This window comes from Xyrauchen texanus, chromosome 12 (genome assembly GCF_025860055.1).
Source record: "Xyrauchen texanus isolate HMW12.3.18 chromosome 12, RBS_HiC_50CHRs, whole genome shotgun sequence".
In the NCBI taxonomy this organism is placed as follows: domain Eukaryota; kingdom Metazoa; phylum Chordata; class Actinopteri; order Cypriniformes; family Catostomidae; genus Xyrauchen; species Xyrauchen texanus.
In genome coordinates this window covers 41,693,663-41,765,751 of record NC_068287.1, presented here as the reverse complement: position 1 = coordinate 41,765,751, position 72,089 = coordinate 41,693,663, and the positions used below count along the sequence as shown (strand labels likewise).

Genomic DNA, 72,089 nt, shown 5'->3' with positions numbered 1-72,089 from the left:
CTAAATGGGGCCCAGGTCAGGAAGCAGACAAACTGGTTAATCCGAACGTCTGCTAGCTGCCTTGAGACGTCACACAGGTCACATAAACTACAACACATAGAGACTGTATCACCTAGATATCTCATAGAGACTGTGTCTGTTCCACGAACTACGAAACACAATACCCTCACTAAATAATTTAGAAAAAATTTGATTAAGGTCAAACGTGAACAAAACAAACAAATTAAAAATGTACATCATATAAAAATAGGGCTACTAAACATTAGATCTCTTTCTACCAAAGTACTAATTGTCAATGAAATGATTACAGATCATAGATTGGATGCGCTCTGTTTGACTGAAACCTGGCTTAAACCGGAAGAATATATTAGTTTAAACGAATCTACTCCCCCAGGTTATTGTTATAAACATGAGCCTCGTCTGAAGGGTCGAGGAGGCGGTGTTGCTACAATTTACAGTGAAGTTTTTGGTGTCACTCAGAGGACAGGATATAAATGTAAGTCTTTTGAACTAATAATGCTTAAGGTGACACCGTCAAATACAAATAAAAATTCTCTGTCGTCCTTTACCCTTGCTACAGTGTATAGATCACCCGGGCCTTATTCAGATTTCCTTAGTGAATTTGCAAATTTTTTATCAGATCTTATAGTTACTGTAGATAGACCCTTAATTGTTGGTGACTTCAACATTCACATAGAAAATGAAAATGATACTTTGGGATTAGCATTTATCGATATTCTCAACTCTCTTGGAGTCAGACAAAATGTAACAGGACCAACTCATCGCCATAATCATACGCTAGATTTAATTCTTTCATATGGAGTTGATGTTGATAATATAGAAATTCTGCAGCAGAGCGATGACATCTCGGATCATTACCTCGTCTCTTGCATGCTGCAATCAGCTAATGTTACTCAATCTACACCACGCTATCGTTCAGGTAGAACTATTCTTTCGAACACTAAAGATAGCTTCACTAATACTCTTCCAGATCTATCTCATATACTCAATAAACCCCAAAGCCCAGAAGAACTTGATGAAATAACAAAAAATTTAAATGCAGTCTTCTCTAGTACCCTTGATGTTGTCGCCCCACTTCGGTTAAAGAAAATTAAAGAAATAAGCCCTGCACCATGGTACAATGATCACACTCATGCTCTCAAGAGAGCAGCTCGGAAAATGGAGCGCATGTGGAAAAATACAAAATTAGAAGTATTTCAGGGTGCATGGAAGGATAGTGTCTGTAGCTACAAACACGCACTCAAAGCTGCCAGGTCAGCATATTTTAGTAAACTCATAGAAAATAACCACAACAATCCTAGATGTTTATTCAGTACTGTGGCTAAATTGGTTAGGAATAAAGACTCAACCGAACCAGATATTACGTCACAGCTCAAGAGTAATGACTTCATGAATTTCTTTACAGATAAAATTGAAATAATCAGAAATAAAATTGGAATTATGCAATCATCTGTCATAGCACCTCAGAAAACAGTGTCGAATAATTTCCCTCATGTGCAACTTCAATCCTTCGCTATCATAGGTCGTGAAGAGCTAACAAAACTTATCGAAACATCAAAAGCCACAACTTGTTTGTTAGATCCTATACCAACTAAGCTCTTAAAAGAGGTATCTCCTGTAATATCAGAACCTCTTCTTAATATCATTAACTCCTCGCTATGCTTAGGACATGTCCCAAGAAACTTTAAAATGGCAATTATCAAACCGCTAATTAAGAAGCCACAACTTAATCCTGGAGAACTTGCTAATTATAGACCAATTTCAAATCTCCCGTTTGTCAAAAATACTAGAAAAGGTAGTATCCTCCCAAATATATTCATTTCTACAGAGAAATAGTATATATGAAGAATTTCAATCAGGATTTAGGCCTCATCACAGTACAGAGACTGCACTTATCAGAGTTACAAATGACTTGCTCTTATCATCTGATCGCGGCTGCATTTCTCTTCTAGTGCTTTTAGATCTTAGTGCTGCATTCGACACGATAGATCACGACATTCTCTTGAATAGGCTAGAGAATTATGTTGGAATTTGTGGAGTTGCATTAGCATGGTTTAGGTCATATTTAGCAGACCGCTACCACTTTGTCTATGTAAATGAGGAATTGTCAAACCAAACAAAAGTAAAATATGGAGTGCCACAGGGATCAGTTTTAGGGCCTCTGCTTTTCTCCATGTATATGCTTCCCCTGGGAGATATTATCAGGAATTGTGGAATAAGTTTCCACTGCTATGCTGACGATACACAACTTTATATTTCTTCAAAACCTGATGAGATTTCACAATTCCCAAATTAGCAGAGTGTATTAATGAAATAAAAGATTGGATGGCCAGAAATTTCCTTCTACTCAATTCTGACAAAACAGAGGTTCTAATTATTGGACCAAAAAACTCTAAAAAATAAGCCACTAAAATATAATTTGACTCTAGGTGGATGTACTGTTACATCATCTTCAACAGCGAAGAACTTAGGTGTTATATTTGATACCAATCTGTCCTTTGAAAATCAAATTACAAATGTTTGTAGAACAGCATTCTTCCACCTAAGAAATATTGCTAAATTAAGGCATATGCTCTCGGTTGCTGATGCCGAAAAACTGATTCATGCGTTCATGACCTCAAGACTAGATTATTGTAATGCATTACTGGGAGGATGTCCAGCAAAATCAATAAATAAACTTCAATTGGTTCAAAATGCAGCAGCCAGAGTGCTGACGAGAACCAAGAAATATGATCATATTAGCCCCATTTTATCATCGTTACATTGGCTACCTGTTAAATTCCGTATTGATTTTAAAATTCTGTTAACTACGTACAAAGCTTTGAATGGTCTAGCTCCGCAGTACTTAAGTGATCTTCTACCACGCTATATTCCAACACGAAACCAGAAACATTGAGCATGATCTCTAACTCTGCAATAAATTAAATGGCATCTACGCTTACATCTTTTTATTTGTTTCCCTGTCTCAACCTCGGGACTACTATCCTGAGGTCACCAGAACCGGCTGGATCCAGCACCATTCCTGCATCATGTTGGACTCCACTGCTACATGTCGCAGAATGATGATGACTAAATGCAGCCGGTGCCAGCCAAACATCACTTCAATCTATTATGACGGACTTCAGAGGATGACATGATGCCAACTCCAACCTGCATCACCTCAGTCTATTTATGGACTACGATCTTGAAATGAAATTCTTAGACTAACTATTGCCAACAAAAGCCTTCATCAGCCAATTAACAAGGACAATTGCATCTATGTGAACTTCTGCAATTAATCAAGATGGACTTCAAAGAATTTGGTCATTAATATTACAGTTCAAACACAATCGATGTTTAATCACTGACCCTTAACACTTAGTTTAATCATTTTAAACCATGATTTTACCTATACATAATATTTACATTACATTCATAATGTTAGCCAGAGGGGAACTGGCCCCCACAGTGAGTCTGGTTTCTCCCAAGGTTATTTTTCTCCATTAATCTACATCTTATGGAGTTTTGTGTTCCTTGCCACAGTCGCCTACAGCTTGCTCACTGGGGTTATTAATACAATTATCATTTAATTATTTATAAACACTATTAAAAAATCATATTTTATCTAAATTACACAATGATGATTAATCGACTTTATAGACATTACAGTTTTATCGTCTGTTAATGCTGATATTCTGTAAAGCTGCTTTGAAACGATGTGTGTTGTGAAAGGCGCTATACAAATAAAATTGACTTGACTTGACTTGACACCACTGTACTAAAGTGGTGTCTGTTCGCAGACTGGCGTTCTTCCTGAGCCGAAGACCCACAGAAGTGCGCAGTTAGGTCAGTGCTCGTGTTTCTACAGGAGAGGCTGGAGAGGAGGCTGTCCCCCTCCACCCTCAAGGTGTATGTCGCCGCTATCGCGGCCCACCACGACACGGTAGACGACAAGTCTCTTGGTAAGCATGACTTAATTGTCAGGTTCCTAAAAGGTGCCTGGAGGTTGACTCCCTCCCGGCCTAACCTGTTCCCCTCCTGGGATCTCTCGGTTGTCCTCACAGGACTCCAGAGACCCCCCTTCGAGCCGCTAGACTCAGTGGGCCCTCTCTCTCAAGACCGCCCTGCTGATCGCGCTCGCCTCCATCAAGAGGGTCGGGGACCTGCAAGCATTCTCTGTTAGCGACTCTTGCCTGGAGTTCGGTCCGGCAGACACTTTTGTGATCTTAAGGCCGCGACCGGGCTACGTGCCCAAGGTTCCTACCACACCCTTCAGGAGAAGGTCGGGTAGTGAACCTGCAAGCGCTGCCCCGGGAGGAGGCAGACCCAGCCCTTTCACTGCGGTGGCCAGTACGTGCTTTACGTATTTATCTGGACCACTAGACGCTCTGAGCAGCTCTTCGTCTGCTTTGGGGGACAGCAGAAAGGGAACGCTGTCTCCAAGCAAAGACTCGCCCACTGGGTTGTCGACGCCATTTCCCTGGCTTATCACACCCAGGCCGTGCCCCCCTTGCGGGTCCGAGCTCACTCCATCAGGAGTGTTGCGTCCCCGTGGGCACTGGCTAGGGGCACTGCCCTAGCAGACATCTGTAGAGCAGCGGGCTGGGAAACACCTAACACTTTTGCGAGATACTATAATCTCCGAGTTGAGTCAGTATCGTCAAATTACTTTTCACACAGCGAAATTAGTACAGTAATCTAATTACACTGAAGAAGATGTAATTTGTATGATTATGGCCAGTGTGGCCACCACCCAGACATCCAGTGACACTAATCTTCTATAAACCTTGTCACCATGACTGACATAATTTTTTGCGAGTTACGTAGAATTGTTTGGATTATTAACTATAATCTGGGAGTTACTGACCTCTTAGTGGGAAGGAATATAAGCAAACCACTCTAACCGTTCTACTGTATACATTTTCTGAGAATCTTAGCACAGTGAGGCTACTTGAAGTGTGGAATTGCAAAAATCAGAGTAAAAAAAGATATGTCAAAGAAGTCCCTTTCAAGTCATTTTTTGAATGCTTCCGGGCAGCTATTTTCTAAGGATCCAAGCATTATAAAATGACAGCTCTAATCTAATTGGATAGGGAAAGATCGATATATCCAACATGTTTGGTCAAGATTACGATAAAAGAACATGTTTCAAATCAGCAGTTGAATGTGACATTAATGGAATAATAAATTGTGCTTGTTTAGCTCAAATCACGCTAAAACCCCACGTTTTATCAGACTGGTCCAGCTAACATGCGTGCGCGTTCTCGAGGACTGACGGAAGATGTATCTAAAAGGTGATTGGCTCTTTTACCTTTAAGGCGGGACTTCCTTTTCTACATCCGCCATATTGGGCGTTCGAATTTCCTCTCATTCATTTTAATACAAGTGTTCCGTCTCGGGCGAAGCAGTCTTTGATTTCGTTCTAAATATTGTTACACTCTAGCGAAGATTATTCTTTACTGAAACTAACAGGGACTCTACACGTAGATAAGTTTTGCCATCTTGCGGTTTTTGCGTCGTCATGAAATGAACAAACCATCTCATGTGACTATCTGAACAGCCATCATAGATGCATGAAACTGTTTTGTACATTTGTGTACTGTTTTGGATCGCAGGAATTTGGAGCTTTTAAAGGTGTTCTGTATTTACGTGGCTCCATTTTGCCCTTGATTCCAGGAACTTGTCGTTGGATGTGCAACATGCTGAATGCACCGGCAGCCGATAGAAATAAGGACCCGATCCTTTCTGTTTTAAAAAGCAGACTAACATCAGACCGACATCTGGACGCTTTGGAAATATCCTCAGGCACAGGACAACATGTGGCATACTTTGCCAAAGCATTTCCCAATATTACATGGCAACCATCTGAAGTTGATGCACAGTCCATATCGAGGTATGTTATACCGAATTTGCACATATGCCTACATGTCGGAATTTTCGGCTCTTAATGTTGCCATTAACAATACGGCATTTCACATGCTGTGGTAAACACTACTGCAGAAATGCAAAAAAAAAAAAAAACAACTACTGCAGAAATGCATTGACTGTAATTGAAGGTATTGAATATCACATAATAACAAAGAGGAGCTCGTATATCTAATTTATTTATGTTCTATTGAGGCGTTAAAATAAATGTGTAATTAATTTTTGGTTAACTTATACGTGCGTGGTATCTTGTGATCACGGTTCAAAGTTCACGTGCACGTGTGTCTTTATGCAGAAATCTGTCAACAGTGGCCGCTGTAAGTTCAGAAATAATGAATGCATGAATCTTTGGTAGCGATCCTGTTTTAAAGGGGTAGTTCACCCCAAAATGGAAATTCTCCCATCTACTCACCCTCATGCCAGATGTGCATGACTTTCTTTCTTCTGCTGAACACAAATATTTTTTAAGAATATCTCAGCTCTGTGGGTCCATACCATGCAAGTGAATGAGTACCAAAACGTTGACGTTCCAAAAAGCCTATAAATGCAGCATAAAAGTAATCCAGTGGTTTAATCCATGTCTTCTGAAGCAATCTAATTGTTTTTTGTTGAAAACAGACCAAAATGTAACTCCTTTTACATTGTACCTTTTACCATTGCGGTCTCTAGGCACCAGTGTCAGAAATTCACTTTTACATTAAGGGGCAATATTTGATTTGATTTTCAAGGGCATGTTTTACATTTAACGAGAGCATATGTGTTTTCTAACTATTTAAAACTAACACATTTTAATTCGCTTATGTCAAATACATAATATTTTATTTAAACAATTCATTGATGCATATTTTTAAGATTGAGAATGTATTGCCTCTTACCTTAAGAATGAAATCAACAAACAATTTTTGCATCTAGGTCTATAATAAAATATTAGAAACTATATAAGATGTTGCAAATAAAAAAAACAGAAGAATTCCTTACAAAGGCCAATTTTGCCCCCACATTTCGAATTTTTGGGATATTTTTTAATTTTTGGTTGCATTTTCACCCCGATCCACCTCAATTTCTGACCCAGCTAGGCACAATCATGATTTCAAGCTCGATTACATTTCCTAGTGCTTGACGCATGTGCAGAGCGCTAGATGGCGCTAGGAAATGAAATAGAGCTTGTAAACAAGATCGCCAAGGAGACTGCTGATGTCAAGATGTAAAGTGAAGAGAGTTATATTTTGGTCTGTTCTTACCCAAAATGATTGGATCACTTCAGAAGACATGGATTAAAACACTGGAGTCTAATGGATTGCTTTTATGCTGCCTTTATGTGTTTTTTGGAGCTTCAAAGTTCTGTCCACCAATCACTTGCATTGTATGGACCTACAGAGTTGAGATATTCTTCTGAAAATCTTTGTTTGTGCTCAACAGAAGAAAGTAAGTCATACACATCTGGAATGGAATGAGTTAACGTGAGAAATTGTAATTTTGGGTGAACTATCCCTTTAAGCATTTCAAAACATTCCTTAATTTTTCCCTGGAGTCCCTGATTGTTTTAGCCTACCATTGAATGCAGCCTGCTATCAAATGGTCTAAGAGGTCAGTGTCTGTTATTACTAGACAACACATTCTACCACATTGTGATGTCATTTTTTTCTTGATTCTGCTGTAGTGTCGAGGCGTATCGACAACATCATAAACTGCAGAATGTGAAGCCACCTATCCATCTCGATGCGTCACAACGTTGGGAGAACTGGGGTGGAATTCAGGCTGAGTCATGTGACCTTGTTGTGAATATCAACATGATGCACATCTCACCTCTGGCCTGCACAAAGGTATCATGCTTGCTTGGTTTACTTGTCTTTCCTTCCTTTTCACACTGTTTGTTTGATGTCTGCAGTTTTATTTCTGCAGGGTTTGTTTAATGCTGTTGGAAAAATACTAAAGCCTCAAGGATTGCTTCTGACTTATGGGGTATGTGTTACATTAATCTTACTCTTAAGCATTTTTAGCTCAACTTATTATACTGGTTACGTTTCTAATATCTTGCATTTGTTTGTTTGTTTGTTTTGCAGCCATATGCTTTCAATGGATCGATTACTCCTCAGAGCAATGTTGACTTTGACCACAGCTTAAGATCAAGGTTAGTGTTGAAGAAAATATCCAATCATTATATTGCCCAAGGTGTTATGGATCTCTGATAACAGTTTGTCTTACATTGGTCTGATAAATAGTTCCCAAAAGCATACTATTAAGGTGTTTGCAGGTATAAAAATGGTACAGACATTTGGAGGTTGTTGATGACATAAATAACTAATCACTACTACTTAACTGTCTCTTTAGAAAGCCTTTTTAAAATGTTGTTTTAAAACCCCAAACAACCCTCACAAAATGATCTTACAATATGTGTACTTGTTACATATACAGTATGTTTTTTTTGTTGTTGTTTATAAATCTCGTCCTACAGAAATCCAGAGTGGGGTCTAAGAGATGTGTCTTTATTGACATTACTTGGCCAAGACAATGGACTACGACTGGAGGAAATAGTAAGTGTTGTATTGCCAAAATGTAATTTTATTGCAAAACTTTTAGATGAAATATGTTGTCCATGTGTCTAGTTCCTTTGCCTATTTCTTATTACTTTTTAATTTTTCAAAGTGGCTGTTTACTTTGCTGTGATCCATTACGAATTAATCTGACATCTCTTTTTTTTGCCCTAAAATGATTGGTTTGAATATATGATAATTGACTCTTTTGAAGTATTGTAGTCTTTAATGCATTTGTTTCTGTGTCTGATCTTCTAGGTTGATATGCCTGCCAACAACAAGTGCCTATTGTTTCGCAAAGACAGCGTGGTTTGATACAACATCAGTTTGTATAGTGTCACACTGTGTTTGCATTTCTGTACATTCTGGACTGGTTGAATTTCAAAGATACTAAATAATAATAATAGAACGCTTCTCCAAGTCAATGGATTAGGTTAAGACATGTCTGCACTAGACTCTGTAAACAGCAAGCAAAGTCTGTGGCACTTTCTGTCTGCCAATCATTTTCACGTTCTCATAGTGTTGTAGTTGCAGTGAATTATTGAGACTTAATGCCATTTTTATGCCATGTTGTTCATAACAGTTGTCAGTTGAGGGCTGTTTTGCTGCAGTTGTCTTTGACAACAGTTTCTGCCCAATGTCGCTCTCAATAAAGCTTATTTAGTATCTTAAGAGTGCAGGGTTTTGGAAAGAGGGGCGGGCTAATACAGTGGCTCAGTTTGTGGAAATACTAGAACTGCTAAAACGCTTACAGCACCTTTAATCTGTGTTGATACAATAGTTGCTTTTTGGAGCTATCGGTTATTGGCAAATATCTATGCCAATAGTTGTTAGAACGCAATGGTTCTACGGTATTACAGCAGCCTCTAAAGGTGAAAATAAAAACAATTAATGATACCCTGTGAGGAGTTACTGTATCTAAATATTTTCCATTGACAATATTCATCCATATTTGTATTCTCACTTCAATGCATTTATTATTTTGATTATATAACACAGTGTGACACATTTTTATATACTCTACTTATGCCTCAAAAGTTTAGAAAATAGCTATTATTCCCCACAAACCTTACTTTTATGACCAGGACAGTGATATTTAGAAATGTCCCAATTTTCCAGAACATTCCAGATAGATTCAGTGCTGAGTAACTTCTAGAACTTTATAAATAGTAGTATATGTAAATACAGGGGCCTTAATCCTACAAGTTTATTTCCAGCTGCCTAAGTGGATAAATATCTGCATATTCTGAGATGGCATCAAGAGGCGAGGAAGACGTTGTGGATCCAGATGACAATTTCAGAGGTGGAGTAGAGGAGAGAAACCCATACTACCCCAACCAAAAAGACCTCCACTTGATTGGTGTCCAATGTCAAGCTTTTGACATCTAGGCTCAAGCAGTGGAACTTGTTGGATGAAAGTATGCAAGTCACAGATCAGAGGAAGGCCAACCTTTTTCCTGCTGCTTCACCTGTCAAGATGAGCTCTGCTTCTGCCACAATGTGACCAGTCGGTTTGGGGCAATCTGAATTGCCTGTACCATAATGGTATCAAGGACCCGTCTCTTTCCCTGGCTCACTCGGTGCACCTCAAAGAGGATTACAACAGCATCAAGACCTTGCTGGTTGCCTTGAAGTATGATGAGTACATTTGGGGGCTGATTCAAGAAAGTGATTTACAGTAGAATCGTAAATATCAAAAACTACTAATTTTTGTATTACTTTAGTATAAATGCATGTTAATTTGGATTCATGTTGTTTTTTTCTGATTTGTGAATGAAAAGACGTTGAAAATGTCCCAGTTTTCTCATTGGAAATAGGTACATTTCAAAATATCACTGTCCTGGTCACAAAAGCAAAGTTTGTGGGGAATAATTGCCATTTTCTATACTGTTGAGGCATAAGCAATTAGGAAATAATACTTATTAACCAGCAACAAAAATTGTGTTACGCCATGTGTTCTAAATTAAAGTAAGTTTAATTAAAAATTAAAAATGTGACCAATATATATATATATCTCTCTATCTCTGGCTATAAAAGGCTTAATTTGGTAGATATTTCAAAAATAAAGTATTGTAACAGAGCCTTGTCTCTGTCATTTCAAAATAAGAGTCTCCGGTGTGTTTCATGCTTGTGTATATCTAGATGTCTCACATTATGCATCAAATCTTATTTTAATTTTTTTCTTGTTATTATGGGATTTTGGTTGAACAATATACTACATCTGGGACTTTATTAATTTTGGACTCTTGTAGCCTCTATATCTGTACCCATCACAGTATCAGCCAATTAATCGGTTATTGGCCTTTTCCACCTACCTCAGTTATCAGTGTCGGCAAAATACATTACCGGTTGATCTGTGAAAGAGTCATTTAAGAGTTTAATCCTAAATTAAACTGCAGTACTATTAAGGTATGAAACTTACTCAGCTTCTTGCTTACCATTAAATTGAATAAATACTCTGTTTAGGCTCCCCACAGTTAGGATCAATTTTGATTTAGGGGCCCCAAATTCCTTATCTCTCTCTAATTTAACTCAAATTATCTCATTAGTCAAATGATTTTCTTGATTTTGTGTGTAAATTATGTTGTGAACACCAAGTACTTTATTTTGAATTACTTTTTAGTACATAATTGCCTGGGGTTAAGTTCTAGTCTCAATGGTGATTGACTTGGATTATTATTTTAGTCAATCTCCCATTTTTGGGTCACCCTCATTCGGAATCGAACCAGCTTCATTTTGCAAGCTTGAAAATGGAGACTTGCAGTGTCATTATATAGGCTACTGTAATAAAAACCGTACCACAGCTCAATTCTTACAAATGGTGGATCAATTTTATAAATAAAACAGTATGTTTTATTAAAGCCTAACACAAACAACACCGTGCTGTGTGGTACCAGTGATGTATCAGATGGTAATACATTGATAAATAGCCTACAAACACTATGATTTCCATATGCAATGGCATTTTTATGGTGCACACAAATGCACAGCATCACCAAATTGCTCGTAGGTCGTTGGAAGACGTTTTGATACCATACTTTATTCATGCCAGTGTTTTTGGGCAAAAATGTGAGAGAGCCCACTCCCTTGGATGAAAAGCAACCCCACACATGGATGGTCTCAAGATGCTTCACTGTTGGCACGACACATGGCTCATTGTAGCTTTCACCTTTTCTTCTCCGGACTATCGATTTTCCAAATGTCCCAAACAGTCGGAAGGGCGCTTGAGAGAAAATATCTTTGCACCAGTCTTCTGCTGTCCAATCCTTGTACTTCCTGCAGAACTTCCGTCTGTCCTTGATGTTTTTCTTGGAGAGAAGTGTGGCTCTTCTTGACACCAGGCCATTGTCCAAACGTCTTCACCTCACTGTGCGTGCAGATGCACTCACACCAACCTGCTTCCAATATTGAGCAAGCTCTGCACTGGTGGTGACACGTTTCCATAGCTGACTCCTCAGGAGGAGATGGTCCTGGCACTTGCTGGACAATCTGGGACATCCTGAAACCTTATCACAGCAGTTGAACCTCTCTCCTTGAAGTTCTTGATGATCTGGAAAATGGTTCTTTTTTAGGTGCAATCTTTGCAGCAATTTCCTTGCATGTGATGCCATTTCGATGCAAAGCAATGATGGCTGCAAGTCTTTCTTTAGAGGTAACATTGCTAACAAGAACACAATGATTGGAAGCACTTCTTCTCTCCTTTTATAGCAATCAGTCTGCTCTTATAATCAAATCTGTTATGATTATTGAAATTATGTTAGCTGGTCATTTTGTGCCAGGGACAAAATTTTTTGGCCAATGAAGCTTTCTGCAATTATTTATAAAGTATCTGATCACTCTGCACAATAATCTAGAAACAATGTGAATCAACACCACAACAACTGAAGCAGAAAACTTAGCAGAACAAAATTGACGTCACTGCCAATACTTTTGGCCATGGCTGTACATCAATACATTGACCTGTGCACCAATATTGTAATATAGATTTGTTTCCCCTCTTAGCTTTGTACTTAGGGACTCTTATCTTATTTATAAAGGGTTTATAACAAGTTTCCACTATTGAAATGTCAAGTCGGAACCAAAGATCATGATCTGTAGGTGTTACAGTGAAAATTGCTCCCAATATGGGAGGTGCAGTCGCGACGAGTGAATTACAGTAGTCGGCGAAAGATTATTTGAACACAAGCCAACATATCATACTGTGTTTTTTCGGCTGGATTAGATTAGAAAGACTTTAAATACACTCTCCTTTTGCTCCCTTTCGAAAATCATCCATAACCGGCAACAGTTTTGCCCTCGGCAGAGCAAGTTGTGCGTCTATTTTTGTCCCGTGCCCAGTTCGTATGACGCTTTTATTGCCACAAAGACTTGAATAATGTCAACAACATCGCTGGATAAAGAGCTACAGGAGCGTCTGAGAGAGGCCAGTGCCATCGGAGACATTGACGAAGTGAAGACTTTAGTGGACAGCGGAGTGAACGTCAACTCGCAGAATGAGATTAACGGATGGTGCGTATAAACACTGATCAGATGGGCGAATTCTCTTTATTTTGACATATATATGTACACTGTGTTTCTTAAGCATCAAATTCACATTTATTCTAAAGATAGAGAGCTGTTGAGCATTGGCAATTGATCCTCTAGCAGTGACATACATCCAAGGATTGTAATGACAGGATCTGTCACCAGGGGGCGCTTTCAGTGCTTTTACAGTAGAATGCATCAGTCTCTCTTTAATTTGTTAAGCCCCCTTAATAACTATCTAACACACCTAAACTCATTAGTAGAGTGCTTCATGGCTGGGTTCAGTAGACCATACTACTCAACTACTACCATACTACTGCACTTAGTAATATTAACCATACTTTCAAACATCCTTTTCTTGACTGATTTGATTGGGCTGACATTGAAATATTTAGCATTGCATAATGTGCACTGTTTCACATATTTATATAAAAAAAAAAAAAAAAAGAGTTGGCAGTATTGTGGATACTGTGCAGTATGCATGTGTAGTATGTTAACATACCATTCCAGAGATAGATCGCAACAGTGTCGCCTACTTTTTCAGCCATCTTGGTTCCGGAAGTATTTTCTCCACAGGGTTTTTACCAAAGTTTTTGTAAAGAATTTCTAAGCCATCTAAAAAAAACAACCAGATCTGAGGTGAATCATATTACTACAAACTTTGATTTTCAGCACTCACACACACACACAAATAGTATTTGAAAATCAGACAAATAGACACAGGTAAAAATAGTACTTACATCTTTCCTGAGAGTGTGAACTTCAATCCCTTGAAGCATTTCAAAATGATAGTAAAACAAAACTATTGTTGAATGTTGATTATAAGATATATTTTCATTGCTGCAGAGCTCTTTTGGTGCACTTTTGTTGGTCACAATTCTCTGATTGGTGGAGCCATTCTCTATAGAATCATGGGTTGTGTGGTTTTTACCAGGAATTTGGCTATTTAACATGATTTCTAAAAAAATAAATTTTAAATAATGTGGGCTGCTGGCTTCAACAGCAGTATATACCATCGATTAACAATCGTGGAGCTCATGGTAGGTCTGTCTTTAAAAGTTTACACATTATCGCTAAAAATCTACTTTCGAAACCATTCTGTTGATATGATAGAAATGGTAATATAAGTATGGTAGAATGTGATTCTGAAGTTAGCCATATTCTTTAACAATTTAAACGTGTCCTTATCAAATATACCTAATTTAACTTATTAGCTTGTTAGTGCTGGGTCCATGACCTGAATCGGGTGTGATAAAACACCTAAAATGTTTTTGGACCTCCAGGAGCACGATTGAGAAACACTGGAATAAACTCTTCTTTACCGCCTCTGGAAATTGTTTGCAGTAGAAACAGCCCTTTCCTACAACAACACCAACTTGCCAGCATTCCTGAGATGCTTCATTAGACAGCTTGCCTTTAGGAACATCCTGAAGTGTCTTCGTATCGAGTGTTGATGTTTGTTGAGCAACTGAATGGAGGTGTTAAATGTGTTCTGACATTCATGCCAGAACTTATCTTACAAATAAACACCTGATTTAAATGAATGCAGTGGACTTCTGTTTTTACATGCTTTTTACCAATTTTACAAGTGATCTGTCACTTATTTGTTAAATTAAGCAGATTAAGAAGTCACGTTTTAGAGACAAATTATTCCACATCTTGTCCAATTCACTCTTTCAAACAAAGTGCAAATTGAAGGCTATAAAACAAAAGAAAACTGAACACAGACCCAACTAATCAATAATGACATTTGTTAACTATTTGGACAAACAAATGTTCTAACAGTTGTTTCTATTGAGTGAATCGGTAGTTGTTGTAGTCCTAGTTTGCGTGTTTCAAAGACAACATGGTGCATTTAATATGTATGATGATCTATATCTCCTGTTAATTCAGGACATGTTTGCATTGGGCCTGTAAAAGAAACCACAAACACATAGTGGCCTATCTTTTGAATGCTGGAGCCGACAAAGACATTCTAACTGCGAAAGAGGAGTTAGCTGTTCAACTTACATCCAAGCCTGAAATCAGAAAACTACTTGGAGGTATGTTTTCTACATTTAACTACTTATTATACCTAATTATGTTTGCTTGACTTTTCTAAATGCAACTCTACCTAGAAAGCTTTCATGCTAAATCCACTAAACTTGACACAGTCCTGCTGCCTGTTCTGACTTGGTGTGCTCTGTAGGGCTGCCAACTGGGCTGTGATGTTTTACCTTTACCAACTTATCCAATGTGTGCAATTGTTGTGCATATGCCTGTTGACATCAAAGCAGAGAATATCAAGGATATAACAATCAATGTCCAAACACAGTTTTCTTGCATTATCAAAGTTTTTGTACAAGCTGGTTTTTGGTAGTTATCAGCATATTGATATGCATGTAAACACATTCAAGGCTTTATCAAGCCAACATTCAAAGTTTGTCTTGACGAACCATCCTTGTCTACTTCTGTTATTATTTTGGCTGCCAAATCATAAAGCAATTGCATGACCACCTGCCTAGTTTTTATGCTGTAATGCTCATATTTGATGTCTCTTTCCAGTGGAAGAAGAGGACGTGCCTGAGGTTAAGGAGCCAGAGCTGCCGATCATTCCAAACTATCTTTCCAACCCGCCCTTCCTGTACAGCAAGATGGAAAAAGATAATCTTAGCATAACACCGCATGCGTCACAAAATGGCACCAACAATCACTCTGAGCCTCTGGTGTCTGAACCAGCTACTTTGTCCCCAACACAAGAGCAGCAACTTCCTCCTCAACATCAACAGCCCAAGAGTCATTACCCAGACACCCAGAGCCAGCAAGACTTGCCCTACATCCCTGTTGTGGAGCAGAATGGTGTGGTACCAAACCCGGTGGTCAACGGCACCCTGCCCATGGAGTTCTCCACAGAGACTCATCACACCAATCACCACGAGTTTTCTCACCCTCAGACTATAGCACAGAATGGCCCGGTGTGCCCCACACTTCCTTCTCCCAATGGGACCACCGGACAGCCGCAAGTTCCCAATGCAACCGTCACCCGCCAGCAGTCAATCTCCCAGCAGATCAACTGCTCCCAGCTCGGTGGCTCTATGCCTGCTTTCCAACCATTCTTTTTCACCAGCACTTTTCCAGTTAATGTACAAGGTACAGTGCATGCTTTTTTTAAGGGATCGTTCATCAACATTAAACTTAACTTATTATTTTCTCACTTTTATATTGTCCCAAACATGCATGACTTACTTTCTAACGTTGAACACATAAGGAGATGTAATGCGGAACGTTTGCCAGAGTCGCAATTCACTTTAGTGCGTCTTTTTTCCATACAAACCAAGTGTGACTTTCAACTGTTTGAAAGAAATTTTAAATAAAATACTATAAATAGGGGTGTTCAGTTTGTTTATGCTCATGGAGATCTACCTTCCGGAAATGGTCTTCAAAGTTTTTCAGGATTACATGAAAATGACAGCTATTGTCTTTGATAAGAGTTGGAAACAATGCTGCAGCTGCTAAATTCCTAATTCTGAGTTCCTAATTCAGAGTAGTCAGTCATTATTACGACGTATCATGCATTCAGGTCAGAAACAAATTATGGAAGTAGCTCTTATTTCTGTTTTGCTAGTTGATAAGCATAAACTAATAACCCTAAACGTATATGTCGGATAGGTAAATTATTCGGCTGATATTTAGCCATTTTGAGACAATCTACTTTGGCTGTAAACCATATTAGCTCGACCAATTAACAGAAGTATTAGTTTCTACCAATAGCCTTGTCAAAGAATAATACACGTTTTCTGTTTACTATGTATATGTCTGCCACCATGATCTACTGAACAACTGCCATCTTTGATGTTGACGCCCATCACAATTCATGTATCAAAAAGAGTTTCCCCACTGGTAAATAAGACTTTGATTGGTCATTCAAGTGCATGTAACTCATTTTTACAACATTTATTAATTCACTTAAAGACAGGAAGGTAGACCTCCAGGAGCTAACTTGAGTTGTCCTTCTCTAAATGTACATCCTCCAATCAGACAATGGTTTGAAGAATTTGGAAAGCTACTCCCAAGAGTTTTTATCAGTCACAATGTCTACCTTTTGTCTCCTCTCAGAGCTAGTCTTGAAAGTGCGGATCCAGAACACTAACGTGAGAGAGAACGACTTCATCGAGGTGGAGTTGGACAGGCAGGATCTGACGTATCGCGCTCTCCTCCGCGTCTGCTGCCGCGAGCTAGACATCAGCGCTGAACACGTGGAAAAGATACGCAAGCTGCCCAACACCATGCTCAGAAAGGTAAGGCCTGAGCTTGTTAAAGGACTTGTACAGTCGAATATAATTCTGTCATTTACTCACCTTCGTGTCATTCCAAACCCGTATGACATTCGTTTTTTTAGTGGAAAACTAACCTTTTTCTCCAGAGTTTGAGTGCTCAGTGTTTCTAACAGACAGCGAAAGGTACAAAAGCCCAAGGCAAGAGTTCTCTCTCAGTGGATTGAGCGGGACAGGTCCATTGCATCATGGGAAAATCACTTCTGCCATGTCTAGTAGTTCACACAGATCCACCACTTCCAAGGCTTTTGCAAAGCCTTAAAAATCGACGAACTAGAGACAAAGTCCTGCTGAGCCACATGACCATTTGATCTCTCTTTGGTCAAAATAGTGTAACCATTTTCAAAAATGTCACTTTTACAGTAACAAGCTATAACAAGCTAAGATTTTTAGTAGAGATGCAATGTTTTAAAACGCTGTTTTTTTTTATGTCACACAGATACTCGATATATTATTGGCTGATAACCGGGAAAATAAAAACAATAAAAAATCAGACGAGAATGGAATTACCGCCGATATTTTCTCCGATAATTTGTTATGGTTTATTTGCTTGCGGCTGTGAATCTTTGTGAATCTGTCTTTGCTTCAGGCAGAGACTCAGGCAGCCTCAAGCAACAGTGTGCGTGCATACACGAAAGCCAAATTCCTGTTTCTCTGTGTGGATTATTTGAACATATCAGCACCATGTTACATTGTTTTTGGGTCTGGTTTTAATTCGGGATCATCTACTGAGAGTAATGACATGCCATTCCCTATATTCTCTTTATGTTTCATGAGGCAATAAACGAAAACGTGACAAAAACATGTATGCTTGTTACTTTGGGGCAAACATTTTTGCTTATTACTTCATGAAGCATAAACAGAATGTGGGAAATTCCACATTGTTACTTGCAGCACAGCATTGAGATTAAAACAAGCCCCACAAAAACCTAACACGGGTCATAGATCTTGAAAAAAGTTTCATAGAGTGACTTGAGATAACTAAAAACACTGAGTGAAACAAATATATTCGTTGTATTTTACAAGTTGAGACTTTTACAGCGTTATGAATCATGACTCTTCGATCTCTATAATGTAACCTATTCCCATTTAGATTGTTGTGTTCATGTTTCATAAGTTATACAGTGGAACTGTTAAGGATGAGCGTTGTAGTAAGCGGGTGTGAAACATGCACACACAGCCTGGCTGTTATCATTAATATTAAACCATGTATACAGAGTTTAGGGTTTGTATTGTGTGTTTTGTTGTTTTAATTTTCCATACATGATGTTTATCACCTCATTTAGGTTATTTATTATTACAAAAACAAAAGGAGAATGTAAAAGTGGAGATTTATAGTATAAAAGGACTTGAATATTGATCTGTTTCCCACCCACACCTATCATGTGATGCATGTACAAACACTATTGAACCTATTAGTAGACAAATTAAATACAAACTGGTGAGAGTGTGAAAATTTGTTTTAAACAAGAGTTGACAAGACAGTGCTACAAGTACCCAAAGTTGAAGAAACACTCATATTTTATTTTATATAGAGCATGTAGCTTGTAAGCTAGTTTCAAAGTTTCAGTGTTGTTGCTTCCCCAATACTGTTCTCTCCATCTCTCTAAATAAGCATCTTCATTTGGCAGGATAAAGATGTGGCACGGCTTCAGGACTTTCAGGAGTTGGAGGTGGTGCTAGAGAAAACAGAAGGTTTGTCACTGTTCTCCGGGGGTCAGGGAGGACTAACCGATCGGCCCTGCTACAACATGAAGGCTTCTAGGCTCACCTACTAGCTTCACATTAGTGCCAGCATTGGGCAAACTTACTGGCTATCTGGGACAGTCTGTTACTCATGTTGGATCCCAAACCTACAGTACCTAATAGCATATTAGCCTTATTCCTCCTCTTCTAGTTTACATATTCCCCTTACTCGTTAACAGCTCTTTAGTGCCTCCTCCAATGTAACAATAGACATCTTGTTTTTCAGTCTTATCAGACTTTGCCACGTTCAACTCTTGAGAGGAAGGGTTATTTTCCATTGTACACGAGAGAACCTCCTCCATTCGCTTGAATTTGATTATTTAAATCCATGCAGCTCATGATTGGACATGGGGACATTTTAAAATCCACCAATTTGCATAGTATCTTTCCATAGCGCTTGTTCAAATCTGTCTCACTGCCTTACCTTCATGTCGGGTCACTGTGTGAGTGTAGGTGCGTTCGGTCACCTGATTGGTTGATCGTACACCAAGCCCAAAATGCACAATACTGTCTTATTTTAAGAGAGTGATTCAAAATGCTAGCAAAGCATGCATACAATCATTTCAATTTATAAAACACTCTTCAACTTGTTTAGTGGGTTTCATGCCATGCCTAATTGAGTTATATTTCTTATAAATGCAGGCATGCTTCAAAATGAAGACATACTGTATTTTGTTGCCAGACAACTATCTGCGCACTTTAAAAAAAATATATATTAATAATTATTTAACAAATTTGAATTTCAGTGCTGTATTTCAAAAGCTGTTTTATCAGTCATTGTAAGCCAAATAGTTAGTTCTATATACTAAAGCATGGACTGTTGGGAATAGACTGTATGGTCTTGTATGAAGGCAAAATGCCCCTTGTTTCTATTGAGCTAAATACTGCAGGAAAAGATGTTATATTCCCCATAGGAGGTGTTTAATTGGCGATATTTAACCACAAAGAGCTTCTATTGATTCTCATATTGACCTTCCTTGAGAAGGTTTGGTTGTTTGAATTTAATTTAAGATGCTTAATACTGAGATTTGAAAAGCAGGATCTGTATTCAAGTTATTGCAGTAATAGTAGTGCCATTTTACGAAATGTAACAAATGTGGATCGCAGATTGGAGATGCATAAACACTACGTGGTTGTAAATTAGCATTTTGGCTCAATAGAGGTGTTGCTGTGAAAACAATACTCTGAAGTCATAATTTCTAAAGATTTGTCGACTAAGAAATAGTTTTTAGTTTTGTCGGATGGTCTAACCTGAGTACACCATCATTAAACCTTTGCTAACCATGCTATTATTGTTCAAACATAACATTAACCTCTTGAAAATACATTGCTAAATTATTTACTATTTTTAAATGTGCAATTTTTTAGTATGATATAATACTAGAATTTAAGGATTAAAAGAAGTATTGTACACTTCAGCTGAAATGAAACAATCTCTTTTATTATTGTTTTTGTTTTGTTTTAATTCTAAAAAGGTAAGAAATGCACAGTGAAGGAAAAATGATTGGTTCTAGAATTTCTTTTGGTTTTCTAATTTATAATGTGGGTTTTTTGACTTTCGAAGGAGGCTGGTTTAAAGTGCTGGGGTTAGTTTACGAGTTAACAAAGCTTTTATCCATGTTTTAATTAGTCATGTCATTGAGATCAAATTTGACTTAACCTATGCATTAAAAGAGTGATATTTGACATGTCCCATGTACTTTAATACAGCAATAGTCTTTGTTTATCTGGTGTTTGCAAAAAAATCATGTATTACTATTTTGATTAAACATGGGATAATGTTCAGAGCTTTCTGAGTTCAACAGCATATGGAAAGACATTGCTTGTGGGAAAACACAAATTAAGTGCACCATGCCATTGCAAAACCTCACCAATAGAGGACAGTCTTGGTTAGGGATGAGACCACAGACAGCACTGATGCTCTCTGTATGAATAAGGAAGTATGTCCATTACACTCAGTAGTCCTATGCTGGAGCTTCTGCAGGGTCCAGACAGCTCTTCAGAGTAACTGACCCAGACTACGGTGCTGTAAAAAGTATTTGCCCTCATCCTGATTTCTTCTGTTTTTGTGTATTATCACATAGTAAATTGTTTCAAAAATTAAAACAAAATCTAACATAAAGTAAAGGCAATCTGAATAAACAAAATACAGTTTTTAAATGATAATGTTATTTATTGAATCAAAAATGTTTCCAATACCAACTATATTATAATGGGGTTCAGCTTGATTAGACACACACACAGGCCTGATTACTGCATCCCTGTTCAATCAAAGCAGCACCTGAATAGACCTTTTCCAGCAGCATGAAGTTGGCTGAAAGGTCTCCACCAGTAGCACACTATGGCGAGGTCGAAAGAAATTCCAGAAATGATGAGGAAAAAGGTGATTGAAATACATCAGTCTGGGATGGGTTACAAGGCTTTCAAAGAACCACAGTGAGAGCCTTTATCTCCAAATGGAGAAAACTTGGCACAGTTGTGAACCAACCGGAAGTGGCCGACTTTCCAAAATTCCTTCAAGAGCACAGCTATGACTCATCCAGGAAGTCACAAAAAGCAAAGGACAACATCTAAGGAACTACTGGACTTTCTCGCATCAATAAAGAAAGGTTCATGACTCCACTATCAGAAAGACATCCATCGTCGGGGCGAAAACCACTGCTAACCCAGAAGAACATTGAGACTTGACTAAAGTTTGCCAAAACACACCTTGATTGTCCTCAAGTCTTTTGGGAGAATGTTCTGTGAACTGATGAGTCGAAAGTGGACCTGTATGGAAGACAGTGATCCCGTTACCTATCAAACACAGAATTCCACAAAAAGAACATCATACCTACGGTCAAGCACGGTTAGTGTGATGCTGTCGGGATGCTTTGCTGCTTCAGGGCCAGGGCGACTTGCAATAATTGAGGGAAACATGAAAATACTAACTGAAAATCCTAAAGGAGCACGTCCGGTCTTCAGTCCGTGAGTTGAAGCTCAAGCGCAACTGGATTATGCAGCCAGACAATTATACAAAGCATAGGAGTAAGTCCACCTCTGAAAGGCTCAAAAGAAGCTAAATTAAAGTTTTGGAGTGGCCTAGTCAAAGTCCTGACTTGAACCCGATTGAGATGCTGTGGCAGGACCTTAAACCGGCAGTTCATGCTCGTATACCCTCCAATGTGACTGAACTAAAGCAGTTCTGCAAAGAAGAGTGGGCCAAAACTCCACCACAGTGTTGTGAACGACTGATCTCCAGTTATCGGAAGCGTTTGGTTGCAGTTGTTGCTGCTAAAGGTGGCACAACCAGCTATTAAGTTTAAAGGGGCAGTTAGTTATTCACATGGGTGATATAGGTGTTTGATACCTTAATTATTAAACATGTGTATATATTTGAAAACTGTACTTTGTGATTGCTCAGGTTGCCTTTATTTTTAGTAATATCTCGTTTGAAGATCTAAAACAATTTAGTATGAAAAATACACAAAAACAGAAGAAATCAGGAAAATTATTTTGAACCTGATTTGAAACCAAATAATTTTTCACATCACAATAGCATTTCAAAAACATGTTTTAAACATCTCTTTTATAGAAGAATGACTTAATATCCATTTACATGTTTTTAGAACATTCTTTAAGTTATTCATAAAGAATCTTATTTCACAGCCATTGAGACCAGTATAGAGGGGAACGCTGATCCGAGATCAGCTTCTGTGGTCTTGCTCAAAAAGTGAGGACATATGTTAGGGAACAGGAGGAATAAATAATATGATCTGTCGGCATAGATGCACCTCTTTGTTTTATTAAAATAAATGAAACAATGTAAGGTGGATTCCGTCAATGAAAGTTTAATCTTGCAGTTGTCACGTTGGCCAGTTTTACATTTTCCAATAATAATTCTGACATAAATTTCAAATATAAAATTTTAATTGAGCAAACTATATTTTATGTATACAAACATTCACTGTCACAAACACTAGGTTAAGATTTCATGTAGTCTTAAGTGAGTGTTGGCCTTCTTTAAAGAAATGTTCTGGGTTCAATACAAGTAAAGCTGAATCAATGACATTTGTGGCATAATGTTGATTACCACAAAATAGCATTCCAACTTGTCACTCGTTTATTTAAAAAAAAAAGAAGAAGCAAAAATCGCAGTTTTATTTAGGCACTTACAATGGAAGTGAATGGGGCCAGTCCATAAATGCTCAAATACACACTGTTTCAAAAGTATAGCCACAATCTGAGCTCAGTCGACAACATTTGTGGCATAATGTTGATTACCACAAAAAAATTATTTTGATTCGTCTCTACTTTTCTTAAAAAAAAAAAGCAAAAATCAAGGTTACTATGAGGCACTTGCAAGTGAAGTGAATGGGGCCAATTTTGGATGGTTTAAAGGCAGAAAGGGGTAGTGGGCTAAAGCACATAACTGTTAATCAGAAGGCTGCTGGTTCGAACCCCACAGCCACCACCATTGTGTCCTTGAGCAAGGCACTTAAATCCAGGTTGCTCTGGGGGGATTGTCCCTGTAATAAGTGCACTGCAAGTCGCTTTGGATAAAAAGCATAAATATAAAGCTTACTATTTTACAAAAGCACTTAAATCAATTCTTGTGGATTATTTAAGCTGTAAAGTTCATAGTTTTTTACTTGTTCAATCATCATGGCAACAAAGTTGTAAAATTGGTTATAACTTTAAACCAGAAAAGGTTAGTGAGTGATTTTACATCACAAGACAATTTATGTCATATTGTTTATGTCTTGTGGCTAACAGTGAGTATTTTAAAATCTACGGATTGGCCCCATTCACTTTCATTATAAGTACGTCATTGTAACCGAGATATTTTAAATGTATTTTTTCCATAAGGCAAGACTAAATACATTTTTGTGGTAATCAACATTATGCCACAAATGCTGTTGATTGAGCTGTACTTGTATTGAACCCGGAATATTCCTTTAACACGTATATTGTTTCTGTCATGTGTCTATACTTTTTAAACTGTGTTTATTTTAATGTTTATAGACTGGCCCCATTCACTTCCATTGTGAATGCCTTGCTGCATATACAAACCCATAGAAATATCCAGGGCTAACCAATGACGAAATATCTTCTGGGTTTTTGGACTACAACCTGAAGAGCATTCAAAATCAGACACAAGTAATAAGAAGTTGTCAAGAACAAATAAATCTTCAGAATTAATGTTGAAGGCTAAGTTTCAATTTTGTACACAGCAGAGTGTGAATAGTTCACAGACATTTCTGAAAATATTGTGTTTAATTGCTATTGTTTGCAAGACTTGTGATGGAAAACTCTGACGGATGTGTTGGAGCAGAGTGATGTTTCTTTTAAACCAGAAGAAGACACAAGAGGTCGAGGATGAAGGGCTCCAAAGAGTGTTTTTTATTAGAGCTCAAGCAAGCACCGGTTGATATACAAATGAAGAGAGATCTTCAAAACATCAGCTGTACTTTGTATATTTTATATCCTCTAAATGAGTCATGAGAAGTCTGTTTGCATGTACACACAAACACACACACTCAAAGGTCGGTGATATGTCACACATCAGCACTTCTTGCAGAAACACAAGTTTCCACACCTCACTTATCTCAGGCAAACACACACAGAGAATGTCACAAAAAGATCAATGCGTGGAATGACAGAAAATTAATACGAAAACATTTATCAATATATTGATTATATATCTCACAGGAGTTTCATTCAATTGTGTGGATCGTTCTACCACAGCCCACTTGAATCAGGGACTAACTTGGTTCACCAATTACCCTTTGACCTCTTTGCTCAATTGCACATTTTGAGGGAATGGAGCCCTGTTTGATTCAGCAATTTAGATCAAATAAGTATGCAGGCCTCTTACATAAGACAGGAGGGAGCAAGCACAGGAAATTAGCGGAGAATGTTGTCCTTCTAAACCTTGTAATCAACAGCTTTTATTTGTGCAAGAACTAAGAAAAATGGTGAATTATCCAATGCAAACGCCAAAAAAATCCATTGTTCTCATGAAACTGAAGTAATATCCCATCAAAGGGAGGTCAAAACTTATTTTTTTACATTTGAACCTCAAATCAGTGGAGTTAACTTGCCATTTTCTCGTAGCAGATTACAACTCTTACCCCTAATGTTGAAGCTAGCGTGAGCTCTGTCTCTCTCTTGATTCTCAGCAAACACATGCCAGACATCCAGCTGCACCTGACAAATTATCCTTCTGCTTCACTGATCTGGGAGCAGCTATCCTGTGTTAACCTCAATCAATAGCCATTCTAAGAGAAAGCCAACCTTATCTGCGAAGGTCAGAAGATTAGCATGGCTTAAAATGGCAAAGAACATTTAAATAACATGCACATCACATATACACTGGCGGCCAAAAGTTTGGAATAATGTACAGATTTTCTCTTATGGAAAGAAATTGGTAATTTTATTCCCCAAAGTGGCATTCACGATGTATGAGCATTAATAACATGAACAATTATTATTACAATTTTAAAAGAATTTTCAGAACTTCTTAAACTACTTCATAGAGTTCTCATAAAAAAACTCCACATGCAGCAATGACAGCTTTGCAGATCCTTGGCATTCAAGCAGTCAGTTTGTCCAGATACGCAGGTGACCTTTCACCCCACACTTCCTGTAGCACTTCCATAGATGTGTCTGTCTTGTTGGGCACTTCTCACATACCTTACAGTCTAGCTGATCCCACAAAATCTCAATGGGGTTAAGAGCCGTAACACTCATTTCCAATTATCTGTTGTCCAATGTCTGTGTTTCTTTGCCCACTCTAACCTTTTCTTTTTGTTTTTCTGTTTCAAAAGTGGCTTTTTCTTTGCAACTGTTCCCATAAGTCCTCCTGAGTCTTCTCTTTACTGTTGTACATGAAACTGGTGTTGAGCGGGTAGAATTCAATGAAGCTGTCAGCGGAGGACATGTGAGGCGTCTATTTCTCAAACTAGAGGCTCTGATGTACTTCTCCTCTTGTTTAGTTTCACATCTGGTCTTCCACATCTCTTTCTGTCCTTGTTAGAGATAGTTGTGCTTTGACTTTGAAGACTGTAGTTACACCTTTGTATGAAATCTTCAGGTTTTTTGCAGTTTCAAGCATTGTATCGCCTTCATTCCTCAAAACAATGATTGACTGATGAGTTTCTAGAGAAAGCTGTTTTTTTTGTTTGTTTTTGCCATTTTGCCACCTAATATTGACCTTTAGACATGCCAGTCTATTGCATACTGTGGCAACTCAAATTCAAACACAAAGACAACGTTAAGCTTCATTTAACAAACCAAGTAGCTTTTAACTGTGTTTGATATAATGGCATGTTATTGTCTAGTACCAAATTAGCAATTTAGCATGATTACTCAAGGATAAGTTGTTGGAGTGATTGTTGCTGGAAATGGGGCCTGTCTAGATTTGATGTTTTTTACATCAGTAATGATCTGGTATACTTTGTGATCAGTTGAATGCCACTTTGGTGAATTAAAGTACTAATTTCCTTCTGAAACAGCTACATTTGTACATTATTCCAAACTTATGGCTGCCAGTGTAAATGTCTGTTGGGAATAATGTACAGTAAGATGGTAATTTTTACACTGCCTGGCCAAAACAAAAAGAGGAGTGGGAAAGGCCAATGCAGAGCAACAGTGAGAGAGAGAGAGAGAGAGAGAGAACGTATTCGCCGGTTCCCAGACACGCTGTCGCCTGGTCCTCGATCACTCCTCCATCCTCTAGCAGACAACAGAGTCAATCAATCAACACATTTGATTTAATTGCTTATTGAATGAGGGATTTCAAAGTCATTGTCATGTTGTCATTATTTGACATTTACATTTATTAATTTGGCAGATGCTTTTATTCAAAGCGACTTACAAAAGAGAAAAACATAAGCGAATCATCTTAAGGAGACATTTGTACTAAAAGTGCCATACCACAAAGTTTCACTATCATTGCACAGATTCATTTGAAAGATGCATTACTTTCTGAATCAAACAACCACATCCCATTCATTATTATAATGGTGTTTTTGTTGTACCGGTATGCCATTTTTATATAGTGTATACTTTGTCTGAAACACAGCATGACTGAGGAAATTTGTGTATGGAGCACATTTTTAAAAAGAAAAACAAATCCCATGTGTCGTCCAGATGTTGTTGCAGATATTCTTCACCTCGGGAGCAAGACACCTCTTGCATAAGATGAACCTGCTGTGTTCAGAATCGATGGGTGATATTGAATCACTGGTACCCTGCGTGTGTGAGGGGGGGGCTGCTTTTTGGACACTGTCTAACCTCCGAAGCTTAACTGACTGCTTGTTCCTCTTTTGTCTGAGTGTCAAATGATATAATGAGCTGATGAGAGGGAATAACATGTTCATTGTTTTTAATGACCATTCTGCAGGTGGGAAGCCCATGCATACAGAGTGTTAAACCTCCCCAATAAAAACCCTTTAAATAAAATATTCACACCGTTAAATCGTTCCTCTATTGCTGTGTACAAATTTGGTGCAGATGGTAAACTTCTCTGGATTTTAATGGTGAAAGCTTCTTATTACTGTTAATTCTCAGTGTGTCACTTTCATGGTCATATGAAAGTTGGATTTGATATGCTGTTAACAATCCAGTTTTTATGAGACTGCATTTGCATCCTCAGTTGAAGTTGCAGCTGAAAGGTCTCAAGGAGTTTGGTCTCAAAGATTGATTTCAGGTCAAGTTGGTTAACCGTACTAAAACAAGCCAGATGTTATTTATTTAGTCTTACGAAATAGTTTAGATCTGTGTCCCCTTATTTCAGCACGACTTAAAAGTATTATTCTATGTTCAATTCAATAAACATTCTATATGATAAACATCCCAAAGACATCTGCTGAATGTCTTATTGACATCCGAGACATAACTATTGACATAAGTCTAATAGACGTATTGCATATAAAAGAAATTCTTCCAGATGTAAACACACACTTCAAATAGACATCTGGGCGATGTACATGTGCTGTCATGTTAATAACAATCTAATTTAATTAGAGCTGTCAGAATTAATTAAAAAAGTTTAACACATCGATTTTTCTTAATTGCAATTAACGCATTTACCGTTAATACAGTAAAAACCAGCATAAAAACTTGTTGGGAGGCAGAACCTTTGTAATGTGTCAATGTGTCTTCCCAGAGTCATTATATTGATGCACACACCACAAATACACACACACAACAGCACTTCCATGTCAGCAGCGCTTGATGCTTGCACTGACACCTTGACGCGAATCATGAACACGGCTACACGATTACTGTAACAAAGCGGATAGCCACAGTCTGCCGGTAGATTAATATTGTGGATGAGAGTTTAAGAGATTTGATGCCATTGCAATGAAAATGCAACCTATGTGGGAACTAGTTTTTTCAATTAGTCAAACTCCCTCTTAGACTTTGGGAAATGTTTAATGTTACTTGAATTGGTGCCATTTTAGTGCATTTCTATCTTTATACTGTGGAAGGCTTTGTTTGCATAATGTTAAGAAATCATTATATTGTTACATATTGTTTTGTTTTGTTTCCTAAGATGGAAATAAATGCATTTTGACAGGAAAAGAAGTATATATAAGAGTCAAATTTCATCGCTTTCAAAATCTGTGATTAATAACGATTAACAACATAAAATTATGCGATTAATCAACTGAAAGCACTAAACTTAATATACATTGTGTTACTAAATCTCCAAGAAAAAAACAAACAAATATGTAGAGCGGTGGAGGGTGGTGCCAGGCTGGAACAATGCACGCCCGGTCCCCAGTCAGCCTACTGGGGGCATGCGAGGGATAAACACGGCCGGTGACGGCGGTTAGAGAGAGAGAATTACAGACAGCTGTTCTGTTTGTTTATGTTTGTGTGTTTTTTGTTCAGTTTATTATTAAAGGTATTATTTATATTGTCAAGCCGGTTCCGCCTCCTCCTTTCCATTGAAATGCTATTGGTGCCGAAACCCGGGAAGGAGGAGGGATGCCCGTCGCGGAGTCCTCGACCACCCGGATGCAGGGAAACGTCCGCTGTCCGCGAGGCGAGTGGGGTCTGGAGGTCATCCCTGCCTTGCCTGGTCGGGCAAGGTAGGGATGACCCGCCGGCAGACGGGGCGCAAGGCACCACTTTCTGCTGACAGCATATGCTGCATCTTTGAACCAAATGACCCCTTTACTATACCTCACAGCTGGAGTGAACTTTTCCTTTTGAGTAAAAATACATTATCTCTTGTGTGAGTGTTACAGACTTGTTTTTATTGGGTATAGTTTTACTGAACATTTAAAATGTTGATGTTATACAACTTTAAATTATTGTGTGACATTTAAATATGGTGTGTCTGCATAAACTTTAAGTGTGATTCTTCGTGAAGAAATGGCTATGTTTAGCATAGAACGATACAATACAACTATTTCTGCAGTATAATATGCTACATTTACCAAAATGTGCAGTATTCAACATATCATACTACATAGAATACTGTAACTCAAATATTGTAGCTCATAAATGATAAATAGACCAGAGTAAATAATAAGGGTAGAGTCACATGGGGTAACCTCCTTGTCACGATTAGGGTTCTCGCTCACAATGGGGTGTGTGGATCGTGGAGAGTAGCATGAGCCTCCACATGCTGTGAGTCTCCGCAGTGTCATGCACAATGAGTCACATGATAAGATGCGTGGATTGACAACTGAGGCTTGTCCTCCACCACCAGGATTGAGGTGAGTAAACGTGCCACCACGAGGACCTACTAAGTAGTGGGAATTGGGCATTCTAAATTGGCAGAAAAGGGGATAAAATAATAATAAATAATTGCAAACGATTTTATTTTTTTAGATGATAACTGGATGCCGCTGGCTAAATTAAACGTGCATGTAACAATGTAGTAACAACCATTTGAAAGGCTTATCAATGCATACTGCTTCAGTGTTTCTTATGCTTAAAAAATGCAGTGTGTGCAGTTTGCCTTTCAGCAGTAGTATTACATTCCAAACATAGCCAGATTTTTTGTTGGGTAGTGTAGGGTTAAAATGTGTCCTGCGCTTCATGCAGGTGCCATTGTGCTTCTAAAATGTCAAAGATATTTGAGAAGTTAGTGTGCTTTTAACTGTATGGATATGTTTGCTAAAATACAGAGTGGACAGGGGTTGAAACCAAATATATTAAATAGCAAGGCATAGGGTTAAACCCTCAACCTATGATCTCCCCGCACTAATGAATGTAGCGCGGCGCATCGGCCTCTCCTCCACTCCACGAGCCTCTTGAACGGATCAGACGTCCGACTTTATCCAAGGTCCCCACTTACGGTATATCTGCCTAATTTTACGCGTTATTTTTGGCGGACACTGCGTTGTTTTTCACACTTGGAAAGTTTATATTTTTGAACGGAATTTCTATCGCGTGGATATGTGGTGGATGCTCTTTCCCAGATGGATCTGGTTTTTACTGGGACAGTTGTGCGTCTGGCGTATGGACTTACGCGCGCGAGCGATGCCAATGATGCCAATGTCCAAAGTGGTTTATTCTCACGCGGGAATGTGTCCGAACGACGTGAACCCGAACCTGTGGGTGGATGCCATGAGCACCTGCATGCGAGAGTGCGAGTCCGATCAGGTGAGTTCAGCACTCTCATTTATACCCACGTATCAGCTTCCTGTCTCATATGTCTGTTTTGCATCGTATGGCCATAATGCAACTAAACTAAAAATGTACCATAGTAAACACTAGTTTCCGCAAAAATACTAATAGTTATTGATACTGAAATAAAACTGTATTAACTTTGTATTAGCCACAACTTTTCATAAAAATAAAAAATAACATTGACAAAAGTAGTTTTGTTTACACTAACAAGGAGTACCCATAATAATTTATGATTATACAGTAATAACAAAAGCTTAGTAACTGTGGCATGTTGGTGACAACATGGTTAACGTGGTGTATTTTTATAAATATACCATGTTAACAATATTACAAGTAAACAAAAATTCACCATTATAATTGTAGTTTCTACAACTGGCCTAATTGCTACTCCAATAATACTGTAAATATCATTAAAAAATGAATGTTTCTAATTCTGCTCATATATTAATTTATTATCTCACAGTGGAAACAATAGTTGCACTAGCTATGCTATTTTGGCATACATGGTTACCATGTACATTTCTGTATGTGCCGATTTTCTGCATGCTGTTAGCACAACATAGTACTTAATTTACTTTTCGTACCATATCATTTCATGATAAAGTAGCCTAAAACGTCTCCAATATCACCATGCATTCATATGTCATAACAGTTATATTAAATCATGCATTTCAGTCACTATGACACTGGAAAATGTCTAATTAAATATGTTTTAAAGACATCAATGATTGATGAATGATTGACAAGAGCAGTGCAAACAAGGTTATAATAGTTTTCAATTTTAAATGTAGTTTTTAATTCTATTTCGTTTTATATTTTTCGCTCCGATTTAGTTGTTTTCATTTTGTTTGTTATTTCTTTGTTAGTTTTAGTTTTTCATTACATACAGTTTTTATTTTAGTTTTTGGGGAAAACAGGAAATGTGCAATGTGGGTTATATAGCTGGACAAATGCACAGTTTGTAAATAATACTTATATACTCATATTAGGACAACCGTTCATCGCACACATTGTCCTGGAAATTTTTAAGACATCTAACAACATTTAAAAAGCATGAATTTAACCGCATGACAGACAAGCAGCAGAGACTATCTACACACCAAACGCCAACCAATCGCACTTCCGCTAGCCAACCGGAAATTCCGCGGTGGACTCGCTGAGAATATTGTGAATAGGGTGACCAGATTTTGAAAGTCTCAAACTGGGACACCTGGGAATTTGCGATACATGCATATATATATATATATATATATATACACACCAGAGGTATATCTATACCAGAGGTGGAAAGTAAAGAATTACAACTACTCTCGTTACCGTACTTGAGTATATTTTTCAACTTTTTTTAAGTGTAAATAAGTAATAGTACTTTTACTTGAAGTATTCAACTTCGCTACAATTATTTTTCACCACAATTACAAAGTAAAAAAAACACATAATATTTCAGAATTTTTGGGAAGAAGAAAGTTATAAGCTCTAAATCTTTTTATAAACTAAAACGTGTTTTGCGCACAGCATCATGAGCACAGCAGCTTTTATAAACTGCTGCCGGTGTCCTCTCTTCTCTAGCTTCTCCAAGACTTTCTGCCCAGTCGCTATACAAGAACTGTAATAATGTGATTTTCTGCATATTTCATTTTATTCTGGAAAGGAGCCGTTCATTCAGGTAGGAGGGAACCGTCTGAATCAGTTTAACCACTGATCAAACTTCACCTGTTTTTAAGGTAGGCAATGTTTTAACCGTGTCAAACATCAACAAAATGCAGTTTGACATATATGTGGAGATATCTTGTTTACTACTATATGTCTAAAACAAACTTTTATATACCTTAGAAAGATACAATGCCAATAGTGTCGGAAAGTAACAGGGACTGACAAAAAATATCCCCCAAAATTCTAAATATGGGGATAAAAAAATGCCCACACAACAGGTTCCAGTGTTTATTAATAATATCTGAAATTGTTAGAATTACATACATTGCGATCTTCTTTTGACTTTTGACTACATTTTATTTATTTATTTTCCCGCCATCCGGTTCCTCGCACCATTGTGTGCACAGACCCATTCTATCAATCCGCATCAGTTCGGTATTGTACTCTCACATTAAATTCCGTAAAGATTCACGCCTCTTATTTAAAATAAATGACCCTAGCGGGGAACACTCTCGCTCACGGTGCTGTACTGTACTTCTCTACCCTGTCTCACCCACTGGAGGCCAAAAATGTGCAAGGGGTAGATGTTATATAAAGAAGGTATGAGGAATCACGAAACGTAATGTAACCAATTGCTACAATTTACTTAATAATAATTTCTCAATATGTTAAATAACCATAATGTCAATGAAGACTTTATTATTACAACTGTAATACAACAATACATTTACAGAACAACCACTATTAGTGTTTGAATCATATCTCTCACTAAACACTGTGTGAAATGTTTTATTTTTGCCTTATTTTATTCAGCTGGCATGTAGGAGTTGATAACAGTTTGCTTAATAATCTCTTGCCATATCTGGATAATTGCTGCAATATTATAGTGGATAAATGTCCTCCTCTAGGATATTGCAGTATATTAGTTTTGTGCAGTATGTTAACTTAATAGCCAAAATACTTGGACATACGTGAATAAGAATAAACCTGAAACAGGAATGTGTTTCAGCCACAATGCACACTATGTAGTTTAGAGATGATTTAGAGACATTTAAAATGTTACAAATCGCTATTTCTATTTAAATAAATGGTGTATTTTCTGTTTGTACAAGAATCCTCTTGCAGCACTGCAGGTCTTTGGCATTTATAAGCTGCTAGTTTAGGACCTGTGAGGACTTGTTTCTCAAACAAGAGACTGTGATTTACTTGTCTTTTTGTTGTGCATCTGACCGTCCACTTCCCTCTATATCCTGGTTAGAGATTCTTTTTTCAAAACAGTAATACATGGAATAGCTTTCATCTCTCTAAAACAATAGACTTCAGGAGAAAATAGAAATTCAGAGTTTCTTTTTACCTATTTTTAAAACCAAAATTTGACTTGCAAGTGTAAATCAACTTGTAAGAACTCAATACCTCAGCAAATGGGGAAAACCTAACTTAGTTTAGTTTAGTTTCGTGTAGAAAATTGTGATTTCCGTATGGTAGTGCAACCATTTTCAATTGTTCTAATAATAATAAGATTTTCCAGTACCAAATTAGCACTTTAAATGCTTTTGTAAGGAATAGGTTCCAGTGAGCCTAACAGCTGGAACCAGGGCATTATTACATTTGTTTTAGAGAAATGACAGGACACCGAAACGCACCTCATAAAGCCGGGATAGACTTCTGGTCACCCTAGTTTTCTACCCACTTTGCTTCTCTCCATCATGTACTGTAGTGATTCCCTCCTGCTCTGTCTTTTCTATTGTAACGAGGGCAATAGGCCATCTGCTAGCTCTATTGCCGCCTAGTGCCATCTTTATGTTGATGACAAGGTGATCACAACAAAAACGAAAACTACATATTTTTTAAGATTTTTATTTTATTTTAGTTTTTTCAGAGCCATGAAAATGTATTTTAGTTTAGTTTCAGTTTTTCCAATTATGTTGATTTTTATTTTTAATTTCGGTTTACAAAAATGTTTTTTTTACATTTAGTTTTAGTTTATGATAATAACCTTGAGTGCAACAATCCCTGAGCAACTGCATGCCTTTTATGAATATAGTTATCCAATTCTTCAAAATTAAAAAATTAAGGAGGAAAGTCATATATGAACCTCATGAGGTTGAGTAAATGACAACACAATTGATATATTTTTGAGCGAACTACCCCTCTTATTAATTTACACAAACATTGAGCACACTCCATTTGATTTGATCTTTTGTTCTTCCAGGACTGTGAGCCATTTGAGAAATGCTGTGGCAATGTTTGCGGACTCAAAAGCTGTGTGGCTGCTCGCTACATGGACATTCAGGGACGGAAAGGTCCGATGGGGTTGCCTAAAGGAGTGACCTGTGTCAAATTCATGTGCACCCAACAGGGTTCTGAGTGTGACATCTGGGACGGCCAGCCGGTGTGCAAATGTCTGGATCGTTGCAGGCGGGAACCCATGTTCACTTGCGCCTCAGATGGGATGACTTACTTCAACAAATGCTACATGGATGCCGAGGCCTGCACCAGGGGCGTCACACTCACCGAGGTCACCTGTAGGTTCCACTTCAGCTTGTCCAACAGCAGCCCTCTCCCGGAGAAGACCACCTTCCGACCCACTGCCGCCCATCTTGAGACAACACCCATGTATGTTCAACATCCCATCATGGTCAGCAATCCAGTGCACCACTTTGTGTTTGTGGGCGAAACAGCTAGCTTCCTGTGCGATGTGACAGGCAAGCCCAAGCCAGAGATTACTTGGGATAAACAGATTGAAGGCAAGGAGAAAACTGTTCTGCGATCCAACCATGTGCATGGAAACATAGTGGTTACCAACACTGACCAGCTGGTGATATACAATGCCCAGACCAAGGATGCTGGCATCTACACCTGCACTGCCAAGAACCAAGAAGGCTCCATTGAGGCTCATTTCTCGCTCTCTGTGGTTCCTAGAGAGCAGACCAAAAACCAGCCGTTGATTAATTCCACGCGCCTACCAGCCAAAGAGTGCCTGAAAGCACCTGATCTGGGTGACTGCGGGGAGGAGAACGTTAGTTGGTACTATGAACCCAAACGCAACAACTGCTTCACCTTTACGTACAGCCAGTGCAACAAAAACAGAAACCATTTCAACACTTACGAGTCATGCATGCAGTCATGTGGAGCGGAACTAGAAGCAATTTGCTCCTTACCTAGTGTGCAAGGACCCTGCAAGGCTTACAAACCACGTTGGGCATATAGCTATGCTGTCAAGAAATGCCAGTCATTTGTTTATGGAGGTTGTGGCGGAAACGAGAACAATTTTGAGAGCAAGGAAGCTTGTGAGGAAATGTGCCCCTTCTCCAAGTCCCACAACTGTAAGGTGTGCAAACCACGACAGAAGATGGTCCCCAGTTTCTGCAACAGCGACTTTGTGGTCTTGGGTCTGCTTTCGGAGTTGACGGAGGACCATGACTCTGGACACGTGCTCATCACGTTAGAGGAGATCTTGAAGGACGAGAAGATGGGGCTTCGGTTCTTCGGGCAGGAACCTCTGGAAGTGGCGCTGCTCAATGTGGATTGGAACTGTCCTTGTCCGAACATAACAAGAGCAGAGGGTCAGATGATCATCATGGGGGACGTTCACAACGGCATGGCCGTGCTGCAGCCCGACAGCTTTGTGGCCACTTCCAGTGTGTGGCGAGTTCGCAAACTCCGTGAGGTTATCAACAAAAACACTTGTGATGTTCTAAAGGAGTTAAGTAGCACGAAGTACTAGGGGGCTTACAATGCATTACCATCCTTATTCTCTGGACGTCCTAAACCAATGTGCCTGCCTCTCACCTGCTTTTCTTCATGGAGCAGACTCACTGATTTTTGCTGTTTTGCAAAAAGCGACTTGTAGATTCTACAATCATATATCATACTGGTTCTTTTTCTGCAGCTTGGAGCTGCTTGAATTATCCATTGAGAGACCATTTCATACAAACGTATTACCTTATGTACATCTGCTATACATGTTGTAGTGTGAGTAGTACAGTTATTTTAGTTTGACTAAAAAGCCATGTATATTGTATTAAACCAGATCTGCCTGTATCAGAACGAACTCAAATCTTCGGTTGAACGATGAAACAAGTGGTTAAACTTTACTAACCTAAAAACTCTATTTATACTTCATGAAAATTAAATATGAAAGCCATGTCATACTTAAAAAAACATATGACATGTTAAATGCTGTTGCACCTTATTATAATTCATAGTCTTTCACACTGTAATCATTTAACTTAGTTCCATCAATTTATTGTAACACCATACCATTATGTTACTACCATAAATTGAAACAAAGGTAGTTCTGTGTACGTGCTTTACAAAGTATATTACTTGTTTTTTTGTCAAACCATACAATGGCAAAATATAACTATTATTCTATGAGCAGTTCAAATTGTAATAAGCATTAATGGAACACCACCAGAGAGGCGATTAAAGGAATTTCCTATCAAATATCATTCTTGTTCTTTAAGATTGCACTTGTTGAGAACAAGTAAGCAGGCAAAGCTTGGGTTTCGAATCTTCACAAGGCATTTTCGAATGCGCTTTGATAAGAGGCAACATACTTTATGATAGAACAGCAGTCCCACCCCCCACCTCGATGGACTCTATTGTCAGTCAGTCCTGACCTTTGTTCTGGAACAGGTCACATTCCAGCTGTTCTTTGGTGGGAAGTGTTGCAACTAAGGGGGATGGGGGGCCAGTCTGATCCCTTGTGTTGTGTCTGGATCTGTTACTCTCTCCTCGCCCGCAGATGTGAGAACCTCCGCCTCCCCCAGCCGCTCGGTCCTCTCATCTCCCCAGCTCCAACTCCAGCCAAGCTGTGACCCTGCATGGGAGGGGAGCCAACACACACACCACTTTCTGTTTTAAAGGCACAGCTTTGAACTTTTGACTGGGGCTGAATGGGACGGAGAGGGATAGCACATGCTTTTTTTCCCCGAGGGTGGGCCTCTGATGGCTGCTACCTCAGCCTGGCTGACAGGGCCTCATCCATGACCCCGTAAGAGGCTAATGAAAAGAGGGAGAGAATCAGAGATAGGATTATCTTGGGGGAGGATGCTAGGAATGTGGATTGGGGAAGTTTCAATAAAAATGTTGACAAGTGTCTAGTGAAGCACTCATGCTCAAGTTCAGCGGGCAATAGAAATTCTGACGAAAAACAGGAATATTTACATTGTTTTCTTATCTGATAATTGCAAGTTAAGGATGCTAGCCAGGCTGAATGTTTGATGGGCAAGACTGTAACAGCACATTCAGAATTGGTGGGACCGAATGTATTGTTTGGAAGAATAGTTCACCAAAAATGGCATTCAAAACCTTAATAACTTTCTTCTTTCCTTGGTGGAACACAGAAGATAATGTTAGGTACTAACAGCATCAGTCACTCTTCACTTTCATTATATCTTTTTGCCATTCTACAAAAATTGATGGTGACTGAGGTCATTGATTCTGACTTAAATCTCCTCTTTTTTGTGCCAAGGTTTGGAACAATGTGGGTGAGTTTTGGGCAAACTATACTTAAAAAAACATTGGTTGACCACAAATCCATCTTGGGCTTCCACGCACCCCCCTCAGTGTCTATGGTGGTTATCCAATATGTTGATAAGCATCTCAAACTTATATAATATGAGCTCAATATGATCTTTAAATTAAGATTGAACCAATATCAAGGGAAAATATCTGTAACTGGGAAGATTACATTGTATTTAAGCTCTCGTGTTACTTTTTTGTTCTTTGGATACAGTACTGTATTGCTGCACAGGTAATCAACATAAAGGGTGGGGTATATATTTGAATCTACGAATTATAAAGTTATGAATGATTACCAACCCAGATAGCACACATTCATATCCAAGCTTCATCTGGAAAATTTGACATTCTAATTAACATCTGACGAACATCTTAAATAGAGCAGAACTGTCATACATTCAAAATCATAAACATCTCAAAGTCATCTGTTCAATGTCTATCTGACATCCGAGAGGAAATGTCCTCAATCTGCAATCTAACGAATACATCTGACAGCACCAGGTACACAACCTGACAACACACATCATGTATGGTGATGTATGTGTGCTATCGGGAAACAGTTCAATGTATTAGCTATCTCAAAGGCTTTTGAAATTACATTTACATTTATGCATTTGGCAGACGCTTTTATCCAAAGCGACTTACAGAGCGCTTATTACAGGGACAATCCCCCTGGAGCAACCTGGAGTTAAGTGCCTTGCTCAAGGACACAATGGTAGTGGCTGTGGGGCTTGAACCAGCGACCTTCTGATTACCAGATTACCAGTTATGTGCTTAAACCACTACACCACCACCACTCACCTAGATAGCACACGCACATCTCCGAGATGTATGTTTTAGATCTTTTCATCTGGAAAGCATCACAATCTAATTAACATCTGCTAAACAAGTTAAAAGATCATATTTACAAACAAACATTCTAAATCATAAACTTCTCAAAGACACCTGCTGAATGTCTAATTGACAGCCGAGATATAACTATTGACATACGTCTTATAGACGTATTGCAGATGAAAAAATACCAGTTGAAAACACACATCAAATTGACATCTGGGTGATGTACATGTGCTATCAGGGTATTAGAAAACCATACATGATCATTGGATCTCATTATCAGTAAAAGAAGATTTTCAACAAATCTGCAATTTTGTTTCATTCATATTTGTAATATTTAATGTAATAATTATTTCTCTAATACCAAGTTGCAACAGTTTTATTGTGGTAGCAATCACTGTAGTTGTAACTATAGTGTTTTAGCGGAAACTATGGTGCCAATGGTGTATTTTTGTAACCATGATTGTTTGGAAGAAGCACTGACATCTATTGGTCAGTATCAGAAGGGATTGTTTTTGGGTGAAATTCAATCGAATTGAAATTGCATAACCAACTAGGTGCCTCTTAACCAAAACACATTGACCCCGTACTCTCATCTTAGTGGGCCCCATGCAGAGCTCAAGTACTTCTACTGCAGACTGATCCAGGATACTATTCCCTTGAGGGTCCCTCTCAGGCTTTTTTTTTTTTTTGGCTTTCGTTGATTTGTGTGCCCTGACATAGGTATTCGGTTCCTTTCGGATTCAATTATGCAAATGAAATGTCTAATTTCGTGTGCCTAAGTGGGGCGTGCATAAGTGTACCATTCACACTGGGAGGAGATTCCCACAGCGATCAGGAGTCTGGTGATGTCTGGAATGTGTGGGAGCTTCCACAATGAGAGACTTTTTCAACCAATGTACAGAATCAAATGTCGGATAACCACGAGCAGTTGCTTGCAAATGCATATGTCAATATATAAAGAAAAATGTGATTCCTCATGACATGACTCCTTTAATGTTTTGGACTTACCGATGCTATACACTGCCATGCAACTGAAAAATGTAGTTAGCATCACTAACCATCCCAATGGCACAGTGTTGGTTGTAAATCCTCATTAGAGGTGATCTGGGGTTAGTTTTATGCTTTGTTCTGTAGTTATTAAAGTTATGCTTTCAGAAGATGATGGATCAGACCATCAGATCAGCCTTTCAGTACTTTTAGGCCAGAGTCATTGCATTCTTCTCTCCACTGCAGGGCGGTGCTACATCAGTGATAGTGTAATTTAAATAATTACTTTCTCTTTGGCTTCCCTTTCCCTAAAATTATGCAATGCATATTAGAATACACAGTCCTTTTTTATTTTTTACATGAAGTAATACCTATTAAGTTGATGAATTAAGATTTAAGGTATGAATGTATGATTCACACTGCCATAATCAATGTCTTACTATAGATTTCAGACCAACCACAAAGACTAGGCCAATGTCTGTGATTGGTGATGGAGAGATATCATGGTTGAGTGACCAGAGTAATAGGAAATTATTATGCTGCTGCCTTTTTTTCAAACCGGCTCTGGTTCAATGGTTGATTCATCAATAGGGTTGTAGGGTCAGTAGCTTCTTGATAATTCAGTTAGAAAGCTGGTTGGAGTGGATAGCCAGAAAGCTAGAACATGATACACCTGTCTTGATTCCTGTAATCAAATTGCAAAGTCTTTTATGAGTCATAGCTACATGCCTTAAACATGTCTAAAGTTTTATACATTTTAATGTCACAAAACCTGAGAATATGTTGACAGAGCATGTGCATATTTCACCCCAAATCTAAAAAGAAACAAGAAATCACATTTTGCTTAAAGTAAATGAAGTCTTTTGTTAAGATTGTTTGTGTGGTGTAATGTGTTTTTATGATGACAATGTATTTGCATTTGTACTGTTTGATTGGTAAATGATGTCACAATGAAAGAAATCAGACTGAAATAGCAATATTGGCATAATCAATGGTGTGAATTTGGGGAAGGACTATCTGGTTGTCAAACTAATGGCAGAAAATTGGCATTTTGTTGGCTTGACAAAGACAACATGCTGTTAATTTACAAACTTGTTTTTTATATTTATTTATTTTTTCAAAATCCCTAAACCGAGACCAAAATTTCTAACACTAACACCTCCAAGAGCTTCAAAATATCATCCAACAAATTTAGCTACAGACCTTCAGACTGTTCTGGAATAGTGTGCTATGACTTTTCTAACTGATCAGACTAAGGATTTTTACACAGCAGACGGTCAAAAATCGGAAAACTCCCACAGAATGTTTGAAAGGGCCGAGACCATTCAAACTGTAAAACTATCAAATGTAAACAAACCCAAACAAGCCTTTAATCTATCTATCTATCTATCTATCTATCTATCTATCTATCTATCTATCTATCTATCTATCTATCTATCTATCTATCTATCTATCTATCTATCTATCTATCTATCTATCTATCTGTCTGTCTGTCTGTCTGTCTGTCTGTCTGTCTGTCTGATCTATCTGTCTATCTATCTATCTATCTATCTCTCTGTCTACTATCTATCTGTCTGTCTGTCTGTCTGTCTGTCTGTCTTATCTATCTGTCTGTCTGTCTATCTATCTGTCTGTATGTCTATCTATCTGGCTGTCTGTCTATCTATCTGTCTTTCTGTCTGTCTGTCTTATCTATCTGTCTATCTATCTATCTGTCTGTCTACTATCTATCTATCTATCTATCTATCTATCTATCTATCTATCTATCTATCTATCTATCTATCTATCTATCTATCTGTATGTCTGTCTTTCTGTCTGTCTGATCTATCTGTCTATATGTCTATCTATCTATCTATCTATCTATCTATCTATCTATCTATCTGTCTGTCTGTCTGTCTGTCTGTCTGTCTGATCTATCTGTCTATCTATCTATCTATCTCTCTGTCTACTATCTATCTATCTATCTGTCTGTCTGTCTGTCTTTCTGTCTGTCTTATCTATCTGTCTGTCTATCTATCTGGCTGTATGTCTATCTATCTGGCTGTCTGTCTATCTATCTGTCTTTCTGTCTGTCTGTCTTATCTATCTGTCTATCTATCTATCTGTCTGTCTACTATCTATCTATCTATCTATCTATCTATCTATCTATCTATCTATCTATCTATCTATCTATCTATCTATCTGTATGTCTGTCTGTCTGTCTGTCTATCTATCTATCTGTCTGTCTATTGCTCTATCTGTCTGTCTATCTATCTATCTGTCTGTCTGTCTATCTGTCTGTCTGTCTATCTATCTGTCTGTCTGTCTGTCCCTCTGTCTGTCTATCTATCTATCTATCTATCTATCTCTAGGTCTACTATCTATCTGTCTATCTGTCTATCTATCTATCTATCTATCTATCTGTCTGTCTGTCTATTGCTCTATCTGTCTGTATATCTATCTATCTGTCTGTCTGTCTGTCTGTCTATCTATCTATCTGTCTGTCTATCTGTCTGTCTGTCTGTTGCTCTATCTGTCTGTCTGTCTATCTGTCTATCTATCAGTCTGTCTATCTGTCTATCTATCTATCTATCTGTCTGTCTTTTTGTCTATTGCTCTATCTATCTGTCTGTCTGTCTATCTATCTATCTGTCTGTCTATCTATCTATCTGTCTATCTCTCTGTCTACTATCTATCTGTCTGTCTGTATGTTTATCTATCTATCTGTCTGTCTGTCTGTCTATCTATCTATCTATCTCTCTGTCTAATATCTATCTGTCTGTCTATCTATCTATCTGTCTTTCTGTCTGTCTGTCTGTCTGTCTGATCTATCTATCTATCTATGCATCTATCCATCTATGTATCTGTCTGTCTGTCTGTCTATCTATCTATCTATCTATCTATCTGTCTACTATCTATCTGTCTGTCTGTCTATCTATCTGTCTGTCTGTCTGTCTGTCTATCTATCTATCTGTCTGTCTGTCTATTGCGCTATCTGTCTGTATATCTATCTGTCTGTCTGTCTATCTATCTGTCTGTCTGTCTATTGCTCTATCTGTCTGTCTGTCTATCTATCTGTCTGTCTGTCTGTCTATCTATCTATCTGTCTGTCTTTCTGTCTATTGCTCTATCTGTCTGTCTATCTATCTATCTCTCTGTCTTCTATCTATCTGTCTGTCTGTATGTTTATCTATCTATCTGTCTGTCTATCTATATATCTATCTATCTCTCTGTCTAATATCTATCTGTCTGTCTATCTATCTGTCTGTCTGTCTGTCTGTCTGATCTATCTATCTATCTATCTATCTATCTATCTATCTATCTATCTATCTATGCATCTATCCATCTATGTATCTGTCTGTCTGTCTGTCTATCTCTCTGTATATCTATCTATCTATCTGTCTGTCTGTCTGATCTATCTATGCATCTATCCATCTATCTATCTATCTATCTATCTATCTATCTATCTATCTATCTATGTATCTGTCTGTCTGTCTGTCTCTCTCTATTTCTCCCTTCTCTCATTCTAAACAAATAGCACAGATGGCCAGCAAACTCCTCTCATTAACTGGATGATCTTCCCAGGCAGTCATCACATGCTGCTCTATAATTACTTTTAGCAATTGGCAAGCAATAGACCCCCGCAAACTGTAACAACCAGAGTAAGGGAGTAATCTTGAGAATAATCAAAAGCATAAATCAGCAGCAACCTTGATTCGAAAGCCAGTATACTTGTCCACTCACCCTGGCACTGTTGGGCTGTGAACACTCGATATGAACCCTGGCTTTTCTGTTAAACACATAACTCTGATGTTCTACCTACCCCAGCAGCCAATGCTATCATAAATAATGCTGCTCTCCACAACACATGCAATATAATTTGAATTTGTCACAGCATGACATGGAGTCCATTCCCCTAAAAGACACGGTTGGCTGTGCAAAATAATCTGACTGTCAAGTCTCACCGAGAGACATTAATTATTGGGAGTGTATAAAGGTGGATGTATTTCTTCCAAAGTAAAGCTCCAGTCCAAGGGAGAGTATTCTCCCTTAAGGTATGGTGGTAAATAGGTGTGAGTATATTTTAAGATGGAAATGTCATCATAACTGTACAAGCTCATTTTTAGTGCCGCTTGTTTAGGCAAGTATACTACTATTGCTCATACTGTCTTACGGTAAGGGAATTCAACAAATAGAATTTCAGAATAACAGAGTTAAGGGTGGGCACATTTGACTAAGGTCAGTATGCATAAACATAGCAACCATACAGAACGCCTTAGCAAATATTCTATAGCATAACACTGCTAATACCATACAGTATATAGCCAAAAAAAAAAAAAAAAACATATTTTGCTATTTTGGAAAATATCCCTCAATATTTAACTAAATTGATCCAAATAATATTTTGTTTCAATTTGGTAAAATATATTATAAATAATTAGAAATAATGAGATAATAAATCAGGCATGGACTCTACAAGACCCCTGAAGGTGACCTGTGTTATCTGGCACCAAGACATTAGCAGCAGATCCTTTAAGTCCTATAAGTTGCGAGGTGAAGCCGCTGGGATCAGACTAGTTTGTCCAGCACATCCCCATGCCAGGGAAGCTGTGTGTTTGTCCATACTCAATTGGATTGAGATCTGGGGAATTTCATAGCCAGGGCAACACTTGAACTCTTCATTATGTTCCTCTAACTATTCCCAAACAATGTGTGCAGTGGGGCAGGTTGCATTATCCTGCTGAAAGAAGCCACTGCCATCATGGAATACCATTGTCATGAATGGGTGTACCTGGTCTGCAATGATGTTTAGGTAGGTAGCATATGTCAAATTGGCATACACATGAATGAATACCCTGGTTTATCTGCAGAATATTGCCCAGATCATCACACTCCATCCACTGGCTTGTCATCTTCCTACAGTGCATCCTGGTGGCATCACTTCCCCAGGTAAACGGCACACACCTACACAGCCGTCCACATGATAACAGAAAACGGGACTCATCGGACCAGGCAACCTTCTTCCAAGGTGCAGTTCTGACACTCGCGTGCCCATTGTAGGCACTTTTGACGGTGGACAGGACAGGGGTCATCATGGGCACTCTGACCAGTCTGTTGCTACACAACCCCAGACGCAGCAGGGTGCGATGCACTGTGTGTTTTGACACAATCCTCCCGTAACATCATTAAAATATTATGTGACTTGTGCCACATTAGACCTACTGTCGGGTTCGGACCAGACGGGATAACCTTTGTTGCCCTTGCGCATCAATGAGCCTTGAGCGGCCAACACACTGTCGTTTGTCTCTCCTCAGACCACAGTCGGTAGGTACTCACCACTGCTGACCGGGAGCACCCCACAAGCCTTGCTGTTTCAGAGATATGAGTCGTCTGGCCATAACAATTTGTCCCTTGTCAAAGTCACTCAGGTCTCCTGCTCATTTCTCATGCATTCAACACATTGATTACAAGAACTGACTGTTCGCACACCATCTAATCTACCCAAACCTTGACATGTGGCATTGGTAGGAGATGATCATCGTGAGTGGTCATAATGTTTTGGCTCATCAGTACATATATATATATATATATATATATATATATAACAAAATAAGATGTTTTTTTTTTTTACTTAACAAATATCTAATAATAAAATGGGGGAAAGAATTAGCTAATATAACATATGCTGGCACACAACAATCACACAGAAACACATTCATGACTGACTGATATTGATAGTAGTGGGTGACTAATAGGCATTTTGCATGTAAATTTATCACTGTGAAACTACTTCATGTTGGCATATAATCGTTACTTAAATCACAGGGATTTTATCTTCCTCACATCTCTTACAAAAAGAAATTCCAGTACAGCTAAAATAGCTCATACACTTTTATCTATAAGAGACTGACCTCCAACCCCCATCCACGCTCATAAACCATTGTAAAGTCCTGAGAAGCGATACGAGAAAAATCGCAGCAAAATAGTAGCAAGCTGAGGTTAAAAAAGGTTGCTTATGGATTGTCTTGGATTGTTGTGTTTATTTGAAAATGCTTCTTCGGAACTTAAAACTCCATTTAAAATGGGAATTCTAAAAATAAAATTCTATGAAAACATTCTTAACTGTATTTCTTTATAGGTAGCCACAAAAAGTAAAGAGTTTTTGTGGAGTTCAGGGTAGAATCGTTCTAAGGGTGTTCCTAGCCACCATCCAGACGCTGAACAAAAGGCAATTCTGTGGAGTGGTGTTAGCTCTACACCCCCATGTGAATTAATATGCCTGTCCTCTGTCCTTTTGTATTGCGAGCTGAGAACAGAAAGTCATATATTTTGTGGATTTACCACATCACATTAAACAAGCAAGGTGGGAAATGCTTTATAGACTGACAGAATTGAAACGTACTGAAACAGTATTTAAATGTTGACAAGAAGTTTGCCATTAAAATTCCTCAATGTGTTTGCATACTTGATAAAAAGAAGAAGAAAAAAAACTTTACAATCTGTTTAGACAGGATGAGGTTATTGAATGTACAAAAATTCCCTTCTTGCCTGGCCAGCATATTCAAAACACCGGCAAAGCGAGAAAGATATAACGGGGTATTTTTTTTGAGTTATTCTAATCCCTTGGATGCAACGATTTTCTTCTCTTGTTATCAGGAAATAAACAGAGCTCCTTATCCTAGCTCAGACAGAATAAATAAAGAGTCAAAGAAACAGCAATGCCACATTAAAGTTGTGTTTAGTACGCAAGAGAAGATACAATGAAAGTAAGATAGAGGATGTTTGCATTTAAAGTAATATTATTGTCAAAATCCACTATTTGTGTCCATGGAATGAAAGTGGGTGAGTTGGGTTAAGAATGACATGAGGGTGAGAAAAAGATGACAGTTTTTTCCATTCTTGGGTGAACCAATTCTTTAAATTGGAGTTGCTCACATGCTGAATTACTGGTTTGCTGGTGATTGTGTCCTGCAAATGACACCATAATTAGCTCAAAGAGGTTGTTTTTTTAGACCAACAATGGCGCTGTGACACTGCAGATTTGTCTTTTTACCCTGTTCAGGAAGCTGAGGCATATATTTATCACAACACACCGAGACATCTACACAAAATACAGTTATCTCATTCAAACTGATTATGGGCACAGCTAAATATTCACGATGATTCGTTGTTTCATGTGGCAGCGCTAAGTACTAGATAAGGCCGTTAATGTTTATATGTACGTATGTGAGAGCAGGAGAGAAGAATTTTTTAAAGTACAAGAATTTTTTTTTTAAATTGTGGCTCTGTTCCAAAACCATGAGCTGCCTGCTAAGGCTCTTTCCAACCAAAATGGAACCTTATAAGTGAATGAATTGTAATGCTGTTCCTTGTGTCCTATGCACAGGACATAAACAGTGGCAAATTTGTGGCAAGTTTTTGTAATGATGACATAAGTATATCAGATTGTCTTGGTTTTTGTATCAGAACATTTTTACAAATTTGCAATAAAAAAATATATAGTTTGCATGTGCTGCACACTTCAAATGAGAGTGCTTGTGAATGTGTGAAGCCGGTGTTGTGCAGACATAAAGACACAAATAATCATACCTTTTAGTGCTCCTTGGATCATTCATTGAAAACACTATCATGAGCATCACATGCACCTTTTGTAGCAGATGACAGCGAGCAGAGTGCTAATTCACTTTGTAGTGTGAGGCACATACAGACTACATATGTATTTAATGAAATAGCAGCTTTTTATGGTTTAATAATCACATTGGTTCACATTGTGTCCTGCCCGGAAGTGAGAAGCAACCGTCAAAAACACACAGAAACGGAAAGGGTTTCAAAATAAAAGCTTCTAAAACACTCAGTTTAAATGGAAATATATGACAGATATATATGCAATGTTCACTGTTATACTACTACAACTACTACTACTACTACTACTACTGCTACTACTACTAATAATAAATCAATAGTAATTGTATTATATTTAAGCAGTATCTCACATCTGTGATGCTCTGTTATGCAGCACTTTATTTGACAAAAATAACTCCAGTGATATATTTTGGATTGTGCTGTTATGTTCTGTATAAAATCGCTTAATTTGATAAAAAATAATACTGCAATATTATGTTTAAAATGTATTATTTATTTTCATTTGATTCAAATTATAATGAATTAATGTATGTAAACACAATTTTGATGACAAAATGTAAATTTTAATCCAACTGTTGGTATGAAAAATGAATAAATAAAAAATAAAATAAAAAGTTGGTATCGGTATCCAAGAGAACTGAAAAGGAAGTATCAGTTCTCAAGAAATCGCATCAGGACAGCCATATTAGTAATACAAAACTATTTTAACCAATATGTTTCAGTACTAAATATAATATATATGATTTTTGACAATATGACAATTTTTCTCTCACTTTGTCCATCATCTTGGATTAATTTTCACACTGGTCTTGTCGCAATGCATTGTAAGAGGAACATCTCTTTAAAAATACAGCAAATTTTGCCAAAATTATCTAAGAGGGCATCAAAATGTTGCTACCTGCCTTTTGGAACAGCCAAATATATAACATTTAATGGGAGATTACAGCAAATATTATTTCTGAGTTCCCATTTGCTCCAACAGGGAAAGAAAAAATCCTCTATTGCATTTCCATGACAATCATTTAGAGTCACTCCTTAATGTTAATTCAGTGCGATTAATTACATATAAAATAACTGGTTAAAAAATAAAAACAATTAATCATGTTCCCGGACCATAATAAAGAATATTCCAACAATCGGAAAAATGTAAGCTTGAAGATCCACAGTTTTCAGCAGGGGGCAGTAAGCGAAACTCCAACTGTATAGGCGACGTGCAGCTGTACAGAGAGCAAACCACACTCAGGCTTGCTTGACTCTAGTAGTAGCACAAGATTAGGAACATTCTTGTGTTCAATCACAGCTGGATGGAGCGCAATTCCAAATGCACGGATTGCAAGACGTGTATTTATTTTTACGTTTCAGACTATATTTAACTTGACACAGCGACCTAAAAACACTGTTTCACTTTACTTTATTCTTCCTCAGGGAAATTGCTATTGGTCTCGGCAGCTGCAGTATAACATACACAACATCAACATACATATAACAGATAAAATTACACTGTTTATGACACGACACAATCAAAGCGAGAGGCTCCAAAATCATCCGTCTGACACATGTGCATTGACGCATCCTTAGCAAAGCACGTTTTATAAATCGATCTCAGACAGATTGACAGATTCAGTTGCAATATGGATTGCTGTGCACTGTAGGCCAGTGATAGGCTTGTGTTCAAGTATGTCTAAATAAACATTGCCTTCTAAAGCCACTTTTTTATATTGCAAATATTAACATATGCAATTCATTTGTTCTCAAATTTTTATCGATTGACAGCCCTAGTATCATTAGGTATAAAGATCATTTTCTTTTTCCATGCATGTTTTAACTCTTAGTTATGCTGTCATAGGGTTTTAAATATCCACAAACGCTGATGTGTGCGGTTATATATGTGCAGTGGCGAGCTGCCAGTGCCAGGACAAGTGAGTAGGAGCCTTTGCTGGGTTGAGATGCGTGGAATGTGCGTACAAAGTGTTCCCTGGCAGCACCCGTACATTCTCGGGTTATTATTAGTCCTTGAGTAAATGTGATGCTGACCTGGCCATGTTTGGTACCACAAACATGACGGTCAACAGTGTGCTGCATGGGTTTCTCATTTGACCACGAAGGTGAGGACACAGATGAGGTTTGATTAACTAAAACATTCACATGGAGTTTCTAACAATTTTCAAAGAGCATGTTCATGATATAATATATACAGGAAACACACTTAGGGTTACGGATTTGAACAAACTCTTAACCCAAAGTACTTTATCCTTCACTGTTTGTGCTAAGGACTCAAATGACACCTCAAATTGTGTGTTTCGTTGAGTAGAGGTGTGCTACAGCATTACATTTCTAAGTGACTGGACGGCAAGCAAATTCCCATAGATTTACAATGAAGGAGGGATGTGGCTCCATGCATTAACCTCATAGTCGAAAGACAAACAGATTACAATGGAACTGAAGGTTTGAGCTCTTGAGTGGATCCCAGGGCAATTTCCTGCACAGATGAAACTGAATGGATAAGTATCGCAGAGAATCGCACTACGGTTTGGCACGCAACCTACCAACCATCTGTCATGTAAAGCACCTCACTGCACATTACCACTTACATTCTCTCAGTTTTTCATTTCAAAGCTGCCTGAGGGGAAATGAAAGAGGGGCCAAAAAGGACAAGCTGTTCCTGGGACAGCAATATAATAAAAATGTGCCATATGTACAGATTTCAGGTCCTACTTATTCTACACAGATGTACACAATGTTGAACAAACAAATGAACAATAATAATTTCAAATTAGTTTTAAATTGCCCAAAGCCTTGTTACATTATTGTAATTTTTTCAAGAAATTAAAACACTATAATACTGTATATCGTACATGGTATTAACACGATTTATTTGGATATAGTACCGTGGTTATATTGATTTTTCCGACAACCCATGTTATGCTTTGAAAAACCTTGGAGTACCTTGTAAATACAACTCGGTAATAATAATACAAGTTGGCGTACAAGGTTTAACCCCTAACACTAAACCAATACCCTAAACGTAAACAATAACCTAAACATTAAATCTAACCCCTTACCCAAACCATACACTTAACCATAAGAAAATAACTTTTGTGTACCACGAAAAGAAGAAGCGCCTGGGGTTTGGAACAAGACGATTGAAGCGTATTACTGGTTATTGACAGACATCAGTCATTTGTATTAACATAAATAAATATGTAATGAGTAACCAAAATTTGTTCACAGGTGTTTATTTTCTTACAATTAAGTGTTGAATAGGAGGCTAGCAGGGCTGGACTGGGAAGAGAAATCGGCCCGGGATTTTACATAACAATTGGTCATGTAACAATTCGCAAAAAAAACAGAACGTAAAATATCACATACCATTCATTTGAGGTGGTGATTATGTTTAAAACAAGCCCACACACAACATAATCAGATGCATAGATAATTAGATAATCCATAGGAAGCACAGTGTGCACACAGCACATTATGTGCTATCTGGCTAAAAACACTTTCCTGGATCAGATGACTTTATTGGAAATGATGTAGTATGTTGTCCAGCATCATGGAACACTATGCCAATCGTATTAGGATTCAGATGTCTGCAACCAGAGGTGGAAGTCATCCAAATATGGGCAGAGAGGATCGTTCACTGTAATTACATATGGTCACCACTAGATGGCGCCAAGTTAATGACACAGACTCAATGATGGCTCAAATGACACAGAATGGAACTGCATGCTTTGTAAAGAGGGCATACCTTTAGTCATTGTTGTATGTGTAATTGCTTCTTATGTACAATTATTATATTTTATTTGTTTGGAGATGTTTTTGGTCACTAGGATAAATTATATTTGTAATTATATAACTTTTGATTGCTTTGTCATATCAACACAAAATTGATAGATGTAGAGGTGACATGATTGGGAACAAAACTAAACCAGTTTTTTGGAGCTACCTTCATTACTGTTTTTTACTACCTTTAAATTTACTATAAATATAAATCAAAAGAGGATTACTTTTATGGTGCCTTTTTGTGCATTTTGGAGCTTCAAACTTTTGGTACCCATTTACTTGCATTGTGAGGTCCAACAGAGCTGAGATATTCTTCTAAAAATGTTTGTTTATGTTCAGCAGAAGAAAAAAAATCATACATGTCTGGGTGAACACATGAGGGTGAGTAAATGAAGAGAGAATTTTAATGTTTGGGTGAACAGCCTTTACTGCCTCAATGAACAATGCACACTTTCCAAATTGTTCCTTTGCACTGGTTTAAAATTGTTTAATTTTTGCACCATTTGCCAAAGTGTGGTACAGAACAAATGGCCGGATTTGCTTCACAGCTCACAGCTCAACAAACTCAGCTCTAAAATAGCATCGCATTTACTTGGAGGGTTCGATTTTAGAAAAAGCCTTTAGGCTCCAATAACAGGTCATAACAGTCTCCATAACCGGCATATAAGAATACTGGACAAATTCACCCAGCACAATCTTTCCCCTCAAAGTTACATCACCATGCCAACATCACCAACTGCCCAACATGCCACAGTGTGTGCAAGGGCTAACATTTGATTTTATTACTTCTGATATCTCTAGTCTGTGCAAACTCGTGTCAGCTGGCACTTAGGAAGAGGGATTCTGAGAGAAAGCTCATTAGCAGTGTGTTTTAACAAAGTTGAGAGGTATGGCAGAGAGCAGCTGTTAGGAGAACCCTGCTGGCTTATAAATACCAGGAAACAGTGACACACACCCACGTAAAACATGGTGCACTGGCTGCATGACATGTAATTTTCTTGCCGTTTGCTGCAATAAAGTATATCATATTTTTTTATTACTGTAATATGGCTTGATGGGGTGACGGGGGTGGGGTGGCATAGTGGTTAATTTTCAGGGTTGGTAACCGCAAGGCTGCTGGTTTAATATCTGTTGTACCCTTGAGCAAGATACTTAACCCCAGGTTAATCTTTCTTCTATACAAGATATAGATATACAATACAAAAGATAAAGATATTTTTGCTTTGGTTAATGCCCTGACTGCTCTATTCCATAAAATGACATCAAACATCCTTGTTCTAGTGTGCCTCATCACAAATCGCCATTGAAATCAAACCCACTCTGCCAAATTACTTACAAGTGGCATCCCTTATTACACATTTTTGCATCAAATCACATGCGTGCGTCTCTTGTAGCACTGTATGAGCAACCTTGTGAGGCACGGGTTCTGGTCCCTTGGAAACCAGGAAGTAATCACATTCAATCCCAAATTACATCTTTAGTATCTTTAGGAGTGGTGGTGGCATAGTGGGCTAAAGCACAGAACTGGTAAGCATAAGGTTGCCGGTTCGATCCACACAGCCACAACCATTGTGATTTGAATAAAAGCAACTGCTAAATGTAGTACATAATTTTCAACTTGCTTTTGGCGCCACTCTGCTGACATTTCACCAACTGGAGCTTAAATATGCCCATACGTTTAACAACACTTCCAGCTTCGGCCACTAGGGGGACCTTCTTCGAATTTCGGTAAGCACAGACCGATCTAAGCATCAGAACTTTTGACAGTGCAATCAGTCTGTACAAAGCTATTGTATGGCTTCAGAAGACTTGGAATATAGTGCAAGAATCGTATGGACTATTTTTATGGTGTTGTTTTGTCATTTTTGGAGCTTGACAGAATCCGTCACCATTCAGTTTCATAGTATAGAAAAGAGCAGCATTCTGCAAAATAACCTCTTTGCGAAATGTGGTGAAATGCGATGCAGAGACAACCACACACTGCCTTGACAATGCCTGCTTGTTTACTCTGAGTGTTGGGCAGCTTGCCTGCAGGAGCTCTGGTTCTGACCTCACCCTTCACCCTTCACACACACACAAACCATGACAATGGCCAATATGCAAGTGGGCTGTCACAGAGGAAGGACTGTCTTTGTCAACACATTTCCAGTTCAGGCCTTGTTTTAGTGGGTTTTGTCCAAGTGTGTACAGAGCAGACCATTATAGCCCATTTAGCATTGTGTGCACCACATGTCTTGAAATTTTATTTTATTTTTGATGGTATTGAAAAAATATTATTTATACTATAGTTCTATATACTATCAAATATAATGCATGTTGTATAGCTAGGGTGTTCTGAGTAATGCTAGACTGTAAATGGTTGCTTACTGAACCAAGTCAAAAGAGTTCACCTTCAATTCTCAATGATATCATGGCCCAGGTTCCAATGGGTCTATGGGATTTACTTATTTATTACTTGTCTGTTTTATTGTCCTCCAGGTGAAAATTGCTCATCTGATCATTTAATTAAATTTTATCATTCATGTCTATAGCAGAAAAGTGCAGGTTGTGTTTCGCACTTAAACCTAATACGTAAGAAAGGGGTTAAAAACCTTGAGCAATACTAAGAGCAATAATATTAGTGATGCTTGCCTTAACACATACAGATTGATAATAATAGACAGAATTATGTCTAATATTAGAGGAGATAGTCATGTCTGAAAAGGCTCAGTTACTTTGCATTGAACAATTTCATGGTTTCACACCACATCTGTCTTCAAGCTATGATGAAAAAGAAGCATTTAGAAATAAAATAGTAACAAAGAACGGGTATTTTGGAGACATTTTTATAATGATGAAAAGAGCACAATACAATGTGCTCCCCACAATGGTGTTTGTAACCGAGCTAGACAACCATATGTCCCATAGTATTGCTGTCATCCTCTCTCTTCTTTGGTAGACTAAACCACTAAACCCTCAGTCCACCTCAGACTTCACTATCACTTACAGGATAATAATTAAGTTAAGTAGTACCTACCTACAATGACCATAAATACAACCTCATACTCTATATCAAAAGTAGAATCACTATTCACTTTGTACTAATAATCATAAAAAAGCTACTTTATTGTGTTCAGATCTTAGAGTTTGTTTACTAGGCACATATAATAAGGCTTTGGTAAAAAATAAAAAATAAATATCCATATTCAACAGGTTCAGTCACTCTCCCAATTAAACACAAATATAAAACCAAAGAGTGAGACACAAATATAAAACCAGAGAGTGAGAAACATTAAATATGAAATCAGCGAGTGAGAAGAAATAAAAAGAAACCAAAGAGTTTGAAACATAAAACCAGAGAGCGAGAAAAAGATTCTGAATATGCTTTATAGATCATTGTTCTCTCTGTTCTCTCTTTTTTTCTTTGTAGGAGATGGGAACAGTTACTTTGCCATTTGAAATTAAAGCTTTTTTATTCACCAGAAAAGAGCTTAATCAAACTGTCCTCATTCTCGCATATTTTATTTAGGACATTTCTGGCATGAAAAATCAAGTGGGTGTTAAATCGTGTTTCATTAATGCCTTAAGTATTGTTTAAACCCTCTGAAATGTAATGCATTTAAGGACCATTGAAATAGGTTGATGATTGAAAAAACATAAATTAAGTATAAGTAGTTATTTACATTTTCTGTCTTCGGTAGGTTGATCTTTAAATTTTTTTCACTCTAACATGCAAGTGGTGCTTGGTAGGGTGCTAAAGTGTTCTGGGAGCTTAATGATATGACATGATGATCCCTAGAAGTCTAATTGCTTAGAAAAGTACACTTCTAATATGCATATTATTCTAAAGAGAAGTTGGGAGTCAGGAGTTTAGAACAAATGATGCTAGTGAAGCTTGAGTTAGCAAGGACCGCTAATAAGGAGCTAATTCCATAGCAAACAATATTTAAGCATTTCAGAAACCACTTAATACAATTGCAGTGAAAGAATGCTAATGGCTAGTTTTAGCCTGTGTTTACAGTAGCCTATAACTACTTAAGTAACAAAATTATGCCTAGAAGATTGATGTAGTACGCTTGTGGATATAATTTGTAAAATAAACATCTCACTGCTGTCCGTATGGTGTATAAAACAATTTATGTAGCATTGCAATTAACTGCAAGATAAGCAGAACACTGTGGCAATCAATGGATGCTAGCAGTATGCTAAATAACAATGCATTATTCAAGCATTAGCATAAGCCCCACATAGCTAAAATAACAAGAGTACTCAGATTGTACACACTGCTCTTGCAGCACGTTAAAGATGACTTATTCACTGCATCCAAGGCCCCTGAGACATCACAAACACTCTCTGTGTATAAATCAGAAACAGGCTGACTTTTCTTTAGTTAAAATCGATATGTGCTCACTGAAATGTGAAACACTGCCCCCAGTAGCCACAGCAGAGGAGGCTTCAATAATGTCTTTTAAAACATTTTTATTCTGATATTCACCAGCATCAAACACAGTAACACACAATTGTTGAGATATATTAGCACGGAAATAAAGCAGGAGTCTATAACTCTTTAGACGTTGTTGGGGCCTGATGACACATGTTGTTAGACTTCATGTACCGTTTTCCTCTAACTGGTGTTGTTACATATAAAAACAATCCAAAGGAAGAAAAGAGCTACTTAATTCTACATTATACAGGAAGAATATCCAGCATTAGTGCAGTGTCATAATGCTTGCCGAGAGATGTCTGAGGTCCTTTATGATGATGTGATCAGGATTGAGTCTCAGGGATTGGTGGTGGATGTCTATGTGAGTGCAGATTCTGTGTGAGATTGTGAAGAACAGAAGCTCCAGAGCAGCTTTAGTGTGTTTGGGGCTGATTTTTGATCTTCTGGTGGCTGCAGTTAAAGTGCTGTATCCAACTTAATTCAAACATTCACCAGTGTCACATCAAGAGCAAAAACCTCACAGAAAAAAGGGGTGCATTATGAACAAATATGCTATCAAACAAAGTGAACAGTTAAATCAGGAGGAAAATTAACTATGGATGCAGTTTAATGAAATGGGTAATTCTGAACTACAGCAAATATACAGTATATAATACATCAGATGTGAATGGGATTCTTTAAACAGATGGGTGGATTTACTATCAATTCAGTTTGTATTACATTTCCTCTGAAGAGAAGAGCCGGTGTGAAGTGAGAGGAGAAGATATTGTACAGGGAGAGGAGGAGATCTGCTGATCATAAACAACAAAGAGGAACAAGTGAGTGTGAAGAAAAAGCTAATGTTTGTTTATTGTGGTCAAGCACCGCCCACTGTCTGACTGACATGTAAAGCAACAAACCACAATCCACTGGGAGCGGGTTTCTACAATGCCATGGCAGTCTCTGCAAACAGATTTATAGAAAATATATAGAGATTTGTGATGATCATTTCTGTCCATCCAAAAGTAATAAGAAGGATACTGATTATTTGACATCTATAAAATTTACATTTAACTTGCTACTAAGTGCCTCAAACAAAACTCTGAGGATGTTTAATAGTTTGCGGATAACCAATGTGTGTGTGTGTGTGTGTGTGTGTGTGTGTGTGTGTGTGTGTGTGTGTGTGTGTGTGTGAGACCCTGTCTCCTCAGCACAAATGTGTTCGTATCACCGCTGGCTTTACTATAATTGTAGTGCCGAGCTAAGCACAGTGAAAGCGCAGGAAACAGCAGCCCGAACCACAGCGGCCCATTCAGGGGGAAAGAGGGTTCGTGCTGGCACTGAAAGCTCAGATTACACGCAACATAAAGGGATGTCTGTATCAGCAAGGTTACCATCACATTACACTAAAGTCCTTCTCTGTTGTGTGTGTGGGAAAGTACAGAAAGGACACAAATGCCCGCAAAGCTACTTTCTAAATTTGAGTATTGAATTGTTCTAGCCTGCTATTTTGTGTCATAAAGTACTTTAAAAACTAGCAGTAATAACAGACTTGAAGAGAGTTCTAAACAGCATTTGCATTATTGTTATTAAACACCTAAAGTAATGACTAAACCAATTGGACTTCCATTGTTGATATTCTGTTATTGACCAAAATATGTAACCTATGCTGACCCTTGACTTTGCCAGTGACCTCGTTTGAATGGTTAATACTAATGTTCTTACAGCTCTGGTGTTCTCATTTGATGACCAATGAGCACATACATATGTCATTTAACTGATGCTTAAATCCATGGTGACTTGCGGTAAATTAATAAGAGCACCCAAGTTTAAGTGTGTTACTCAAGGAAACAATGGTGGTAGTTTATGTGTCACCCCTAACCCAAACCCTAACCCACCCCTTTCACGAAACCTACTACATGCACGGTGTAGTCCCATTCCTAAACAAATTACTTTTATGAGCTTGTTCTTTAAAATCAACAGCACGAAACATACAGTGCGAGCAGTGTAGTCCCATTCCTGAACAAATGACTCTTATGAGTTGGTTCTTTTGAATCAACAGCGCAAAACATACAGTGCGAGCAGTGTAGTCCGATTCCTGAACAAATGACTCTTATGAGCTGGTTCTTTAAAATCAACAGCACGAAACATACAGTGCGAGCAGTGTAGTCCGATTCCTGAACAAATGACTCTTATGAGCTGGTTCTTTAAAATCAACAGCACGAAACATACAGTGCGAGCAGTGTAGTCCGATTCCTGAACAAATGACTCTTATGAGCTGGTTCTTTAGAATCAACAGCACGAAACATACAGTGCGAGCAGTGTAGTCCGATTCCTGAACAAATGACTCTTATGAGCTGGTTCTTTTGAATCAACAGCGCAAAACATACAGTGCAAGCAGTGTAGTCCGATTCCTGAACAAATGACTCTTATGAGTTGGTTCTTTTGAATCAACAGCGCAAAACATACAGTGCGAGCAGTGTAGTCCAATTCCTGAACAAAGGACTCTTATGAGTTGGTTCTTTTGAATCAACAGCACGAAACATACAGTGCGAGCAGTGTAGTCCGATTCCTGAACAAATGACTCTTATGAGCTGGTTCTTTAAAATCAACAGCGCAAAACATACAGTGCGAGCAGTGTAGTCCGATTCCTGAACAAATGACTCTTATGAGTTGGTTCTTTTGAATCAACAGCACGAAACATACAGTGCGAGCAGTGTAGTCCGATTCCTGAACAAATGACTCTTATGAGTTGGTTCTTTTGAATCAACAGCACGAAACATACAGCGCTTCCTTCATAATTAGTCAAAAGAGTTTTTTAGTGAATAAAAAAATTACTCAACTGTAAGTAATTTATTTCATCATGTCCACCTCGAAAAGAAGCAGAATTTTTACGTGTACTTAAAACTTGTGAGACTTAAATCAAAGTAATTACTGGATGGTTGTTGATATGACAATGTGTATTTAAAGATACACATTATGGGCCTTATTCATCAAACACGAGAAGAACAAATTTATGTGTAAATTCATTATTCCATTTAATAGATTGGGTCCATTTACACAATAATTGGTATATACATATACGGATACACCCACAAACACACACAGATGGAAAGAGTGGTCATGAGAGCAGGGTTTGTAGGAGGACACGACTGTGATTTGCGGCACTCTGACATGTCTTTGGCTACAGCAGAGTTAAGAGATGAGATTCTGTAGCTATTTATACTCATAGTCTGTATTTGACAGCTGACAAAAGGTATGATTTGTGTGTTTCTATCTTAGGAAATGGACTGTCTGGCTGGGTCAAGGCCTGAGTTGGACATGGGCAATGGAGGTTATAGATGACCTTATTAAGAGAGGGGTTGTTTGTAGCTCTGGGCAAAATGACACACAATGGTGGACTACTGAGCAACAGGAATGAATCACACTACTATACTTTAATGGAGTTCCCTATGAACGTTCAAGCTGAGCATGTTTGTATAATCCAACCCATCACAGCAAATATAGGTGTACCCAACTTCCTCTTTTTTCTCAATAATTATGTTTGAGCTATAGTCAAATCTCTTTTGCATATGCTTCATATTACTCAAACAAACTTGTGAATCACATGAACACGTGAAATAATGTTGGAACGCTATCTGAAGCCGGTAGCAGCCCATAAGAAAGACAGAACGATAAAATTGTTTGTATATCTACTACGGGTTCTAGAAGAATCGTCTGATATCTGATTGGATGCTCAAATAAATCAATTGAGATTAACATTTTTCTTCTGTGAGGTTTATTACTAGTGCACAGCTGGTCTGCCAAAATCAAACTATACCAAGGTGGTCTACCAGGTCGAAACCAGGTCCACTGGTAGACCAACTGATCAATCGATCATCTAGATCAGCTTGGACCAGTTTGGACCAACTAATGGACATAAATGACATGTGAAATATCCTCTGAACATTAGCTGGAACATGCTGAGAACATGGTGCCTGGTTTGTTGCTAATTCAACGTGGTCTACCAGTTGGATCCAACTTAACCAAGATGGTCTTCCGGGTCAAAACCAGGTCCACCAATGGGTAGTCCAACTGATCATTCATCTCAACCAGCATGGACCAGTTAATGACCATAAATGACCAGTTTGGACCAGCTAGAGTGCGTTCCAAACCAGCTACCATGAAACCCGGTTTTAGCTAGCTTTTAGAGCAGGGTTCAGAATGCTCAACTAGACTACTTCGAGAGTCAAAAAGATTTGATCTTGGTTTATTATTATCATCGTTGGCTCACAAACCCCTGCTTCAGCATGAACCAGTTCTTTTCACACATATTATTCGGGTTTTACATAACCTAACGGCTTGAAATAATGTATCTCCCACCTGTACAATGAACAAGTTCTACCAGCCTTCATAATTAAGCCTACAGCAGCTCTCTTGAGGGCTAGAGAGTGCTCTAGTTGTAAATGTGGGTCTAGTGTTGTGGTTTGGCTGTTTCTCTATCCATCTCACTGATAGCAGCCTGTGTTTACACCCTCCCTTGCTAAAACTGCTGACGTCGACAGAAGCTAACTATGGACTGCAGCCAGTACATCACACCAGCTACTAATAAAAATACATCATTGCCTCAAAGTCTAACCCGTATGGGTATGAAAAGCTTAGTTTGGTTGTACAGCTACTACATACTGAGTCAATCCTAAATGTAGTCAAACAAAGGTAGTAAACACATTTTTACGTACAGAAGGGGTCAGAAGTCTGAGATCGCTAATGGAACTGCTTTTCAAATTTAATACAATGCAAATTATATTATCCGCATAACAATTTGAGTGAAATGTTTAATTGAAAAACATTTATTTCTCAGAATATTTTAACAACTATTATTTCCTTGCTTAACATTTCTCGAATTCCTGAAACTTTTTTGTTAATAATTTCCAGATTTAAATGAGAATAAAATTGCAGATGTGATATGTTTTTCAAGCTCCACTGTAGAGTACATATGGAGATTGCACATCTAGGATACTTCAGAGACATTCAACAAATTAGTTGCACACAGTAGCAGTTTATTTTATGGGGATTTCAACCACACAAACGTGCAACCTTTTCACTTGACTAAATGATACACTCTGTTGCACGCAGTGGCCACACACACACAGAAACTCTGAACATACTTTGACACTTACACACTCTGGTTGCACATAGTAATGAGGCAAAGTGACACAGAGACACTAAACCACATTCTCTCTCTCTCTCTGTAACTGTATGGAGAAAAAGAAGAATTGAAAGTGAAATGAAGAGACTGAGGCAACATTCTGCCTAACATCTCTAATGCCAGATGAGCCCAAATTATGGTGCATACTGTAACCCAATTAATGATGGATACCAAACCCCAAATATGCGAAAATAACAATCCATTACTATTGCAGATCAGGGCCTAATGGTGATCATAACTAACCCCAAATCAGCCCAAATCATGCCTCATTGCCTGCCATGGCATTTGGGAAGCATGCCAGCTTTTCCCCACTAATATGTTGTTGAAGAAAGTGGCATCCACGCAGTTATGCAACACTTCCCACGACAGGCAGAAAAGAGCAGAACCTCCTACGTTCATTCAGTCAGCTCAGGCCCAGCCACAAATTATCAGCACAGCTAAATAATATAATAGAAGCGCTTGGGGTTATGACATGTTTTGTTGGTTTAATGTTTGTTTTGCATGCTATCTCCTCAGTTTATCATAAAACAGAACCACCTAAAGTAAATGGCACATTCCAAAAATGATAAAAGAGACTCCACAAATATCTGTGCAATTCAGTTCAAACCTGGGTTAATAATTACATTAAACAAACAATAATTAAATATGGTATGACTAATGATTATACAGCTCCTGTAGAGTTTTGTCTCCTAGTTTAATGTTTAAGATGTCACAAGTTAAAACAGGGCCAGAGGACAATAGTATTCTTGGTTTATCAGTTCATCAAATATACAGTCACTTAACACTTTATTAGGAACACCTGTACAGCTACTTGTTCAAGCAAATGTCTAATCAGCCAATCGTGTGGCAGCAGTGCAGCGCATAAAATCATTCAAATACGGGTCAGGAGCTTCAGATAACGTTCAATTCAACCATCAGAATGGGGGAAAAAGTTGATCTCAGTGATTTCGACCATGATTGTTGGTGTCAGAGGAGTATTTCTGAGATTCTCACAAACAACAGTCACTAAAATTTACTCTGAATTCTGCCAAAAACAAAAAACATCCAGTGAGTGGCAGTACACAGCCTTGTTGATGAGAGAGGTCAACAGAGAATGGCAAGACTAGTTCGAGCTGACAGAGAGGCGACGGTAACTGAGGTAACTATTATTGTAGTGAGTAGATTAGCATCTTAGAATGCACAACAAGTCGAATTTTGAGGCGGATGAGCTACAACAGGAGAAGTCCACGTCGGGCACTTTATTAGGGCCATAGTGTTCCTAATAAAGTGCTCAGTGAGTGTATATTTGCTACAATATTTAATATTAACCATTTGATTCACGTTAACTATGGTTAACAGGCTGTGATGTTACATCTAAACCACCTTGGGCAGACTTGACCTTTGAACCTTACTTTCCCTTTAATATGTCATCATATTTTTATTTATGACAAATCAACAGATGAAAGTGGTGATACATCAAGTATGCATCAAGGCCACTTTCATAATATCCTTTATTGCAGTGGAAACATGTGTAACTCTCTCGTGTATCCTTACTTATTAGAAACATCTGCGGTTCTGAAATACAGGAAAATACTGTATACAAGAAAAATAAACAGAACACACAGAGCAGGTCTTATGTGGTACAGTATCTGTAAAAATGGACATCTGGTCACCCTAATGAGGTTGTTTAATAAAACAGCAGAGTGTGATGGAAAAATCTGTGCAGGTGAAGCAAGGATGTAGCCACATATTCAGGATTGGGGGTGAAATCCAAACACCATTCCTTGTTCCTTAGTAAAAACTAAAACAGTGTGTCAGCAAGCCTGTTCCAACAGTTTAGCATTACATTCCCGTGACACTGGGAATGTCTCCCATCTGCACCACATAAGTGTTAGTCTTCAAACAACACCAGTCACTATCATAGTCTCACTATCAAATAGGAGAGAAAAAAAAGGAGGAATAGCATTATGATATTATCATCTTAACTACTTAAACCATCAGGCTAGTTTGAATTAGCCAAAGCATTTTGAACAGATTATTAAGGAGAAAGCTTGTGGGAGGACACATTCACTAATATAAGTCATTTATTATATTAACTAACAAGTGTTGTTTTTCATGCATGGATCACTTTGGTTGTCATAAAAGGGCAGCATCTAAGATTCCTGAAGAACTGTTAAAGGAATGGTTCACCCATAAATGAAAATTATCTCATCATTTACGCACCCTCATGCCATCCCAGATGTGTATGACTTTATTTCTTCTGCAGATCACAAACAAAGATGTTTAGAAGAATATCTCAGCTCTGTAGGTCCATACAATGTATGAGAATGGTGAACAAAACTTTGAAGCTCCAAAAAGCACAAAGACAGCATAAAAGTAATTCAAATGACTCCAGTGTTTTAATCAATGCCTTCTGAAGCGTTCTAATTGGTTTAGGGTGAGAACAGACCAAAATATAACCCCTTTTCCACTGTACATCAAGGCACGATCATGATTTCAAGCTCGATTACACGTCCTAGTGCTTGATGCATGTGCAGAGTAAGAAAGTGTAATCAAGCTTGAAATCATGACCACCAAAGAGATGCTGATATCAAGATTTATAGTGAATATTTAGTTATATTTTTGTCTGTTCTCACCCTAAACCGATTGGATCGCTTAAGAAGACATGGCTTATACCACTGGAGTCGTATGGGTTACTTTTATGCTGCTTTTATTAGCTTTTTGGAGCTTCAAAATGTTGATCATTCATTGGCATTACATGGACCTACAGAGCTGAGATATTCCTCTAAAAACTCTTTATGTTCTGCAGAAGAAAGAAAGTCATACACATCTGGGATGGCATGAAGGTGATACTTTTGAAACTTTACATTTGGCTGGATTTTATAAACCTGCTCCCTTTGATCTTTGTTATAAACACTTTTTTCATTATTTACAATATCTACAGTATGTGAACCCCCTCAGTGGTTCAGAACTCATATTTCCCATCATCCCCCACTGTTTCATCATCCACAACATGTCATCTCTCCTCATCTGAGGACAGAGGTTGAGGTACTCCCAATCTGTTGCTGCACCATTCCCCTAGTGTTCGGTGATAAACAGCAAGAGTAAACGCGTCTCCTGCTGCCACCTTGCACTGCAACTCATTCTCTGACTCATTTAGCTGGCTAAGATCAAAGCTACACTGAAAGCAAGCTGCCAGGCTTAACACCCACATACAGCAGTGCGAGGACAATGGCAGATGAAGACGTCCTCAGAGGACTTTATTTTCCTGACCTCCACTTAGACAATCAAAACAAGTAAAGCATGGGCACTGGCATTCTTTATTTGACTGTTTTGAGGTTATCAGACTGAGCTAATATTGTTCTATGGTAAAAGGAATGGCGCTGCCACACAGGTGAGAACACGAGAGACGTGTATATGTGAATCAAGACTGTTTTTATTTTAGACCTGAGACCTGGTTCAGTATCACTCTCTCTCAAAGCATGGCCACTCTAGACTTCATATGCATATCAGCTACAGAGAGCAGAAATGCAGCCATTTCCATAGACATTTCGAACGATCCAGCCTGAATTTCTCCCTAAATTATGAGGTTTTAAAGGTTCAAGTTCAAATCAAGTTTAATATCAACAAAACTTCCCTCTCTACCAGTGTTGGTGAAATTACATAAAAATAGTAATCCACTGCAAATTACTAAATATTTCTTCTAAAATGTTAATCAGATTACTTAACTGGACAAGTCTTTATTTCTTCCTTGTTCATTGTTACACACAAGTCATACACTCAGCACCTCACATTTTCCTTGACAATGACTCGTTATGGGTCCATAATTCATGTATTCTTCATAAATAATATATTTGAAATAAGCATAACCCTATAATGTACTTAATTACTTTTAAGATAATTGAAAGTCAGTAACTGTAATCTGATTACAAGAATTTAAAATGCCATGCATTGCACTACTTTTTGACTAACGTTTTATAAATTACAGTAACTAATTACTTTGTCATTTGGATTACACCCAACACTGCTCCCAGCCCTAAACCTCATCGATAGTGTCATATAAAGCAAATGTGACATGAAAAACGCAATCCCTGAAGTAACCATGCCATTTTGTGGTGCTTCTATTACACTTCTGTGTCAACTCGTTTATTCTTCGGGACTCGTACCCCAATCGTCGCAAGTGCAAAGCTTGGAGGTTAAGCTCTCGCGCAATTTCAATGCGTGTAAATGTAGTTTATTATGTAATGCCGACTTTAAATTGTATGGGCTTACAAGTCATGCACTATAGTAAAAGTATCAGATAGCATCTTTTTTGAGGAAAAGGGCAAAATGTTTATGTACTGATAAATCAGTTCATCATTTACTCGTGATTTGTGTGAAAGTAAATTAAAGTAATTGTTGCTGTAGCGCCTCTAGTGTTCATTTCACATGCCGCAATATGTACGAGACATGCAGAAGTCAACCAAGTTGGAAAGTTTGGTTAATTATGGTCTTGAAAATTTGTATAACAGATCTTTGACTAATAGAGGATTTAAACGTCACAGATTGACCTCTTGGCTTAATGCAATGAATCCAAACTTAAAAGTTGCGGAAAAGTAGGGTAGATATACTTTTACATTTTTTATTTATCATTATTAGCATTTAGTGCTTTGAGTGTGAAATCATATTCAGTTGCCCATGTATGTTGGGGGACCATACACTATATAAGAGCTGAAATATAAACCCAAATAAAACAATTCTTTTGATAGCTCATTGTACTCTTGTACAATGGTCGGGTTTGAGGCGGAGGGCAAAGAACTTCAAATCTCACATTTGAAGTAAACGATACACACAAACATATTTTTTGAGAACAGAACCCAGTGGTACATTCTTATCCTTTAAAAGCAATATTCAAGAACAAATGAATAAAAGTGCAGAACCACATACTGCGTTTTGTCCTGATTTCCATCTCTTTCACAGTGAATGTCACAGCGGTGTTAGTCCATTTATCTGTAAGAGGCAGAAAGCTCGCTCTATTAAACACAGGCATTATGAGGGGAAGTGGGGAGACAAAATATATCAGAAAAGTGAGACTGTGGGTTAACACATCTGTGAATTCTCTCAAGTCACTTTGCTCAATCAACTTAAATTAGAGCACTAAATATAGATCCGTGTTGCTTACTGGAATAAGAAAAACTGGGTAATTCGGAGTCCAGCAGCACCTGTTTTAAAGACCATGACAAACATGGACGGACCAATAACAACCACAATGATGCTGCAAAACTCTTCTCATCCCAAGGAATCCAAAAGACTTCACCGGGATCACATTGAAAAGATGGGATTTTATCATTTAAAAAGAGTTAAGATTTCTCCATTTTTAAAAACAATTGATTAATGTTATGACGCAGAAGAAATCTAAGACTTAATTTGGAAGTAATGCAAAATAGAGGCATTTTCAATAGTGGTGTCAGACTTTGACAACCCAAAATGTGCAATCCAAACAAATCACATGGCAAAAATTTAATGTTCATCTCAAAAAAGGGACGGCTTGTATAAGCATATCAGCTCAAGGTCATTAAATGTATACCTTGAATGCACGGTCACTTTGAATATAACCATACGCCAAATGAATAAATGTAAACATGCCGATATGACAGCTTTGAGTAAAGGTTACTTTTATAAATTATGGAAATCCATTTACCGAAATTCGCCTGCAAAAAAAGGCTTTTACAAAGCCTAATCCAGTACTGATAAATGCAAAGATGTTCAGAACCTTGAAGCAGGTCACCGATATTCAAACTGATTTGCACCCAATCAATTGTTGTGTACATGTAAAACATTTGAATAAAACAATTAAGACCAGAGTATAATTTCAAGCATTTTAATACAAACTTAATAAACTATCAGTCCCTCTTTACATGTAAGACACTGACTCCAAATACTTTTTTATACTATTTGTTTTTGTCAAGTATTGCACAATGTTGGTACAAAATTAATATACGATTACATTTTGTCCATAGTATAGCAAAAATCTTTGAACTCTTAACAGAAAATACAACTCTTTTTCTTTTTTTTCCTCTCTTTTTTACCCAAAGCAAATATTTGTATATAATCCCAACACAATGGAATATTCCGTACACAATCTTTAGAATAGTTGATGTTTTTAAAGATGGATTCATTTTACAATTTCATTAAAAAAAAAAATATAACAAAAGCTGCTGCAGCCATCACAGATCACTGGAGTAGTAAAAAGATATAAATGCAAAATGTCATAGAAACAATATATATATACTCTGATATTTTACAAACTCTCTACTAAATTAATTATACAGTTAGAAAAAAAGACCAAGAAATCCCTCATTCAGCATTCAGGCCAATTGAAGATTGGCTATGTAGCCATTTCTTGAATACTATTAGAGGCCTTGATTTGTAGTTTTTTTCTTCATAAAGATATCTTAAAACAGTCAGTAAAAATAATTTTGTGCTTGGTTGGCAAAACAAAAACAACTAAAAAAAAAAACAGTATGAGTTTAGATAACCAAGCTTGCTCATAACAAGCTTAATCATAAAAAAGAATGACAAAAACACTTAAGGGAACACAGTAGTTCACCCTTGGGCTCATAAGCTTTTGACTCGTTAACTGGGACTTTACATTTGAAGTGTTGCTTTTCCATTTTATTTTTCCTCTCTTTTTTTGGGGGGGTTTCAAAATGGGTGTTCCACACCATCCCATCACATATCTCTGGTCATTAGTTGGCCATCACTGGCTGGAATTGCTGGTTAGAATACTGCATGCTGCTCAAGCTGAAATTCAGACTGTCCACAAGGGACTTCTCGTTAAGGCCCCCGTAGGCGGCAAACACATCGAAGGCATTATTGTACGGGAGAGGGCTGAGACTCAGTGAGGTCTCACCGGGGAACATTGCACTTGGGCTGCCCTGCCCCTGGAGGTTGGGGAACACAAACTCCTTGGCGTTTGGAGACAGGGCGGAGGGTTTCTGCTGCTGCCCGGCCAAGCCGACGCCGTAGAGCGAATGCATTGATGTAGACATGGCTTTCTGCTTCAGAAGGTTGTTTACATTCAGGCCCAGGTTGGTGGGGGAGGTTCGGGCCACCTTGTTGGCGTTCCGCCCATTGGTTTTCATTTTAGTGGAGCCGAACTTGGTGGCGGCGAATGAAGCAGTGGTGAAGGTTAAATGTTGCGTGGAACGGCGCATGAAAGTGGGGCTAACCGCTGCCGATTGGCCGAAAGGAGGGGACGGGGAACTGGAGGTGGGTGACATGCCCACGGGTTCGCTAATTGGCATGAAGACCTGGGCTTCGGGGTTAAAACTGTTCTTGATCTCCTTGTCCAACTCCAGCCCGTTGTCATTACTGTCATCCACATAGAGCACCTTGACAGGTCCCTTCTCCCCGATCTGATAAGACACCTCGAAAGGATCTATCCAGACACTGAGGTCCTGAGGCAGGTTGTTGCGGACATCCTCAATGTCCAACCCGCTTTCTTTGGCTGCTTGCTCCACAACCGGGTCCACTTTCTCCCCGACGTGTATACACCTGAATCCAGACCCTTTGTATGGCTTGTCCGGGTACCAATGTCCCTCATATTTCTGTTTCAGCTGTCGTTCCAACTCCTCACCGAAAATGTTGACACGTCGCCGGGGCAGCTTATTGTACAAGTACGAAATGACGAAGTTGAGTGCTACTTGGATTTCAAGCTGCATAGTTGCTGTACCACCCTGGAGTTATTACCGTTGGCTGTTTTGAATTGTCGTATTGTGTTGTAAGCCACCAGAGGGCAAGGCTCAGCTGGAGCCAGGCAAATAAACAGAAACCTGGGGGAAACAGTTGAAAACAAAGTGCTGTTGCAGAGGGAACGTCTCAGTCCACAAATAACTGATCCAGTATCTGGAGAGAAGGAAAAAAAAAAACATGTAGCATGAACAACTCAGGTTCATTATTAACAGCAGGAAATAAGAAACCGATTGTAAAATGGGTTGAATGCTTATAAGAACCATTGAAGAACCTTCATTTTAAAGTGTGTTAAATTAAAACATAGTTTTAAACATACAGGCTTCTGGAGTTGGCTATATGGTTCTTTACTTTGGAGATTAAAAAGCACATAATTGGTTCCTTAGAACAGTGTACTGGTAGATGTTCAGTAGATGTTTTCTACAGAAATAGAGAAAAAAGGTACTTTGTGGAAAGTTCTGGGTGCAATATAATCGACAACATTTGTGGCATAATGTTGATTACAACAAAAATGTATTTCAACTTGTCCTCCTTTACTTTAAAAATAAGCAAATCTGGGTTACAAGTGAGGCACTTATAATGGAAGTGAATGGGGCCTATCCGTAAACGTTAATATACTCACCGTTTCAAAAGTATTGACACAACATGTAAACAATATGCGTGTTAACGTGATTTTAGTGTTATAAGATCGCTTAATAACCATTCCTGTGTAGTTATATCCAATTTTACAACTTTGTTGCCATGACCACATAATGCTGTAAACACTAAACCCCTAAAACCACCGGAATAAAACAACTTTACAGCTCAAATAACGCATGAGAAAAATGAATGCAAGTGATTTTATAACATTTTAAGCTTCACGTGTCTGTTTAAACTCTCCAAAAACTGGCCCCATTTACTTCCATTGTAAGTGCCTCATTGAAACCTCGATTTTTGCTCTTTTTAAAGAAGATGCCACAAATGCTGTCGACTGAGCTTAACCTGTATTGAACGAGGAATATACCTTTAAAGAACAATCTGGTTCGGTTCAAACTGGAATCTTTATTTTGTGTATTTAAAGAACACTAGCAAATTCAATTTGACAAAACCCCTGACACAGTGTAAAATGTGTGTTTTGCATAGCCATACAAATAGACAAACTACCCCACACCCTAACAGAAGCTTAAACATCATGCTTTTCACTGCTTTAAAGAGTATATGCATTTGCTAAATTATATAATCAAGTTAAACTGAAGGCAAAATTACTTAATTACGAAGAAGCATATGACATATGAGAAGCACACAAAGTAATCCTGTGATTGCAGTTTGCAATCATATGAAGGATGCACTGGGGCTCGCGGAGCTGATAGTGTTACGTAATAACTAACATGCCCTGACTAAACCCCGCACAACTGTAACCAATCCACTGCTGTCGTCATAATCGAACTTTATCTGTAGCTCGTTATCTATTTTGTTAAATGGACGGTGTGTAAATGATACCCAGAAATGCGCACCTTTAATAATTAAACCACCTTGTACGTGTCACGCGGAGAAATAAAATCCAATCAGCACGCGCACAATCAATGGTACGAGCGTCGGAGCAGCGAATAAATATAAAAATGCGCTTTAATATTTAACCAAACGGATTAAAGGTTCACGTTATGCGTCGAATATAAAAATGCATAAGCAAAATCGGTTCAGTATGAACATTTAAAGCGAGTATAAGCCGTCACAGATGGTCTCGTCGCTCCCAGCCAGTGCACAGGGAAGATTAGAGCGACCGAGGGAACAAAATGTACAGTTTAACAACAGATTTTGATTTAGTAATATTTGGAGAGATAAAAAGCATATAACTTAAACATAAGAAAAGTGACGCTGGGTGGAGCTGAATAGAGTAGTGTAAGCAATGCATAGAAGACTATACAGGCAAACTAAATGCTGACATCTTACCATTTGTAATTCTATTGAAATATTTTGGTTAATAAGTGAAGATTGAAACACCAGCTATTTGAGTTTTGCCATAGTTGGCAATCCTTCTCAGCTCTTTAAGTCTGACGCAGCAAGCTGCTTTCATTTCAATTCTCTTAAGGTTTCACTAACTAAATTAAACAACAATGGTCAATAACTAACCTGACAAATCACAAAAATATCAATGCACCAAACAGTAATGTAATAATACTTACTTGACTCTTAAAAAATACAGATTTTCAGTAGTTGTAGTAGCCTTAACTAGTGCAAATAAAAAAATGCAGGTATAAATACTTCCTTCACATCGAGTTAACTTAACACAAAACGTATTCCAGTTGGTAGACTTCAGAACTGTTTATCTTGTCTTCCTCACAGTTCTCTGTAGGGTTTATGCAGTTTCACCTTTCCAATAGGCTCCTCTCCACCCCCTCTATCAGGGTGTTTTACAATATCGTCCCCTGCTGCTGTCGTCCGCCTCTATTTATAGTTTTCCTCCGCCACGGGCACGCGGTGGGCGGTAATGCGGTTCCAAAGGTCATAACAATACGAACGTCGAATCCCCACATGTGATTGGTCAGGCTTGAGCGGGGGGCGTGATCTGCCCCTGAAGTTCCGCAAGCCCATTGGCTCCTTTGAACATCGATCAATGATGAGCGTTGTAATGCACTTACGTCGGTCCTGTCATAAAGAGTCTTTGACGTCACGCGTTACCTAGTACCACAAAAGAGACTTGCTATTCATAGATGTATCGTATATCAGTTCCATGTTCATATTTCGCAAACATGACTGTTAAAGAGAAAATTATTAGCCCTTAAGTAGATCATATGACTGAATAAATATAAAGTGCAAATAGCTATGACACAATGATGATTTAAACGGGGGAAGGCTGCTGCTTTTGAGGGAAAATTTCATTTTTCATTACGTGACTGTAGAAAATGCAATTACAGTGGATTTACAGTTCTTCTCAATCGCTTTGGCTCAATTATTTTTGTGTTAATTTTCTGTTCACTATATATGACTTTGCATGTATGATACGTGTAAAAATGGACATGCAAAGGTGAATTTTCTGTTCACATGTAACACATTGCTACAAATATAAATGCACTGTATACATACAAATGTGCATATCCTTTTTGTGTGTACTACAGTATTGTACAGTGTTGACTTTTCCCAGTAAACTTTTACCTACTGTTGAAATCGGTATCTAAGAAGCTCAGTGTGATACACAATAACATTCAGCTAGACAACGGACATACTTGTATAGTACAGTTAGCAGTCAGTGTCAACAAAAAAAGTAGAACAAAAATGAAGTTTGTATATAACAAACAATTCCAGGGTTCACTGCCGTGGTGAAAAAACATCTAAACATTTTGACCAGGACGTCTCACACGATTACAAAAAAAAAAAAACTTAATTTTGGTGGCATTGGCTAATTTGCTGGCAGAATAACTAGGTTTTGATGCATTAATTCAATGTTTTAAATGTTTTGAGTGAGTTACTACACGTTGCAGACATGCAATAGAGTTGTGATGTCCCATAAAACACGTGTGACATTTGCACTTACAGTTCAGAGAATTTTAAGACTGTTTAAAAAAATTAGCCAAAGCGATTGAGGAAAAACTGTAACGACAAACTTTTTCACACTAGATTAACCACAGCAAACATTTCAGAATGGTCATATATTAATACAGTTATACAAGATATATATATATATATATATATAAATAAATAGATTATATATTTCCACAATTGGT

At 38.1% G+C, this 72,089-nt stretch overlaps 4 protein-coding genes across 5 annotated transcripts; 3 read left to right on the top strand and 1 right to left on the bottom strand.

Moving 5' to 3' along the window:
- Nucleotides 1–5,355: 5,355 nt before the first annotated feature.
- Nucleotides 5,356–10,530, top strand: LOC127652785 (methyltransferase-like 26). Its single transcript, XM_052139160.1, has 6 exons — nt 5,356–5,893; nt 7,586–7,748; nt 7,828–7,887; nt 7,989–8,056; nt 8,381–8,459; nt 8,718–10,530. Exons 1-6 carry the CDS (start codon nt 5,574–5,576, stop codon nt 8,772–8,774), a joined length of 747 nt encoding a protein of 248 aa, XP_051995120.1. The 5' UTR covers nt 5,356–5,573; the 3' UTR covers nt 8,775–10,530.
- Nucleotides 10,531–12,580: 2,050 nt separating this feature from the next.
- On the top strand, nt 12,581–24,210 carry LOC127652781 (ankyrin repeat domain-containing protein 40-like). Of its 2 annotated transcripts, XM_052139155.1 has the most exons (6): nt 12,581–12,968; nt 14,877–15,025; nt 15,528–16,112; nt 17,079–17,260; nt 18,928–18,991; nt 24,047–24,210. In XM_052139155.1, the coding sequence occupies exons 1-6, from the start codon at nt 12,835–12,837 to the stop codon at nt 24,070–24,072; spliced, it is 1,140 nt and encodes a 379-aa protein (XP_051995115.1). In that variant the 5' UTR covers nt 12,581–12,834; the 3' UTR covers nt 24,073–24,210. The 2 variants fall into 2 exon arrangements, with proteins under 2 accessions (XP_051995115.1, XP_051995114.1); XM_052139154.1 differs by lacking the exon at nt 24,047–24,210 and having other exon boundaries at nt 18,928–24,011.
- A 6,047-nt stretch (nt 24,211–30,257) lies between these two features.
- Nucleotides 30,258–36,750, top strand: LOC127652779 (WAP, Kazal, immunoglobulin, Kunitz and NTR domain-containing protein 2-like). The gene is made up of 2 exons (XM_052139151.1): nt 30,258–30,649; nt 34,542–36,750. The coding sequence occupies exons 1-2, from the start codon at nt 30,443–30,445 to the stop codon at nt 36,054–36,056; spliced, it is 1,722 nt and encodes a 573-aa protein (XP_051995111.1). The 5' UTR covers nt 30,258–30,442; the 3' UTR covers nt 36,057–36,750.
- A 30,588-nt stretch (nt 36,751–67,338) lies between these two features.
- LOC127652782 (protein Tob1-like) lies at nt 67,339–70,801 on the bottom strand. The gene is made up of 2 exons (XM_052139156.1): nt 70,551–70,801; nt 67,339–68,544 (listed from the first exon to the last, which is right to left on the bottom strand). Exon 2 carries the CDS (start codon nt 68,358–68,360, stop codon nt 67,386–67,388), a length of 975 nt encoding a protein of 324 aa, XP_051995116.1. The 5' UTR covers nt 68,361–68,544; nt 70,551–70,801; the 3' UTR covers nt 67,339–67,385.
- Nucleotides 70,802–72,089: the final 1,288 nt, after the last annotated feature.

Excerpts from the sequence above, each read along its gene's own strand:
- LOC127652781 (XM_052139154.1), top strand. The coding sequence starts at position 12,835 with ATGTCAACAACATCGCTGGATAAAGAGCTACAGGAGCGTCTGAGAGAG. Across the intron at positions 15,026-15,527 it reads AATCAGAAAACTACTTGGAG|TGGAAGAAGAGGACGTGCCT; the intron begins GTATGTTTTCTA and ends GTCTCTTTCCAG. Across the intron at positions 16,113-17,078 it reads TTTTCCAGTTAATGTACAAG|AGCTAGTCTTGAAAGTGCGG; the intron begins GTACAGTGCATG and ends GTCTCCTCTCAG.
- LOC127652782 (XM_052139156.1), bottom strand. The coding sequence starts at position 68,360 with ATGCAGCTTGAAATCCAAGTAGCACTCAACTTCGTCATTTCGTACTTG.
- LOC127652785 (XM_052139160.1), top strand. The coding sequence starts at position 5,574 with ATGAAACTGTTTTGTACATTTGTGTACTGTTTTGGATCGCAGGAATTT. Across the intron at positions 7,888-7,988 it reads GATTGCTTCTGACTTATGGG|CCATATGCTTTCAATGGATC; the intron begins GTATGTGTTACA and ends TTTGTTTTGCAG. Across the intron at positions 8,460-8,717 it reads GACTACGACTGGAGGAAATA|GTTGATATGCCTGCCAACAA; the intron begins GTAAGTGTTGTA and ends CTGATCTTCTAG.
- LOC127652779 (XM_052139151.1), top strand. The coding sequence starts at position 30,443 with ATGTGGTGGATGCTCTTTCCCAGATGGATCTGGTTTTTACTGGGACAG. Across the intron at positions 30,650-34,541 it reads GAGAGTGCGAGTCCGATCAG|GACTGTGAGCCATTTGAGAA; the intron begins GTGAGTTCAGCA and ends TTGTTCTTCCAG.